The sequence below is a fragment of the Metopolophium dirhodum genome, chromosome 1 (genome assembly GCF_019925205.1).
Source record: "Metopolophium dirhodum isolate CAU chromosome 1, ASM1992520v1, whole genome shotgun sequence".
Taxonomy (NCBI): Eukaryota; Metazoa; Arthropoda; class Insecta; order Hemiptera; family Aphididae; genus Metopolophium; species Metopolophium dirhodum.
The window spans coordinates 97,767,517-97,828,464 of record NC_083560.1 but is presented as its reverse complement, the minus strand read 5'-3'; the positions used below and the strand labels follow the sequence as shown (position 1 = coordinate 97,828,464).

The 60,948-nt window shown below is 29.8% G+C and overlaps 7 protein-coding genes across 9 annotated transcripts in view; 3 read left to right on the top strand and 4 right to left on the bottom strand.

The window, feature by feature from the left end:
• Nucleotides 1-3,867: 3,867 nt before the first annotated feature.
• LOC132947797 (uncharacterized) lies at nucleotides 3,868-4,590 on the bottom strand. Its single transcript, XM_061018029.1, has one exon. The coding sequence runs from the start codon at nucleotides 4,588-4,590 to the stop codon at nucleotides 3,868-3,870; it is 723 nt and encodes a 240-aa protein (XP_060874012.1).
• Nucleotides 4,591-21,721: 17,131 nt separating this feature from the next.
• Nucleotides 21,722-23,285, bottom strand: LOC132947790 (KRAB-A domain-containing protein 2-like). The gene is made up of 3 exons (XM_061018024.1): nucleotides 23,161-23,285; nucleotides 22,431-22,541; nucleotides 21,722-22,364 (listed from the first exon to the last, which is right to left on the bottom strand). The coding sequence occupies exons 1-3, from the start codon at nucleotides 23,283-23,285 to the stop codon at nucleotides 21,722-21,724; spliced, it is 879 nt and encodes a 292-aa protein (XP_060874007.1).
• Nucleotides 23,286-26,419: 3,134 nt separating this feature from the next.
• LOC132933592 (uncharacterized) lies at nucleotides 26,420-27,179 on the bottom strand. Its single transcript, XM_060999858.1, has 4 exons — nucleotides 27,151-27,179; nucleotides 26,701-27,086; nucleotides 26,522-26,643; nucleotides 26,420-26,458 (listed from the first exon to the last, which is right to left on the bottom strand). The coding sequence occupies exons 1-4, from the start codon at nucleotides 27,177-27,179 to the stop codon at nucleotides 26,420-26,422; spliced, it is 576 nt and encodes a 191-aa protein (XP_060855841.1).
• A 6,845-nt stretch (nucleotides 27,180-34,024) lies between these two features.
• Nucleotides 34,025-35,044, top strand: LOC132947783 (uncharacterized). Its single transcript, XM_061018018.1, has 5 exons — nucleotides 34,025-34,254; nucleotides 34,354-34,494; nucleotides 34,606-34,652; nucleotides 34,696-34,874; nucleotides 35,012-35,044. Exons 1-5 carry the CDS (start codon nucleotides 34,025-34,027, stop codon nucleotides 35,042-35,044), a joined length of 630 nt encoding a protein of 209 aa, XP_060874001.1.
• Nucleotides 35,045-35,429: 385 nt separating this feature from the next.
• LOC132947776 (uncharacterized) lies at nucleotides 35,430-39,290 on the top strand. Its single transcript, XM_061018015.1, is given in 7 exon segments — nucleotides 35,430-35,586; nucleotides 35,668-35,883; nucleotides 35,980-36,592; nucleotides 36,808-36,905; nucleotides 36,908-37,041; nucleotides 38,495-38,629; nucleotides 38,631-39,290. Coding segments are annotated over 7 exon segments (2,013 nt in total).
• Nucleotides 39,291-45,247: 5,957 nt separating this feature from the next.
• LOC132947774 (zinc finger MYM-type protein 1-like) lies at nucleotides 45,248-46,867 on the top strand. The gene has a single exon (XM_061018013.1). The coding sequence runs from the start codon at nucleotides 45,248-45,250 to the stop codon at nucleotides 46,865-46,867; it is 1,620 nt and encodes a 539-aa protein (XP_060873996.1).
• Nucleotides 46,868-47,621: 754 nt separating this feature from the next.
• Nucleotides 47,622-60,948, bottom strand: part of LOC132933011 (teneurin-a) — a 43,840-nt gene continuing 30,513 nt past the window's right edge. For 2 of the 3 annotated variants that reach the window (XM_060999347.1, XM_060999349.1), the window contains 16 exons: nucleotides 60,256-60,397; nucleotides 59,934-60,191; nucleotides 59,707-59,865; nucleotides 59,179-59,419; nucleotides 58,833-59,092; nucleotides 58,596-58,771; nucleotides 58,405-58,537; nucleotides 58,005-58,277; nucleotides 57,613-57,921; nucleotides 57,237-57,553; nucleotides 56,373-56,514; nucleotides 56,181-56,312; nucleotides 55,856-56,113; nucleotides 55,137-55,314; nucleotides 53,014-53,654; nucleotides 47,622-49,244 (listed from right to left, as the gene is read on the bottom strand). In XM_060999347.1, the coding sequence (XP_060855330.1) occupies nucleotides 48,936-49,244; nucleotides 53,014-53,654; nucleotides 55,137-55,314; nucleotides 55,856-56,113; nucleotides 56,181-56,312; nucleotides 56,373-56,514; nucleotides 57,237-57,553; nucleotides 57,613-57,921; nucleotides 58,005-58,277; nucleotides 58,405-58,537; nucleotides 58,596-58,771; nucleotides 58,833-59,092; nucleotides 59,179-59,419; nucleotides 59,707-59,865; nucleotides 59,934-60,191; nucleotides 60,256-60,397 (3,928 nt within the window). In that variant the 3' untranslated portion in view covers nucleotides 47,622-48,935. The remainder of the gene's footprint in view (nucleotides 49,245-53,013; nucleotides 53,655-55,136; nucleotides 55,315-55,855; nucleotides 56,114-56,180; nucleotides 56,313-56,372; nucleotides 56,515-57,236; nucleotides 57,554-57,612; nucleotides 57,922-58,004; nucleotides 58,278-58,404; nucleotides 58,538-58,595; nucleotides 58,772-58,832; nucleotides 59,093-59,178; nucleotides 59,420-59,706; nucleotides 59,866-59,933; nucleotides 60,192-60,255; nucleotides 60,398-60,948) is intronic. The other variant, XM_060999348.1, reaches the window with a different exon arrangement.

The window sequence follows — 60,948 nt, the reverse complement described above, 5'->3', positions numbered from 1 at the left end:
CAAATTATCTGTTTATTGAAACTTAAATGTCATCTTACTGTATTAAACTAAATAGGTGTGATTGGGGCCATCAATGGCTGCCACATTAATGTCAATCACCATTAAAGCAAGCAGACACCTACACTAACCGTACGCTAGGAAAGAGCATCATTTTGCACGGAAGGAAAACTTTTCACCAATATCTCAGTTGGATTCCTGGGTCGTATTCACGATGTACGAGTATTAGTGAATTCTGAACAATACAAAATGATAACTAATGAAGGACCGCATTAGTTATTTTATAATAAATTTCATTTATTAGAGGACACAGCGTATCCTAATCGTAACTGGTTAATAACAACATATAAAGATTATGGAAATATAACTCAGCGTAAAAAAATTTAATTACCTTCCCTCGAAAACAAGGGTATTTATTGAATGTGCGTTTGGTTTGTTGAAAGACCGCTAGAGAAGGCTGTTATATTTAAATAAAACAAATATTGAAAATGCTTCCAATGTTATCTTAACTTGCTACTTTTTACACAATTTTTGTGTAATTGTAAATAATGATACCCTAAATGAAATTATCAGTGATTATCAGAAATTTGACACATATTAAGCAGTAAATAGGGCAAACATTGTTGAAAGGCAGCCAGGGAATTCTAAAAGAGATGAGTTATTAGATATGTTTATTTATTTATTTATTCATAGCACTAAAATATTTTCTTATAAGATGCATAACAGGTTAAATTAAATTATTAATATTATTATTATAAATTTACAACTAATATAAATAAATATTTTAAGGTACAAATGCCAGCATATTATTCTTTTAGATATATTAGTACCTCAAATATGCTTTTACGAACAATTTCTTAATATTTTAAATAATTTAAAACAAACAAATTTACCATCATATTATTGTTGACAACATTTAACTTTCCAAAAAATTTCTGCTTATTTGATGATTTTTACTTATTAGGTGCCTATTGCATATTTCGACAAAATTTGATTAAAATTAAATGAAATTATATACCTACTGTTTTCAAAACTTAAAAAATATAAAATAAAATTTCATTGAGTAGGTACTACATTATCTTTTTTTTTGGACTAAAAACTTATTGTTTTTTGATTACCTAATATCAGTTTGATCGTTCTGTTATAAACTAGCAGTTGGGTTAAATGCTTAGCTTATAGTTTGCAGGTAGCAAGACCGTGGGTAAAGGATTTCTTAGGTAGGTTTGACAAAATAATTAGACTTTGTTGAAAAGTTAAGTTGTATATTAAATTTCATCTTCATAAAATACTCTAAGTCCAAATTGACGAAATTGTTATGTTGTCTCTCGTGAAGGTGCTCGTATGGTGAAACACGTCTAATCTACAGGCCGTTTCGGGTCTGGTTTTATAGGGCCTCCTGCTCTCCTACTTCCCACAAGTCTATCGATATATCCGTGGACTTCACAGGATGTTGTTTAATTTATTATCGATACATTTCCACGCCTGGTTATTCCAAGAATTGTATCTCATTATCATATTTCCAATATATGCCACACGCCATCCGCCAATATCCAGATACCGCGCACGATCCATGCATATATCTTTGGTCCCGGGTAGAAAGGGCATAAGTCAATTTGACCAACTTTTTGAGACAGCAGTAACAATGTTTGAAAATTCCTACGTGTAAGTTCATTATATCCTTAGATATTTAAGGTATTTTTATTTTGTATATATTACATTCCTAATACATGTAACCATTAAAATTCTTGATACTATGAATATTTAACGAGATAACTGTAGTTATGCCCTTTTGATTTCACTAGTTTTGACTTAAGCCTTTTTGTCCACGACTTATGCTCTTTTGATTTCTCTTTTACTGACTTATGCCCTTCTTGTCCACGACTTATGCCCTTTTGAGTTCACTTATTTTGACTTTTGTACATGACTTTTCAAATAAATAAATTATCAGATAAAAATATCACAGAACAGGTACACTAATGTCTAATACATAGAATATAGTAATAAACTAATAACCAATAATTATAGTATATTAATTTATTATTTTTATGAAAAAAAAAATGTATTACTTTTACAACTCTCAGATAGGTACTCACTCATAAAGTACCTACACTAATACAATGTTGGCAGTTGGCACCTACAATATTATAGAAATACAATTAATACAAAACATTATAATTCAAAAAAAAAAAATATTAAGAACTTTAACAAACTTCAAGTGACTCATCAAGTACACTAAACTAATTCAACATTTTAAAGAAATAAAAACAGTATAAAATAATATTATAATAATTGAAAAAAAATATTAAGAACTTTAACAAACTTCAAGTGACTCATCAAGTACACTAAACTAATACATTAAATAAAATTAAAACAGTATAAAATATAATAATTGAAAAAAAAAATGTTATATTTTTAAAATATTACAACATAATAAAATTAAAAATTGTTTAATGAATCACATTATTAATCACTTTCACTCAAGTCTGGGTCATATGAAGCATCTTCATTTTGATCGTCCTTTAAATTCTTATAAAATGCATGATAAATATTCGGTATTAATGGTAGTAAATCAATTAAATCTTTTTTTAAGCTGGATCTAATGATATAATATTTGCCATATTTTTTGAGCCTCTTCGAATCATATTTAAAGTTTTAAATTCCTCTTCTTCACTTAGACTGGTTTTATACAATAGCTTACCCAACATTGATGCACAGTATCTGACCCATGAAACATCGTGCCAAATAAACTTATTGCCATCTTCATTAGTCTTTCTCATGACTAAAGGGCCTTTTACAATCTTACCAAAGTCATATATTTCACTTTGTTTCATTTCATCTACATGAAATGGTTTTTTTTTGTTAGTACAACTTATTAATGTAGCCCAATCCCTTGGATAAGCTACAATGGTTTCTGACTTTTTTTTTTGTTTTTCAATAAGTGAATGATCACAATCACACTCCATATGTGTATGTCCTGGCTCTAAAAATTTGTGATTGATTTCTTGTAACGTTTTCTTTTTTGATAATAGAGCAAAGAACATACTGACCATGTGGGAATTCTTGTTTTGTCCTGCACAAGAATCAGAATATAAAGTAACTGTTTTTATAGTATCTGGTAGTTTCATAAGGTCCTTGAAAACACATGATGCAATTTCATTGCCTCCCCTACGAGCAACTTCTTCATGCCACAAATAACAGGAAGCTTGTCCTGATGCGTGATTGTGTGTTGTTAAATTATATGTCCAGTACAAACGTTTATAGAATGCCACAGAGGTCTCCAAAAATGGTGTTGGCAAGCATTGTTGAAGATCAAAAGTAATGCAAATATTTGTTGAATCCAATTTTGATTTTTCTTTGTCCAGGCGTTTGAAACTGTAAGCGTCATCAGCATTTTTAATATGCTTATCACGCTCATTAATTAAATTTATTTTGATTTCAGCATTTTGTTCCATTTCAATTCTCATTTTAAACGAATCACATTTGTGACAGGTGTCGGCAGGGCCGTCTTAAGCTTTGCAGGGGCCCATGGGCACCTGGAGCTAAAGGGGCCCTTTTAGTAGGCCTACAAAAGTTGAATAAAAATATCAAAAGTTTATTTAATATGATTTATTTAATATTAATTAAAAACTATGTACATTTCACTGAATAAAAAAAAACAATGAAACTTATATTTTATTTTTATGTGTTTATTATTATTATTTATGTTTATATGTTTATCGTTTATGTGTATCGTTAAGTAAGCAACGGCTTTTTTCGAGATTTCTGATGTGCAAAATCTTCAATTATATCTTCGAAGTCTAGTTTTTGAAGGAGATCACTTTCTATGCACATTATTGACAAATTGGTTAACCGTTCTTGCAACATAGTTGTTCATAATTCGTTTTTTATTCTTTTTAGTTGTGAAAATGAGCGCTCCCCACTGCAATTGGTGATCATGAGGCAAAGGAAAATCCTTGTGGCAACTTCCACGTTTGGGAATGTTTCTGCTAATTTGTCTGCTTTTATTAAAGAATGTATGTCTAAGATACTTAAGTCCATGGATTCATTTTTGAAGGTTTTCAAGTATTCCCTTAAATGAAAACATTCTGAATTTAACTCATTAGTGTTTATGTCTTCACAATAGAAATCTGCCAATTCTTTGCATTTTTTTTTCAAATGATTAGGTTCAATTGTTCGTAACTGAGTAAAAAAACTAAAACGTTCATTAATTTCTTTGTACGATTCCGATCGTTGCATTAAATGTGTATTTAGCGTGTCGATTATGGGAAGGAACGTTTCTACATAAAATTTTTCTTTACCACTCAACTGCACAGTCTCTGATGGATTTTCCAAAAAAGTAATACGTGTGCTTCGAATTCTTATTCTTTGAAATTTATCTTTATAGTCAGAATTTGGATTAATTTCTTTGGCGGCCGATTCATACTGATCAAAATTATTGCGTGCATTACTAATATACTCGCTAAGTGATGCAAACAGTTTTGTTGCAACGTCCATTGTTATAGTATTATTCTGTAAACTTAAGCTTGTTTTATTTATAGCTCCCAGAAGGTCATTCCATGTCTCAGTTAGGATAACGGTCTCCAATTTTTCCATTTTTTTGCCAAGACTTTGTGCCTCGTTTTTCGTTTCTGCTGATTGATCGGTGTTTTAAGCAATTAATAATAAAGCTTCAAAAATATGATTATAACCATTGTGCAAAGCATTAATAGCATCAGCTCGTGCCGACCATCTGGTTTCAGATAAGTTTTTCAGAACTTTTTGTCCGCCTAAACATCCTTTTAATATCTTCCATCGATTGGTTGAACTTGAAAAAAAATTGAACAATTTCTGGACTTATTGAAAGTATGATACTGCTTCTGAAACACATCCAACCGCTTGGACCCCTACCAGGTTCAATGAATGTGCTGCACACGGGACGAAAATTGCAAATTTACATTGCTCTTTAATTCTTGCCTGTAGCCCAGAATACTTTCCTGCCATATTTGCTGCGTTGTCGTAACTCTGCCCACGACAATTTTTTATTGGAATTTTATGGTCTTCCAAAAAGTTTAAAACCGTATCTGCTATATATTGCGCTTTATGCTCTTCGATAGGCAAAAATTGCAAAAATCTCTCAATAGGCTTTCCGTCTTTAACAAACCGTACAATAAAAGTGAGTTGGTCCACATGAGATAGATCTGGAGTGGAATCGACGCTTATTGAATAGTATTTTGCTGCTTTTATTTCACTAATAATTGTTGTTAACACTTTTTCCCCCATTATATTAATAAATTCGTTGCAAATATTTGCAGACAAATATGATGTACTTCCTTTTCCACGACTTCCGTAGTTTTGTATATGATCAGCTAGAAAAGGGTCAAATTCGCTTATTAATTCTAAGCATCCCAAATAATTACCGTTATTTTGAGATCCCAACATTTCATTATCACCACGAAATCCAAGTCCCCTTGAAGCCAAAAACTTTACCACAGCAACAATCCTTTTGAGTACATTCTTCCAATAATTGATTTCAGCATTGTATTGAGAAATCAATCCATTATCCACTCGAGCAATAGTTTTGCTTCTTGAGACATACTTCATCATTGATTGCTTGTGTAGTGAACTATTCTCATGCTCCATTAAAAAGTTACTAATATGTTTCCAATCTTTGTATCCATTAGAAGAACTCAAACTGTTGCCTATAGTAATAGTATAATTAAAAATACGACAGCAATAACAATATACAGATTTCTTCAACGGCGAATATATGAGCCAACTTCTTTCTACACACTCTCCATTCGTCAATTTGCGGGTGAAAACATTTCTAGTCAAGCTTCTAGTTTTTGTTTTACCACTTACATCTGAAAAACTTGTAAAAGTTTCGGAGAAGTCACTATTCTGGAAAAACTCTGGTCCTTTGAGTATCCAAATATCGCGTTTTTCTTCAGTTAAAATATCATCACAGTAAGTACCAGGGTCGTGAGATATATTTTCTATATGTGTATTTGTAGTAAAATTTGGAGTTGATGAACTCAAAACACTAGTTGTATCATTAAAAGTGGGTCCAATTTCTGGACTTTCAAATTTAGAGGTACCTTGATATAACGAGGTCGAAAACTCATTCTGCCTGTTAGTTTCCTCGAGTGTAAAAAATGAAGTAAGCTTAGGCAATTTGTTAATTTTTTCTTTTTGGATCGCAATTTTTTTTCTTTTGTCTGAACCACTCAAATATGTCCTTTTTGACATAATTAAATGAGACTACAACTCTATTACAGACACTAATAAAATGTTATATTTTATATTTTTATTATAGTTAAATAAACTAAACGAAACGGACAAACGGCGCACTTATACTGACAGTCAGTTTTATTGTGTAATGTGTATTTACTGAAAACGTTCAAAATAAAATTCCTATTCAATTCACTGCTTTGACATAATTAAGATAAGATAACTAATCTAGTACATAAACATAATGCGGGCAGGTGGAAACTGATATAGATTATTGGCACTGCAGTAATTGATTTATATATTATATAAAACTTGTTGTAGTTTCTTGCATTTGTGTGGGTAACCCCTCCCGCTCCCGATCGAAGCATACTCCGCGAGTCGTTGCCGATAACCGTCGTAATCGTATAGGATCGGTAACGGCTAAAACATTACAATTTAAAATTGTAATTTCGATTTGGCCGGGGGCCCCATTTGGATGGGGGCCCTGGGCACGTGCCCCACGTGCCCATAGGGTAAAGACGGAACTGGGTGTCGGCTTTTTTCACTTTAAAAGATAAATTGGTAGTTTTAAATTCTCTTTCATATATTGTTCTTCCAACTGGTTCAGATGTTGTCAACCGGTATAATTCGTACATTTTTTTAAGATTAAGATGAGATGCTAAATACTTTTTATTATTTGTTTTACGTGTATAATGGCTTTCGTATGCTGGGAATGAAAGAATATGTTTATGTACATCTATGATAGCAGCTTCAGTTTTTTTATTTGGTGAAGGTCCAAGTCCTCGTTGATCTTTTTTTGCTATACCTGTAACTGAATTTGTGTACTTGTTTTCTAGAACTGTTCTAACAAATTTTTCTTTCTCGTCTTAAGTGATTAAAAAACATTTTTTGCAACATTTTTTACGATTACCATCAATAGTAAAGTAGTAATGATAAGTAACATTTCTTTCTTTTAATGATGTGTCGACTCTTTTTCTTGTAACTACAGTTTTTGTTTTAGTTTCTGCTGCAGCGATATAGTCTAGTCTTCTTGTATTACAACCAAGACTCCAATACTCATTAAAAATAGTATTTTTATGAGGTTCTAACCAACTTTTACAATTCAAGCGACATTCTTGTAAAGGCTTTTCATTAGAACGACCAGGTATACTTTTACCTTTTGCAGTAACATAAGGTAATCCTTTTTGACGGTTTGTTGTGCGTAACTTTCTAATTTTTCTTCCAAAAGGTTTATCAGTATTAATATGTTCATTAGCTTGTGTCACTATGTCATCTTCACTATCTAAAAAATATGATAATTCATTAAATTATAGTTTGTAGTTTATTTAATATTATAATTATTTAAATACCTACCTGTAGTATTATGGAATGGTGCCTCTTGCAATGAGCCATCATGTACTTCATAATCTAATAAATTAATTTTGATATGATATAAAAACTAATCTAATAAATTGAGATTACTTAAATTCAGTTTTACAAAACATATTTATAATTATTTATATTTACCTATGTCAGCCTGAATAGTTTCTTCAGGAGATACTCTGGTATCATCACATAATACTATTGGTTGGTCTGGACCTAATTTTAATGTTAAAAAAATTACTGAAACATACTGATCAAGACTTGACTAAGACCAATCAAGTACTTAAATACCATTAAATTAAGTATTTTAAATATTATTCAAATACTTTTAACATTTATTTTTACATTTTTTATAATAGCAAAATACTAAAAATAAGTATGATAATAGTAGAACTATTATTATTACTTTTAAATAAAATATTTTTACTAAAATATTATGTTTCATAACTTTTTAAATCATTTTTCATAACTTTATATAACTATTTCAAATTAACTACTCTCTTTATTATTATTGTGCTTGATATATTGTATCTTAATAAAACTATTTTTATACTCACTTAAGTTGTTTAAAAGTGTTAAAGTTCCTCCTTCTAAATTATCTTGTAGAAAACCTATTATCAATAATTAAAAATACATAAGTACATTTTCAATAATTTTCTTTTTCATAATAGGTACCTACTCAAAATGGTGTGATCATAATATTATTATCATCATAATTTAATTTTGGCTTTACAGCATGAAATTATATTTTAAATTGTAAAAATAAAATGTAAATCACCATTAGAGGATTCGTTGACCATATTACTTATAAATGAGTCTTGCATTAATGTATGAATTTCATCTTCATGCCCTGATAAATCTGATTCATTTGATACATATGGTTGTAAATTTGGATTAAAGTCTTTATCATTGTCAGTGTCATCCACAGAAGTATCTGTTAATAATAATTTTTTGAATTGTAATAATTATTATAATTTAATAGATAAGTATGATTTAAGTATGTTGTACTTTACCTGAATCATCTGAGAATATTCTGTTTTTCCTTTTGTAGTGTTGATTGCTGTCTATTAAGTATAACACTAATATTAATTTAATTTGTTATTATTATAATTTTATTATTTATAATATTACCTGGTTTACAATGCTTTGAAGAACTAGTCATATCGACCATTTGAATAGTTCTTTTCCTCATTTTGTTGTTTTTAACTCAAAAAAAAGGTTCAGTTCAAAACCAGAGTTATTAAATAAATCAAAATTGACCATAAAAATGTCAAGTGTCAACAATAAACTAATATTGGAACGCAAACTCATTATCATTCTATCAAAAGAATGAAATATAGACAAAAATAAATTGTTTTTTCTTATAAATAACTCTATGTAAGTACCACGGCAATGGCCAAATATTATTGTTTTTTCTGTTGGTATAACTGCTGTTTAAACTTATCATATAATATTATTATGAGAGATTAAATTCTGTAATCATTAATACCGATTATAATATTATATTTTTATAGTAATAAATTAATTTTTATCATTGACTTATGCCATTTTTACATGAGATATAATATTACACTACAAAAGGCGTAAGTCATATTAAGCCTTATGTACCTGAGCAATAAAATGGTATAAATGGCATAAGTCAACATACGCCTTTTCTACTGAACGTAGAAACGATCATGTTGAGATATTCTCTATTTATTTTTTCAATAATATTAGTAATATTCGTCACTGACTTATGCCAATTGGACCAAAAAAATCACCAAAAATCAAGCTTTAAATTTTCCGGAAAAAATTTTTTTGTGAAAAATTGACTTAAGCCTTTTCTACCCGGGACTAAAGATATGTTATAAGTAATAACCACATAATATCATATTATCATATTCATATAATTACGATTATATTTCTTCTGTAGGCTATTCTTTGTGGTTGTTCCAAAAATTAGAAATATGTACTACGTTTTGATTACTGGATTTAAATATTAAATCTGAGTATTTCGCCCTGTGGTTACTATTCCTTAACCTGTTCAGGTGAGACTGTAGAACCTATTGGATATCAATATCATCCACATTTACTTTGTTAGTAATATCTCTTTCTATATTCAAAATGGATAAAAATGTAAAGCGATCTTGCGTTATGGAGGACCTATGCCAATTTTTTATTCTTCGCATTGAAGAAAATTATCTCTCACAAGTGGCTGAACTTTATAGATAAAGCCACTTGTAACAATTTAAACAGGTTTAGATACGTTTGATTTTCAACGACTTCTTTGACATCATTCAAATTGAAATCGGTTTTTTTACTACTCAAAAGATTAAGTGCCACTTTCATCTCTGCTTGTAAGTCACTTTTTGATATGCGTAGTAAATCCTATAATTATTATAATTAATTAATTATTTTTCATTATTCTATTATATAATTTATCGTATGATCCAGACAGTACAGACGTACAGTATACGGTAAACATGTTTCCGCAAAACATATCTAATAACAAGACTATCATAGTTCCACCTGTTATAAGAAATTATCACACCGAGTTGCTTTCATTCGCACCCATATCACTAGACCAAGACGATTTTGTTCAAAACTCGTTACAATTACGGGCCGCTTGATATTTATTGATAACCGAAGAAACGTTTCAAAGATTTGCAGAAATATTGTTAAAATTATGTAATTGTACAGTACGTACTGTTAAATTTATATTTATTAGGATGAAAAATGTATTCAAATCTCCAATCATGGCTCTGGGTGTTTATATCGTGTGCGACGAACGGTTTTATCGAAAATTTCCCGTCAGCGTTGTGCCTTTTGTTAGAGCGTTTATATGGACCATCAACCACAGTATAATTCGCAATTATTATAATGATACCGTAGGAGACGCAATATACAATTTGATAAACGTTCGTGAAGAATTAGTAAACATACACAACTGGTTGATAAATTTCAGTCGAATAGATCGAATGCGAATGTTAAACGACAAAATCAAATCTATAGCTACAGAACTCATACCACTGCCGATACAAAGACCGGACAATATTATCGACGATTATTTAAGTAAAATTAATAATATATAATGTTTTAATTTATAAAAAAAAAAATTATAATTTATATTTTTTATTTATTCAATATTGTAATTAGTAGTATACTGTTGTAAAATAGACAAATATTATTATAATATACTCCAGGGCTTAGTTTTTATTATTATATTGGTGATGTGTTAGTTTTTTTTTAATATATTGTAAATGTTTTAACTATTTTTTTTTCTGAATATTTATTTATAATATAAAAAATTTATCCAATGTTGGTTTTTTTATTTTAGATAATTTAAAACTAAATTTCAGATAATGATTTTAGTCATTGGGTATTTTTTCCCACAAGGTTTCCACATGACATTATTTGAAACCTACAACAAAATAGCAACGTATGTGTTAATTCGAGTTTTATATAATATGCACAAAAGTCTGTCACTTATTTTTGGTCGTATATGATATCGGATTATGTTGAGACAATACATTTGTGTGGGTGTGTATCTTAATTTAAAAATTAATCAAAAAAAACTTATTTGAATACTATGTATATTTTAAAATTCTGATATGCTTTATAATTTTTTTTTACTCGTATTATACACCATTGATCTCTATTAATGAATATTGATAAAATTATAATATAATAAAAAAATAAAATAAAAATATATAATTATTAAACTATACGATATGATTTATTAGATTATGGTTGTTTTATTATTTTTAAAGTTTTAAAAAATTTCTCACATGACGTAGTTTACAATAACAATATAGTTTTTTCCAACAGTCTTAAAAATGAAACAGACGATCCGGAGACTGAAAACAAAAAAACTTCAAAGAATGTAAGAAAGTTTAGTGCTAAATGGCTTGAGAAGGAAGAATTTGCGAAATGGTTAGTACACAAAACAGATGCTACTGGAAAAGATTTCGCATATTGTAATGTGTGTAACTCGTCAATGAGTTCACATCTTACTGAGATAAAACGACATGGTTCATCGCCTAAGCATACTACAAATTCTAGACAAGTTTATCAACAAAAGAGTGTAGGTGAAGTTTTCAAGATGTCATCTTTAACAGAAAAAACAAGGATTGCTGAAATTAAAATGACTGCTTTCCTTGCAACAAAAAGTTTACCTCTATCTTTAACAGACCAACTTATTCCATTATGCAAATCTATGTTCCATGATTCGAAAATTGTAAAAAATATGTCTAGCGAGGACAAAAACAATAGCAGTCATGCAGAAAGTGTTGGGTAAAAATTTCCTCAATGACCTATGTAACACTCTTAAAATGCCTGGTACATTTTACTCCTTAATTATGGATGAAACAACTGACATGGCAGAAATTAAACAATGTGCAATTATTATAGTCTATTTTGATACCCAAACGATTATGTTTAAAACTCGATTCTTAGACATGGTAGAAACATCTTCAAGTAATTATTTATATTACATGTATTTTATGAACTATGAATTAACTTCCAAGTCTTACTTAATTTTAACATTTTTGTTTATTAATAGGTACTGCAGATCATCTGACTGAATTGTTGCTCAAATGCCTTGACGATAAAGGAATTCCAAAAGACATGTTTGTTGAATTTTCATCTGATACAACCTATGACTGGGTCAATTCATTCGGTTTTTACAAACCTTAAAACTGCTATACCAGATATAGCATGCATTAAGTGTGTTCATGTCATATGATACATTTATCATCCTCAAAAGCATGCTTAAAGCTTCCTCGATCTATTGAAGACCTACTACGAAACATTGAATCACACTTCAGTAGAAGCCATTCTCGACAAGTAAAGTATAAAGAATTTCAAGAATTTTTTCATGTTGAAATTCATAAAATTATATCGCCAGCCACAACTCGTTGGTTGTCACTGAAAGCCTGCGTAGATAGGGTCTTACAACAATTCCCTGCACTAAAAGAGTACTTTAGACTTGCTAGTTTTGAGGACCCTTCTAAAATAATTGAACAAATACATTTAAGTATAGAAAATTCTTTTACTCTCACAAATTTTAATACTTTATTTCAAAGTGAAGGCCCACTACTACATCTGTTGAAACTGGAAACGGAAAAATTATTAAAAACATTAGTAATGAATTATATGAATATTGAATATATTAGATCTTTTGATTCAATCGTGACGGTTTCACCAAATGTCATTCAATATTATATTCCTATAACTGATATTTATACTGGCGTAAATGCTACAGCCAGTATCTTAAATTTAAAAAGTAACAATTCTATTGATTCCAACGAAATAATAAATTTTTTTAAATCTTGCCAAGAGTTCTATATTGAGCTAGTAGTAGATATTAAAAAAAGGTTTATATTTGATGACCCTGTTTTTAAATGTATAGCTATATCTGACCCCGCAGTAATTAAAACATTTAGTATAAAATCGATAAGTCATGTAATTAAACGATTTACAGTATTAAATTCGTTAATAAGTAGTCTTGAAATGCTTGATCAGGAATGGAGAGAATTGGCACTTATGGATGAACCCTTGAATTCTAATTCTAATTCAAGTGATATTATGACATATTGGAGAAAAGTGTTTTTATTAAAAAATTCTTTAGGTGAAATTTATTTTCCGATATATGTATAATGATGAGACTATTACTGATTTTACCTTTTTTAAATGCCTCGGTTGAGCGTTTATTTAGTGATTTAAAAAACATAAAGACCCTACATCGCAATAAATTGCAAACCCAATCGATAGTTGGAATCCTTAGAACTAAAAACTCCATAACTGAGGGCGGGACCCGTTTCACCCAAAAATGACCGTACCCGTTTCGTCCGGGTACCCGTTTTGCCAAAATTTTGTTTTTATATGATTCCCGTTTCACCCAGAGTAGTTTAGACCAATTTAAAATTAAGTTGGCAATAGTTCAGTTAAATATTTGAGTATCATTTAGCGTTATCTAGAAAACACCACGAGTAAACATATCACGAATTTTACTAAAATGGCTGTGTTTTTAAAAAGTAAAAGAGACAAAGATATGGTAATGTTTAATAATTATAAATTCAATTTCGGTTCAAATAACGTAAATACATGCGAGGTTCGTTGGCGTTGTGTAAAACGTTCGTGTTCTGCCACGTTAAAAAAAAATTAATATTTTAAAAGATAAAAACACTTATTTATCAGCAAAACAAATTCACTATGCCAATAACTACACCAGTGCCAATAACTACCTACTTTACCCTATACTTTTGGTTCTAAAGTTGTAAATGAAGAAAATATTTTATTATCTGATCAAGATCGCCACACTCATATACCATGCAATGATTCAGATATAAACCGGCAAATGGTGAGTACAACTTGTAAACGAAAAGCTTCGGAAGAACTTTTTATATAACCAAAAAAATGTATTTTAAAAGAATTAGAACAGAACTCTCAACTTGCTGATGGCCTAACATCAAACAATTTTAATACAATTAGAAAAGTAATATATAAAAGTAGACGTAAAGTTCTTCCTGTGTTGCCAAGTAATATAATTGAAGCACACATGGCTTTAAATACATCTGAAACTGTAACCTCAAAAAATTAACCATTTGTTTTAATAAATAATCAAGAAAAAAATGTTATTATTTTTTCTTGTACGACTAATTTAATATTTTTAAATACGGTAGACAATATTTATAAGGATGGAACTTTTCAATATTGTGCGCGATTTTTTACACAAATGTTTACCATTCGTGGTTTTAAAAATGGGGTATTCTGCTTACAACGAATGCGTGCGAGTCGTTTCATTCGTTCTTCAATGACCATTTTTATTCTAATTCTCCATCTATATTAAGTTGGTTAAATGTTGTGAAAAACTTTGTTCAAACTGATACGTATATAAAATCAATAGCGTTAAAATACCAAAGACATCAAAAGATGCGAATATAATTAAAAGGAAAGTTCACAATCAGAAACAAATAACGAGGTACCGATCAAATGAAATAACTCGTTATGAATTCATAAAAAACATGTGTAATAATTTTAAAAATAAACTGTAGGTGGTAATAATAAATATATTTTGAAAAATGTGTTAATAAATTGAAAAAAAATTACGGCGTATAATAGTGCGTAAAATTTTTGGAAAACAAAGAGTATAGGCGATAAAATATATTTATTAATACCACCTACAGTTTATATCTGAATCATTGCATGGTATATGAGTGTGGCGATCTTGATCAGATAATAAAATATTTTCTTCATTTACAACTTTAGAACCAAAAGTATAGGGTAAAGTAGGTAGTTATTGGCACTGGTGTAGTTATTGGCATAGTGAATTTGTTTTGCTGATAAATAAGTGTTTTTATCTTTTAAATTAATCATTTGTTTTTTATCAATTGGTTAAACTGATTAATTTTCGCTCCAAAAATTATCAACATTCTATGATTGCTGATTAATATTGAAAACACAAAGACAAAACTACGCCTCAGCTCGCCGTGGAAACAAGTAAGAAATTAAATTATTTTCGTAATATATTTTGGTATGAATTTAAGCTTTTATTCCATTGTATAATAGCGTTAAATGTTAGTGATATTATTTAATGAATTTTAAGAATATTTAGAATGCAATCAACAAATTTATTTAATCAATTTTAATTTTTAAATTTGTTTTAAAGAAGTTGACAATAACTAGTATGCTTTTTTCATGATTTTCAGTAATTGTCATGGCCTGCCAATAACTGAATCAACATTAAAATACATAATTACATTATTGGCATTAAGATTTATCAGAATTGTCTATATAACCAAATTGAGATTTTAATTAGACTATAGGTAGATACCTAATTTATTACTATTTTAATCAAATAATGCAGTTATTAATTTACAATGTAAACTGCTTTACAGAGATGCCAAAAAAATCAAATTCATTTTCTGATTTAAATCTGATAGAAGCCATAAAGGCAGTAGACAATGGAATTTCTAAAAAAGCTGCTGCCAAACAATTTGGAGTTGCTAGGTCAACTCTACAATTTAGAATAAAACATAGGGATAAAGAAACATTTTCATGTGGACCTTCAAGTGTTTTGAGTGTTGAAGAAGAGAAATCACTTGTTAAATGGCTTCTAGATTGTTCTAAAAAAGGATTTCCTAGGCGACGTGAGGATCTACAACAGAGTGTTAAATTGTTTTTGAATGACCAGGGAAGATCTAGTCCGTTTACTAATAATTTGTCTGGTAAGTAATTATAAAATATATTTTAATTAGTAGGTAATTATTATACCTATATTATAAGTAAAGTGTGGGATATTTCATGTCAAATAATTTGAACAAATATAAATATTATGTAGGTACACTAAAAAAGTAAATTTGTTTCTATAAAAATAATTTTGTTTAATAAACAAATATAAAAATGGAAGGATTTATTAATTTAAGTAATTCAAATTTTATACTTACATGTATAAGCCTTTAATACTACCTAAGATTACTTATCTTCTTTATATTTTTATGTATCAATGAATATTATTTTTATAATTTTGAAAAATAAAGTATTTAGTATACCTATTGAATACCTAGGTACTGTATGTCATGTATTTGACACCACTAGCTTAAATTAATTTTTATAATTTATTTATTTTAGGAATTACTTGGTATAAAGCATTTTTAAAAAGAAATCCTATAATTTCACAATGAACCAGTGAGCATGTAACTTCTGCTAGTGGAAATGTGAGCGAAGAAAATATAAAAAAATGGTTTAATGACATTCATGCATATTTATCTGATGAAAAATTGGTAGATATTTTAAATGACCCAGAAAAAATTTTCAATGGTGACGAAACTGGTTTTTCACTCTGCCCTAAAACCAAATCTGTCTTAGAGGGGCTAAAGATATTTATGAAATCGCTAAAGGGAATGAAAAAGAAAATATTACTGCCATGTTTACATTTAATGCATGATGCATAAATGATGTGTAATCCAATGATCATTTATAAATATCAAAGAATACCTCAAAATATAATTGACACAATACCACCTCATTGGGGAGTTGGGCGGTCAGATACAGGTTGGATGAAAGCAGAAGTTTTTTATGAATATATAGCAAATATTTTCTACCCGTTTCTTGTTGATAAAATATTCGATTTCCAGTTCTTCTTTTTGTTGATGGGCATAAAAGCCACTTAACATATCAATTAAGTACTATATGTTCAGACTTAAAAATAATTTTAATTGCATTATACCCAAATGCAACCCGTATTTTACAACCTGCAGATGTATCTGCATTTAGGCCTTTGAAATCTGGATGGAAAAAAGGTTTATCAGAATGGCGAAATAAAAATCCGCACAGTTCGGTGACAAAAAAAGATTTTGCACTGATACTTGATGCTGTATTAAAAACTACTGTTAAAAGTAGTACCCTAATAAACGGTTTCAAAGCATGTGGTTTCTTTCCTTGGAATCCAGATCAAATAGATTATAAAAAATGCTTGGGTCTATTGAAGAAGAAAAAGAAATGAGAAAGAAAACTAGGGAAGAAAACAAAATATTGAAAGAAACAAAACCAAAAAAGACAAATAAAAGAAATATTGTAAAAAATTTATTTTCAGATTTAAGAAGAAATTATAAACCAGAAACAGTGACTAGTCAAACTATTAATGTAGAAACTTTACAATTTAAGGATTCATTTAATATTATAGATGAACTACCAAGTTCACCAAACCCTTGTAGCAATATCTATAACAGTTGCATTATTAAAACAGGATGTTGTAAATTATGTAATACTGACATAGAACAATCAAACTTGGGTATTGAATGTAATTTTTGCTGTGATAAATTCCACCAAAAATGTGCCAACTATGATTCATTTTGTGATCTCAGTAGTGATGAAACACTTTTTATTTGCCAAAGTTGTGAAAAATCGGTAATTGTTAACTAAGTTTTATTTTAATGTTTTGATACTGATTAACTTGCATAAGATTTTTTTTATACCTATTTAGTTTGTTTTTATTATTCTTGAAAAAGTTATTTTCTTGATTTTTTTATATTAACTATTTTTAAAAAGATTTTCATGTTTTTTTTTTATTATTATATTATTCAAAGTTCTACCAAGAACCTACCTACCTATTTGGTACTTACATTTGTTTTATTTAGATATACTTTTGTTGTTTTTATAATTATAAATTTGTTAGATATGTTCCTATATAAAGAGATAATTAGTTTTATTTTATTGTTTTGATATTGATATTTATTTCATTATTTTATATTTTAATTAACTTACTCAAGATTTGTATACTTATTTTGTTATTTTTGATTATTCTTGAAAACATTATTTTCTTGTTTTCTTTATATAACCTAATTTTGAAAAGATTTTCATGTTTTTATTATTATTATACTATTTAAAGTTCTACCAAGAACCTAACTACCTATTTGGTTCTTAAATTTGTTTTATTAGCTAGGTATACTTTTGTTGTTTTTATTTATAATAAAAATTATGTTAAATAATAATAGTGATTTATATTGTTTTAATTGTTACAAAAATTGTTGCACACTTTGCATAGGACCTACTACTTAATCATTATAAATGTGAAATTATTTTCGTAAATTGTATTACCTGTGTAGAGGTAATACACTAACACTAACTGGAATCGTTAAAAAAAATAATTGTAGACAGTTTAGCATTGTAATCACTATACAATATATACCTAATATGGGGTAGGTAATAATTCTGGCTTACTATAAAATACCTATTTGGTATGTGATTCAATTTATAACAACCATTGCATAGGTAGTACCTAAGTATTATGAGGATCTGTGATATATTTTTAAGATAATTATACATTATTGTTCAAAGAAAATAATTTAATGGTAAGTACAATAATTTATCAATACCTATATACCTGTAGATATTTTTTCTTAACAAAAAAATAGTAAATAACTAAGTTTCTAATAGTCTCTAAAGAATTAAAACATAATTTGTCATATAATTTTAGTGGGTGCCAATAACTAATGATGAGAGTGCCAATAACCTCAACAATGTTGCCAATAACTAAATGTTTTGATATTTTTGTAAAGAACTATAAATATAAAAAAACCTATTACTTCTAAACCAATTTTGATAATCAACTTAGAAAGATAAAAACATTTTAAATAAAGTCAAAGAGAATTCAGTAATTTTAACCATGGTTAAACACAAGATATAGGTTAGGTAAAGATCGAAATTTCCTTAAGGTGCCAATAACTGCCTACTTTACCCTATAACGTGGCAGAACACGAACGTTTTACACAACGCCAACGAACCTCACATGTATTTACGTTATTTAAACCGAAATTGTATTTATAATTATTAAACATTACCATATCTTTGTCTCTTTTACTTTTTAAAAACACAGCCATTTTAGTAAAATTCGTGATATGTTTACGCGTCGACGTTGCATATACGCACTATGTACGCACTATACCGTGTGTCCGCGGAAACAGGGTACACTTTACCACTCATTACCCTGTACATATTTTTCAATTCTGTTTTCGGGACATTATATTAGACTATTGGATCTTTAATTTCGATGACTTACAATTTTTTTTACTCACGTATTTTACGCATGCGCAACACAACTTCACTTTTTTTAAATGACAACCCCTATTTTGAATGTCATTTTCGGATTAATGGATTTTTTCAAAGTAATTTTGATCTAACAAATATTACTCTTAATCCAATATTGACCGAATGAGAGCGATTTAAAATTTAAAAATAAAAACATTTAAAAAAATTATTTTGCTAACATTTATTTTTTAATTTTAATTTTATTATTTTAAACTCTACTACACATTTTTTATTTACAATTCAATTTACAAAAATCACTAAAATAAGTTACTCGATAAATTGTTCGAAAGTCCCTCCATTATTTAAAACCCATGCTTCAAATCGACGTGAACATTCACGATTAGTTGCTGACAGTATTTGATTTTCAGTCAATAGGTTACAAGCGTGTGTAATTTTATTTTTTAAGTCTTGAATGTTGATTGGAGGATCAGTATACACAGCATTTTTCAAATGTCCCCACAAAAAAAAATCTAACGGTGTAAGGTCAGGTGACCTTGGAGGCCACTCTACTGGTCCGTGTGTTGCAATAAATTGTTCACCAAATCTTACTTTTAAAAATTCTTGTACGATTCGGGAATTATGAGCAGGTGCCCCATCTTGTTGATAGTACATGTTTCTGCGTGTATCTAAGGGTAAATCATCTAAAAAAAGTGGCAAATCATCACGCAAAAAATTTAAATATCTTCTTCCCGTTAAAGTTCCGTCGTAGAAATGAGGCCCTAGTAACTTTCCACCAATCATACCAATCCATACGTTGGTACCCCAACATGTTTGAAAGTTTGTAGGAACAGCCCAGTGAGGATTTTCATTCGACCAATAACGATTATTTTGTTTGTTTAATACTCCATTATTAGTAAATTTACTTTCGTCAGTCCATAAAATATGATTTATTAATAATGGATCATTCTCAGACGCCACCGTAAACCAAGAAATAAAATTCAACCTTTTTTCTGGGTCTGTTATACGTAAATGTTGGACAAAGTCTGGTTTGTAAGGGTGTAGTTTGTATTTCTTTAAAATCTTATGAACTGATGTTTTGGATATGCCAACTTCACGTCCAACGTGTCTAACAGACGAACGTGGGTTAAGATGTACATATTATGCCAAGACTTGATTTTCAATATTCTCATTTAAATTTGGATTTGCACGAGGTTGTTGTTGAACAGCATTTGTTCTATTGAACGAACCATTTTCTTTTAACGACTTTTCAAGTTTTTGAACATAAGTATAATGAGGATGGTACCTATCTGGATATTGGCGGGAGTACATCGTTGTTGCTTCACGTGCATTTCTGTTACATTTTCCATAAATTAACAGTAACTGAACTTTTTCATGATTATTCATGATTGAATTTTTATTTTGACAAAACACAAACTTTATATTACCAATTGACAATACTAACAGAAAACGTAGAACTACTAAGACCGCAATGACACACGACTCTGATAATGAATATCGTAATAGGTCTTTAAATATAAAAATACCTATGTAATGGTATTTTAATAGGCATGGGTAGATTACGAAAATACCTTTAATGACCAATACTCTTAAATTATGACAAAAATAAATACAACTAAAAATAAAATAGGTAGATATTCATATGTTCATGAATGTATGATTACGTCGATTTGGAGCATGCGTTTTAAATAATGGAGGGACTTATGGTAACTAATGGTAACTTATGTTAGTGATTTTTGTAAATTGAATTGTAAATAAAAAATGTGTAGTAGAGTTTAAAATAATAAAATTAAAGTTAAAAAATAAATGTTAGCAAAATAATTTTTTTAAATGTTTTTATTTTTAAATTTTAAATCGCTCTCATTCGGTCAATATTGGATTGAGAGTAATATTTGTTAGATCAAAATTACTTTAAAAAAATCCATTAATCCGAAAATGACATTCAAAATAGGGGTTGTCATTTAAAAAAAGTGAAGTTGTGTTGCGCATGCGTAAAATACGTGAGTAAAAAAAATTGTAAGTCATCGAAATTAAAGATCCAATAGTCTAATATAATGTCCCGAAAACAGAATTGAAAAATATGTACAGGGTAATGAGTGGTAAAGTGTACCCTGTTTCCGCGGACACACTATACTGGTAATCTTTTTTGTTCATTACTTTTATAAGTTTTAAGTATGTAATTTGTTTTATTTATTGGTAAGGTACCTTTTTAAATTAGATAAGATAAGCTACGATTTCAATTTGATAACGACTGGATTATTACTATATAGGTTTTATAACGTTTCCTAAAATATAATATTTGACTGAACTATTGCCAACTTAATTTTAAATTGGTCGAAACTACTCTGGGCGAAACGGGAATCATATAAAAACAAAATTTGGGCAAAACAGGTACGATCATTTTTGGGTGAAACGGGCTACGACCATAACTGATTGTATATCATTTAAACCAACGTATTCAATGGTTAAAAGTAAAATTTGGGACATGCCATAATTTTATTTTATAATATTTTTGTTTTATTTTTTTTTATTATATTTTTTTTTATTTTTATTATTTTAAAGAGGAAACAAAAGACTGTTTGTAATTCGTTATTTCTAAATATATTATTAAAATAAAATGTTAATTGTATTATAAATATGAATAATTTTTTTGCCACTGAACAAATTGAAGACCGATTGACCATCTCTGGGACACATTGTCTTGCATCCATGCTCTTAACATATTTTCAACGTCTTGATTGGCCCGCTCAATACTCCCTTGACTCTGAGGATGCCTTGGACGTCCATGTATAATAACACACTCCGGCCAGAGTTGTTTTAATTCATCGATAACACAGTTAACAAACTCCCGGCCATTATCACTTTGTAAAATACTAGGCGCTCCAAATGTTAGAAAAATACTTAGCAAATGAGTACTGACTTCTATAGCCATTTTACTTTCCATAGGACGGAGGGATATAAATTTTGTATTGTGATCCTGATAGTTAAGTATCCATTTATACTTTCCATCTGGAACAGACTGAAAATCAATTAGGTCCACTTGTCCTCTTTCGTTAAAATCATTTGATGTAATAGGTTTAATAACGAGTTTGCGGTTCATTGACTTCTTACAGCTACAAGTTTGACATACTGTTAAAAAAATTTCGATAGCTGGTCTCGGAATGTAGTACTCTTTTTGTATTGCCATTCGAAGTTTAACATTTCCACCATGCCCAGTATTTATATGAAAGCTCTTTATTTTGTCATATAAATCTTCATAGCTTACAATATACCTATAAATAAAATTTAAATTATTAAAAATTATATTTTTTTATGAAATAATATTGTCATTGTATTACCTAATATTTTCTTCATTTTCAGTAGGTTTGTATATCAAAAAATTTTGGCCTGCAACTTTAAACACTGTATATGTTGCGAGTAAATAATACTCTCGGCGTGTTTTCGTACATCTAAAGATAAAAAAAAATATATAATTTCATTTATAATTTTTATCAATTCAATTAAGCATATTTTTTAACGTCGAAGTAATTAAATACTAGTATAATAATAACTTATAAAAAATTACTGTGTATAAAAATTACATAGATATTATGTATTAGAATCTGAGCTGAGTGTAAGAATGTATTCAGTTTTATTTTATGTATGTGATCACTTTAAAAAATACATTAAAAATATCAAAAAAATTATGAGAATGAAAAATATTAAATATTTAAAAATGCTCATAGTTTTAATTCACGTTAAAATTAAAATATCGTAAAAAACCAACGAGAGAATAGATAATGTTCTTACCTAAAAGTTTAATAATATTGGCCTATTCACAATAAAATATAGTACAATATAATATAGATAAACGTAATAATAATAATAATGATATTATTACATACGCTATATAAGTTACATTATATTATTAATTTATACAATAAATATAAAATTATATGGATATTTAATTTTTCTTTTTATAATTATAGCACATACGTTTAATAAATTCTATTCGTGTTATTTCTCTTCTCTCATATTTTGTAATGTTGATATTATGGTTTTTATTTATTTAATTAAATAAATTCTTACGTTTTAGTTTTAGCAGCTTCAATTTCGGTGATCATTTGAATTTGTTCATCTTGACTAAAAGGTTTTTTCTTCGGCTTCGTTACATAATATTCTTGCAGCTTTTCATAAAATAATACTTTTTCCATATTTTATTATATTATAAAATAACGTATTAGTATGTCAATAACTACCAACAACTGCAGGTATAAGACAGACTGGCAGACAATTGTCCCGTTGACAATTGTCTGCCGTTGATCATACGCTATCTGTATCTACATCTGTATATTACTATATATCCGTACAGTAATTTTATATCTTATCTTGAAATTACCAGATCGACTGACAAACTAGTTTATACAATGTACGAGTTACAGATTATAAAAAGCAACTTTTATATTTATTTAAAACTCAATTACCTAGTGTAATTCGTACAATTACCCAATACCAAAAATACTCATAGTAATTTTACACAATGTGGATAAAATGAATTTCATCCACTTCATGAAGAGTTAAAAAATTGTCCATATGGTGTAGTAAAAAGTCATTTTCACTAAATGGATACATTTCATGAAGTGGATGTCCACTTCATGAAATGAACGATTTCACTAAATGGATGCGACATATATACTATTTATCATTTCAATATGCTACGACGTTCACATCCCACGACGACTTTTATTATCCGTATTTGCCTATATAATTCCATTATTACTATATTTAATTATTTATACATTATATCTATATACTGTTTCCTATTATTATTCTACCGTTTTATTATTTATTTATTATTATACTATATAACTAATTATTCGTGGTATATTCAATCATTTTGTTCGTTCTTTTTATCATCGTTTTCGTAATATTTTTTCACGTCATTTTTATTTACCGTTACTTTTTTTCGATTTCGCGATATAACTACGTTCTCTGAATCTAATACCTCCAAAATGGACTTAACTTATTCCTTTGAGTATGATCTTTGAGTAGTATTAAATTTGCTATCTCTAACATTTCCGTTTTTACTTTTTTATCGTAAAGTTTTTTACTTTTTTCTTTATTTTTAATTAATTTCTCCCTGGCTATGTGATGTGCTTCCTGCAATTTTTGCTTTAAATCATAAACGTAATCGTCATAATTATACCTAGGTTCTGGATTTGATTTCGACCTAACCGGAATATTAATCTCCCTACCATACAACAACGCGTAAGGTTGGTATTTCGTGGATGTATGCTCCGTTGAGTTATATACGAACATTGCGTAAGGTAAAAGCTCATCCCAACTGTCTAAACTTTTGCTCACATAGTGTCTTAAGTATTCTGCTAGCGATTTATGACTACGCTCAGGGCGCCATTGGACATCGGGTGATAACTGGAAGTCTTAATCTTATTAATCTTTAACAACTTGCATACCTCCGTAAAAGTTCTCCTAAGAAATTCGGTACCTTGGTCCGTTAAAACTGTTTCTGGAATACCATGTATACAAACAAAATTTGTCACAAATGCTTTAGCTACTACGTTCGCTTTATGACACTGTACCTAAACTAAACTTTGTCAAATCACATTGCATTGTAAGTATATAGTTGTTGCCTAACCCCGTTGTAATTAATGGTCCTATAATGTCTAAAAATATTTTTTCAAATGGTTTTGTACTCGTTGTGGTGATAACCATCGGATATTGAATATGTTTATTAGTATTTTTATTTGTTTGACAAGCTGTACAGTTCACATTCTTGACATTTAGTTCTAGCAACCAAACGTTTCCCTATATACCTATATCATCATACATTATTTACTTAGGTACCTAAGTATCTAAAACTGTTAATTTAGTTAGATATCATAATTAATATTGTAAATGTGCAAAATAATTATTTTAATATTGATTACTAACCCTGCTAAAAAGTATACTACACAATCAAACACAGTTGAGTCTGATTAGTTATGTTCTAACAGTATGTCGTCTAAATCCCAACAACCATCTTCAATAATTGTGTCCAGTTTTTGTCTTAAATTATTATTTTTTTCAGTTCTTTGGATCATTAATTAATTCCTTCAAGTCAGCAACAGAAATTACTGGAATACATTCTGTAAGTAGATAATCACAATTCACGAAGACAATCGGGTATTAATTAATTTTATATTGTTTTGGACCTTCTGATACTGTGCAATTCCCAGATTTTGGTGGCTTTACAACTGAATATACTGTCAACATTCTATACAATTGTAAAAAAGTAGGGGTTGAGGGGCGGTCATTAGGCCCCGCTACCTGTCTAAGGATTCCAAAAAACTTCTGAAAGTTAATAAGGTTATGTTTTAAGAAAATAAATAATTAATATTTTAGAAATAATCTTACCTCTAGACTATCTTGGTTAAATTTTGCTGTTAAAACATATGCAAACCCACAATCGTCTAATAGGTAATTTACCAAGTCTATAGTAGATTGTAAAGTTATTTTTAAGCCTTCATACGTTGAACGGGTTAAGAAATCCTTTTCTCCTATTAAACCACTCGTTAAATTAATTTCCCAATTGTCTAACCATTCAACTGCTTGATGTAGAATCTGGTAAGTTACAAATTTACCTCTGAACCACACATTATTTCATAAGCTTCAATAGTTATTGAAATAGGTAATGATTTTTTTTAACATATCAGACAAATAAAGACAATCTATTAACTACTTTGATTAGCTTCCTCATAACACAATTTAATACATAATATATTAAATTTCAACGCAAATTATAATAATAAACACAACACAGACATTGAGACATGCAACACATAAAAAACCTTTAAGTCATGACTATCTTTTCTAACTCCCTCAGCAGGGTACTTTCTATTCAAAGCATCAAACAAATTATTTATAATGAGAGTAAAATTAACGGTTTCTTCTGAGTCTTTAAAACCTTCAACATTTTTGGTTCTATACAAATCTATACCTACAGCTGTTGATCTGCTAAAAATCTAAAAATGCAATATACTTCAATTTCAATAGTTATTTAATTCAAAATGACCTTTTATTAATTTTGGACAGACTTTAGTGAGGCTGCTACCTTCTGTTTTAAAAATATTTAAATAATGTTCCCATTTTATGGAGGGTTTTGATGGATTAACCTAAAATCAGATTGATAATATTCATTATACATTTGATTGTTTAAAAGTGATATATTGTATATTATTTTTAAATTTGCAATTAGAGTTTTATTTTGAAACAATCGATTTCTGATATTCTTTAAGAGATGAGGTGCGTCAGAAAAAACAAAAACTTTTCTGGAAGCCTCAAACGGATTTTAAAAATAATTTTTGAAATTATCCTTTTTTGCTGAAACCTTTAAGTTAAATAAACAAATTAAAATATGAATATATTTTGTACTTAAATAAATTATTAATACTCCTAATGAATTCCACATAGTGCGGTTTGTTGATGCGCCATCACATGTAATACCAACAACGTGTGCACCAGCATCTTCCATTAATAGGATGGCTTTGACTATCAGCTTTGAGAGTTCAACTCCTAAATTAATTTTACAAATGTAGTAGTTATTTGCAACATATTTATTTCATAAGCTACCTTTAACTGGACCAGCTGAAGCAAACACAGTAATAGGTTGTACCATATTTTCGGCTAAACTTTGCCACATGAACACCAAACCGTGGTTTGCCTTCAAGTTACTGTTTTTCCTTACTAATTCTTCATTTCGAAAATCTTCCAATCCAATGTTTGTTAGAGAACGGCTATTTACACTTAAACTTTCCCTCAAAAACATTTCATCTAGCAATATTATACCCTTTTTTTTATGTTCAGATTTTGTGGAAAATGTCATTTTCAATAGCTTAAATAAATTGGGGTCAAATCCACAAACAATTTTTATAGCTAGTAAATTTTTACGAATTGTGCTGACACATGGCAATGGTAAAATATTTTGATCTTTTAAAAATTTATATCCAGTGGGTGATCTAAATCAATAAGTAAACAAGACTAAATGTAATATTTTTCATTACCTAGTTATAAAAGTCGTACCTGATTTGGAATAATAGACACAGTAACATCCAGTTTTCGCTATAACGTCTATTCTTCGAGTTCTTTAATTTAGCTGCTTTAAATATCTCAGTAATAATTTCTGTTTGGCATGAAGGGTTATTAGAATCTGATAATTTTTTCAAGGGTTGGTTCAGAAATTGCAGCCATTTCATTCTTGAGATTATTTAAATTTTCTTGCAAATGTCTTATTTTTTTTAGCTAACCTAGAACCTTTTTTTTACAACATCTATGCTTAATTTAAACTTAATAACTTTTTTTTTTTGTTAGGAGAAAAATATATTTTTGAATTTTGTTTGAAAGTCTATTGTTAATTATATAATTCAAACGTTTGCACCACAAACATTTTTCTCTGTAAATATGAAAATGGAATGCTCAAATAAAGTACTTAATTTTATTGTATTATTATTTAAATTTTCATATAAGATACCCATTTATATAATCATCTGTTTTAATTATGTTTATGCACTCGGAATGATACCATTTTCCACAATGTTCAACGAACTTTACACCAAATGTCGATTTTATATTAATGCATTTTGTGGCTGAAACAGATCCTTGACAAAGTTTGGTATTTTCAAATAATAATAATGTCTTTTCTAGGTCTTCTACATTTTTTATTTTATAATTTGGTGACAAACCAATGGCATCTGTTGTAATTGTTTTTCCATTTACTTGAAGGAGTATACTTAAATCTAATAAAATAGATATACATATTGTGTGTTTGAATAAATATATAATATCATAAAATGTTTTTATGTTTTTCAGAAACTATTTTGATAAGCTTACCTTTTCTTAGAACTAGTTGCTTTTCTATGGATCTTAACAAACTTTCTCTGAATAAAGTCAACTTATGAAAACATACAGCATTTTCAGCAGTACCATATAACTTAATAATATCAACAAACCATTTCAATGGTACATTAATTAAATTTATTGATATGCAAATAGAAATAAATAATGGATTTGCCTCAAATAAAGTGGAAGATTCCTGTTTAAATATAGTCTTATATTTAGTTTATTTTTATTTTAAATTTGACACTGAATAATCTACTTACATTTATGTTTGTTAATGGTGTCTCAAGTTCAGAAGTAATGGCTGATGATAATAAATGCTCAAAATTACTAATATTGTCTTCAAATATAGATGTACTATTATTTGAACTTTTACTATCATTTATGGTACTATAAGAATGGTCATTCGATACATTATACGTCATACTACTTACATCATGAATCTTAAAAATATGCATAATTATTAATTTGGTGCTATCCAATACAACTTAAAATTAATGAAAGTACAATGTACATGGTAACAAACTAACAATATAATATTGTAATTGTTTAATAGTATACAATACTATACGTCATATATGATATATAATATTATATATAAATAAATGCAAATTCGCCTTTCTCTTTTTAGGTGGAGAAATATCTAAGACTGCATTTTGTAAAACCTCATTAATAGTTTCATTTACCACTGTAAGTTTAGGAATAGCACCAGGTCTAAGTTTTGGTATTTTCAAACATATCTAAACAAATTTCAGAAATAATTTTAAGAATCAAAATTTTGTTTAAAATAATATAATTGTCTAAAATGTATATTATAATTTTTGAAGATTATTGTAATAGTACAGTACCGTAAACTTGCTGAATCCTTTCCCAGATTCCCATAATTTTATAACATCATTTACATCAAAATGTTTCTCGCAAACTTTCGAAGTTGGTTTAAATTTTAAATTCAAAGATTTTTCCCATAAACTTTTTAGCTCGTTGTTTTTTGGAATACAAAATTTACTTTTACTAATCTCGTTACAATAAGGAACACAACACATTTTAACCATTTAGTAAGTTATAGCTATTTCAAAAAGCTAGACTTTTAAATAACAAATAACTAAATTAATAATGATTATGCATTATGAATGTCATAAATGTGTAATAAATTTTGATATTTTATATCACTATACAAAACCTCCAATTCAACTTTTAATGTATTAATATTATAAAATATATTAGGATAAGTTGATTTCAAATTATTTAAAGCATTTACAGGAAATATACAAGAATATTCTTTAAATTTAGTTACATCAGCTAACTGCAAAAAAAGTAATTTATTTGTATCTTGAAATCTGGTATTTAATTGCATTAGAATATTATCAATTATTTCATAAAACAATATTTTAAAATTTGATTGATTGTTAGATTCATTTCTTGTAGCTTTTGGAGGTTTTGTAAGAGTAACTGCTTGATTAAATAATTTTAAAAATTCAGGTTCATTTCTTTTTTTATTTATAAGATCATATGTTATATTTATTTAACTCAAGCAAAATTCTACATCAAATGATTTATTTTGGAGTATGTTAAATAAATTGTCAGTATATATGAATATATCACTAAATATCAGTGCTAAGAAAGCAAATTCAAAAGTTTTTAAATTTTTAAGATGACCAATAGCACCACAAATAGATTCAGATGACGATTTTGGATCTTTGCTAATACAGACAAAAACATTTATAAACCCAGACCACTCATTAACTATTGTGTGTAAAATTTTTGACCGTGAGGACCATCTTGTTTGGACAAATTGAGGAATTCTTTTCCGTACAATAGTATCTACAAAATTAGTACGTGAAGTGGAATTGTGAAAATAAGCAGCGATACCAGTGAGGTTAGCAAAAAATATACGACATTTAGCATTTATACTACAACCATGTTGCAATACCAAATTTAATCTGTGAGCTTGGCAGTGTGTAAATAAAGCATTAGGTGCAACTTCCTTAACTCTAGCCTGTAAACCTGTTAAATGCCCAGACATTACACATGCCCCATCATAAGATTGTCCAACTAATTTATTTTCTATATCAAACTCATGTAAAACAGAATTAACCAAATTAAATAAGCCTTGAGCCGTGCGGTCTTCACTAACATTATGAAAACCCAAGAAATGCTCAACCAATTCAGATTTATCTGTAACATATCTAATTATTATTGAACATTGTGTTTTTTGACTGATATCTGTAGTGTCATCAATTTGAATGGAATAAAATTTAGATTGTTTGATTTCATTTTTTATTTGGTTTATTAAAAATTCAGAAATACATGAAATTAAATCATTTTGTATGGACTTGGACATACCTGAAAATATGTTTTTTATACTATTATAATGATTTTGTATTTCTTGAGAACACCTAATAATATGCATATCAAACAACTCTCTAAAATTCCCTTTATTTAATGAATCACTGCTTTCATCATAACCTCTAAATGCCAACTCTTGTTTTCCCAAAAATAAAACTAAATCGATTAAATGCTCCATAAATAAACGATTTAATCTCACATTCTCATTATAATTTTTTTTTAAACAAATTACCATGTTCATTAACAACATCTATTATAGTAAAACAATTTTTTTCGAGGTTTTTTAATCCTAAATGATTATGCATATGTTCTTTTGATGTTTGATGTATTTGTATACCTCTAGATAATTTTTTCAAATCATAATACCCAACAGTATTCCACACAGACTTCATTTTACCCAACAACAAACATGGCCAACAAAACAATCTTTGTATATAATGACTCCCGCATAACATAGTGTTGTTGATATAAATTTGGATTAAATGACCTACAGAATACCTTATTTAGTTTCTTGTCAGGAGCCAAAGCTGACAAAATCGGAATAGGCTTACCCACTTTTAGTAAATCATTTTTACTATCAGAATTCCATCGTCGAAACGGCGTCTCCAACAACATAACTACCACGTCTGTCACTGGATACGTCATAACTCCAACAGTAATTAATTTAATAATGTTTATTACAAAAAACTGCAGCACTCGCACAGATATTTTAACGTAGACGTTAAGACGAACCGGAATCACCGAAAAAGTGTAAGACACAAGCGACCATTCGTACTAGACGTCAAGACAGAAATGACTAATGATAAATATAAAATTATTATCAATAGATATTACAACGGACAACGGTTTAATTAGGACTGTCCCGAGTCTCGATTGTAACAATAACATCTTTACTGATAATGTGTTTTTACGTTGAAATACCGGCTGACTATATATTCCTGTATACCGAGTCTATTTTTAGTACATAAGGCGATATTAGTCGAGCCTCACAATGATCATTGCGCATGCGCAACTCTAGTTATTTAATAGTCGCGTACATACGCTTGTGTGTGTAATTCATGTACCTACACAATAGTACATACTCTGAGGCGGAGTTAAACAGTGCTTACTGACGTCATCGGAACATTGCCGCCGGTTGAAACACTAGCGTTTGTTTACGTAATAATTATTTCATACATTTCTTATCGGTTTATCACTATTTTTGGTAATAAACACTAAATAATATAATGATTTACCATTTACAATATAATAAATAATAATTTATATTGTTAAACTTGGCAAAGAAGATTTTTTTCTCAAATAAAATCATAAAAACGTTAAAAATTAATATCAAAATATGTATATGCTATCGGTGGGCCAAAAAAATACTTTAATAATATTTTTTACTTAAAATTTTAGGTTAGGTGGCGCCTCACTTGCCTCACCCCCAAAACCGCCACTGATTCAATTATTCCACAATTAATTAACAATTAATTTACTTCAAAATTGTATTTCAATATTTCATATTTTTTCCTAATAAAAATTATTCATCAACTTATTTCATTTACTCAACTGCTACGCGTGCATTCATATATATATTTTCTATATAAAATTCTATATTTTTTTTTCTATTACCATTTCTATTACCTTTTTAATTAACTATAATATTTCCTTATTATTTCATTTGTTGATTCCTATTTAATTCAACTACTTATTTCAACACAGATCATTCTACTGCTGTCTATTTTACTACAATTTCTATACATATATTTATTTTTCAACAACCTATATTTTTTTCCCTCAATTTAATTTATAATACAACAACTTATACGCACCTTCACCAATATCAAAACTAAAACTTAATCTCTGGCTTCCTTAAAAAAACCAACGTGAGACGTGTACCAAAGCTACAATTCTATATGCAATTACTTTTATAATTTAATTATTTAACTCACATAATCCCTGCACCTAATTCTCTGCTCATTTATCTTTTTCGTCTGCTTGCCTGTCTTCAATTTGTTCGTCGCTTCCCGGAGTTGTCAAGGGTAATCGGTCCTCAACTGTGACTTGAAAAAGTTGCCTCCGTGTAGTTGATTTGAATCGAACCGCTGCTGCACTTCTGCTGTTGATTTCCGCTGCTTTGACTGCTCGACTCGCCTCAATTTCCTTGGAAGTTCCGTACTCGACTGCACCAGTGTTATAAACTAGCAGTTGGATTAACTGCTTAGCTTATAGTTTGCATTTAGCAAGACCGTGGGTAAAGGATTTCTTAGGTAGGTTTGACAAAATAATTAGACTTTGTTGAAAAGTTAAGTTGTATATTAAATTTCATCTTCATAAAATACTCTAAGTCCAAATTTACAAAATTGTTATGTTGTCTCTCGTGAAGGTGCTCGTAGGTACTATGGTGAAACACGTCTAATCTACAGGCCGTTTCGGGTCTGGTTTTATAGGGCCTCCTGCTCTCCAACTTCCCCCAAGTCTATCGATATACCCGTGGACTTCACAGGATGTTGTTTAATTTATTATCGATACATTTCCACGCCTGGTTATTCCAAGAATTGTATCTCATTATCATATTTCCAATATATGCCACAAGCTATCCGCCAATATCCAGATACCGCGCACGATCCATGCATATATGTTATAAGTAATAACCACATATCATATAATATTCATATAATTACGATTATATTTCTTTTGTAGGCTTTTCTTTGTGGTTGTTCCGAAAATCAGAAATATGTACTACGTTTTGATTACTGGATTTAAATATTAAATCTGAGTATTTCGCCCTGTGGTTACTATTCCTTAACCTGTTCAGATGAGACTGTAGAACCTATTGGAATGCGGTTTCCAAGATCCCAACGCCCTCTCGTATGACATTGCTTTATATATCTAAATTATTATATGCTATCTCCTAAGGCCAAACGATCACAATAATATGTATAGTATGTGTATTATTGGGTTCGTTACAGTTCTTAACTGTATGTTTACTTGTTCAAAATCTTGTTGTACTATATTGTAATAATAATTTAACATTTTTATTTTGTACCTAAATATTATTACCTATACAATTAAGTTTTTAAAATATACTATTGAAACTAATCGACTGATACGATTGATGTTAGGGTAAGTCCTAACGCATCTAACGCGCTGAAATAAATTATCGTGGACGTGTGTTCACCGCATCCACTACGTCAACCGCGTTCCATCAGACGACCTCCAAAACCATGCACAATACTATGGCCTCGAACTAGGGCATAAGTGGTATTTTCAGGTGGGTAAGGCCGATGTCTGGCTCTGCCTCAGGGCCACTTGCCTCTCAACGGCATAGCATGCGTAGACCTACATTATATAAATTAACGAAATTTTTAATTTTATCATGTTGTTCATAATTATTACATAAATAAATTTTAATTCTACGACGATCAACCACATAGGGTGCGTTCCGGTAGGACGCTTACGCGCTTACAGTGCCAACGCTCACGCTCGTGTTACGAACCGTTCCACTATCAAACAGACGCATATTGTCGCTTTGCTCACGGTCCAGGTGGACCGCGTGTGAACCTGCTGTGAGCGCTTAGCACTTGTTTAGTGATATTAAAAATGAAATTGATAACAAGATATACAAATTTTTTTTTGTTCTTGTGATTGTTTGATCATTCAGTTTTACAAATTAATTTCAAATTTGCCAACATTTTTTTACTTATTCTATATTTCTATTAGTGTTTTTATAATGGATAATTCTAATGAGCGTGATTTAGTTATCAACAATGCTATACAACAATGCTGTGACATTATATTTTCCTCTTTGTCTGATGACAGTGAAGATGACGGCAATGAATATGAATATGTAGTACATTGTTTAGAAAGTATAGAAACTAAAACTGCAATACCTAGGTTGCAAAATTATGTTGAAACGATCGTACCACAATTCAATGATGGCCAATTCAAAGCTAATTTCAGGTTAGAAGGTTTTAATAATAAAATACATTCGCCAAAGAGTTGATTACTTTTAGCAGATAAGAGTAGATACAAATAAATTTAACAAATACTATTTTATAGGATGCTTCCAACCACATTCGAATTTGTATTGACTCTAATTGCTCCAAAGTTAAATAGAACAAAGCCAGGTTACAAATCTGTTTCACCAAATAAACAATTTTTAGTTGCAATTTGGAAAATGGCTACTCCGGACTCTTACAGGTATTTTTGGTATACATACTTAATATTATTGTTACATGCAAAGCTACTGTTGTGTGTATTATATTATTATAATTAGCTATATCTATTTTATTATATCTAAAAATTATTTAGATCAATTTGTGAAAAATTTGATGTGGGGCGGGAAACTGCATTAAGATGTATCAGAAGAGTCATTGTTGCTTTGAAAAATTTTGGCACCAGCTTTCATAACTTGGCCAAGCGAGGAAAAAGCTGAGGAAATTAAAAATGGATTTTTTTCTACCAGCACTTTTCCAAATGTGCTTGGTGCAATTGATGGGACACATATTAACATTCCTGCACCTCGTGACCATCAAGAAGCTTATGTTAATAGAAAAGGACACCATTCAATTCAATTACAAGTATGTTAATATTTTTATTTCACATTTTAAGTATTATTCGGTATTAATTTACTGATTTTTCACAGGCCGTGTGTGATAATTAAAGACCGGATTTCCGTGCAATTGCATCTTTTTATGGCGTGTTCTAAATTCAATAGAAACAAGCTACAAATCCAAATCAAGAGATGTAGATTAATTTAAAAAAAGTTTTATGTTGCACAAAATTGCACGTTTTTGGGTTTTTGCACAAAATTGCACGTTTCGGGTTTTTTTTATAAAAATGTACTTTTATACAAATATTTTTGTATTTTTGTATTAATTTTATCGATGCTAATCGATAAATGCTGCTATCGGTGTTTTATATCTAACAATATAATTATATATATATAACGATATAATACAAAGTAATTAAGATAATGACTAAGGTACTACGATAGTCGATAGATTATCGATTACATATACAGTATAGGTACACATACAGTACTACAGTCTATCCGTAGCCGTCGTAGTCAACTCGTGTTATATACAATTTTATAGTTAAATAATTTAACTTTACTTGATATTATTTAATTTAAAATGCCGAAAATTAGTAGTAGTCATTGTTCCAAAATAAAGTGTTGGATCGAAAAATATCCAGAATTAAAAACAGAAGGCAAAATTATATTTTGCACGTCGTGCAATAAGGCTATTGGTTGTGAACGTAAATCACAAGTTGATGCACACTGTAATTCAAGTACGTACCTACGGTAACACTAATTTTATGCAGTAATCAATAATTATTAACATTTTTTTTTATTGTTTTTGTTGTGATTAGCTGTGCATCAACAAATGACTGCTGCTAAAAAAAATAAGCGTAATCCGGTACAAATGTTAATACCTGAAACCACCTCAGCCATGGCTAGTCGAAATGAATTTTTAATAGACATGTGTTATGCCTTGGTAGCCACAAATATTCCTTTCAATAAACTTCAGTCGACACCATTTAAGAATTGTTTACAAAAATATGTTAATCAGAATATTCCAGATGAAAGTACGTTACGAAAAAATTACTTAAAAATATGTTTTGAATCTACTCTTACAAAAATACGGGAAAAATTAACTAACAATTTCATTTACATTATGGTAGACGAAACGACTGATTCTAGAGGGCTGTATATTTGTAGTTTAATTGTTGGGATACTTCATCAAGAAATAATGCCTACTTCATTCCTAATTTCTTGCAAAGAATTGAATAAAACCAATTATGAAACGGTTTCTCGATTTGTGAATGATAGTTTAATGGAATTTTTCGGAGACACGTTATTTCAAGACAAAATTCTGCTGTTTATTAGCAATGCGGCGCCATATATGATAAAAACTGGAGGAGCATTAAAAATATTTTATTCTAATATGATTCATATAACTTGTGTTGCTCATGGCTTAAACCGCGTGGCCGAAAAAGTTAGAGACATTTTCCCGGGTATAAATAAACTAGTAAATAATGGAAAAAAAATGTTTTTAAAAGCACCTCATCGTATTACTGCTTATAAAAATTTTATGGACTGTCGCCTTCCTCCAGAACCTGTAATAACAAGGTGGGGAACATGGTTGGAAGCTGCTTTGTTTTACTCTGAAAATTTCAGTAAATTTAAAGAATTGGTATCTAATATAGAAGATGACGCCCAATCTGTCCAAAAAGTAAAATCCATTTTGAGTACTACATCAATTATATCTGATTTAACATTTATTCGAACACATTTGTCCGAGTTGCCAAATGCAATTACAAAATTGGAAAAACAAAATTCAACTTTAAATTATCAAATAAATGTAGTTGAAACAGTAAGAGATGGACTTAAGATAATTGAAAATGAAAAGGGACAAATACTAAATGAAAAATTCAAATCAGTATTTGATAAAAATCCCGGATACAATATTTTAAAACTGTACAACAATTCAATAAATGGAAATGATGTAGATTTAAAAAAAGATCCTGCGCTAAAGAGTTAAATAATATACCGATTGAAGAGCTGAAGAATAAAAAAAATTCAATAATGGCAACATTTCGCGGACATTTAAGAAAAAAAAGGCGTCCATTAGATCAGGAGCTGGACAAAATGAGGTTTATCAGCCAATATGGTTTTTATTCAACCAGATCGAGAGTTTTTTAGGGAATATTAATGATTGTAACGCTACGATTAATACTGAACAGGTACGTACATTGTGCAAATAAATGAGGAGGGGTGACATTCCAAAGTTGCATAGTCTTGTTCAGGAAACACTATTTTCTATTGTAAACTATTATTAAACAGTAGGAAAAAAGTAAAATAATAAAATAATATAATACATAAACATTTTTGGCAATAACAACTTTGAATGTCTCCCCTCAAATACAAATTATAGTATTATACAAATAATAACTAACACGTTGAGTCAGTGCCGTAAAATTATTTAATGTGTTCTTATACAATTTATATAAATACATACATATGTTTCCTATATAAATAAAAAATGATGAATACAATGAATAAAGATAATTGTTAATTTGACATATTTTAGTGATTTTAGTACATAATAATATGTTATAATTTACGAACGACTTAAAATTAAACTTGATGACTTAAATTTAAAAAGAGTTAAAATTAGTTTTTTAATTTTTTTTTTATTATAAATGTTTGATAATTACAAAATGAAGTATTTTAGTTTTAAATTAATTAAAATTATTTTGAAGTTAGTCTGTTGACTTGACCATGGTACTGCCTGTTATTAAAAAAATATGTTGTGAATTCTTCTCTTATCCGGTTTGCGCTCATTGATGATCTTCGCGGTATTTGATTTAAAGGCCTTAATGCACAATTTCCAACAACTTCGTTTCTCCATGAACCTGGTTGAATTATAGAACCAAAATTATCACATGAGTCTATCGTTCCCGGAGGAGTATATATTGATGCTGAAGTTTCGCTTCTTCTCAAAAAATTATGCAACAGTATACATGTCATGGTAATAATTGAAACTTTTTCTGGGGCTAATGAAATCGGTTTTTTAAAAATTCTGTATCTTGCCGCTAATATTCCAAACACATTTTCTACCACAACTCGGGAGCCTGATAATGTTTGGTTGAAAATACGTTGTGGTGATCCGGGTGTATGATTTCCAGGATATGGTTTCATTAGGTTCGTATCAAGAGCAAATGCTCCATCCCCTAAAAAAACGTATGGAGTGTCTTTATTTGAACCAGGTAGGGGTGATGGCATCGGTAAATTAAGGCTATCTGAATTCATTTTTTGCCACAACGATGAATTTCTAAATACACCGCCATCACTAATTCGCCCTTGACTTCCAATGTCTGCATACATGAAACGATAGTCACTACTGACCAATGCCATCAAAACAATACTAAAGGAGTTTTTATAATTATAGTGGTCCGATCCAGTATGGGCTGGGCTTTGTATAACAATATGCTTCCCATCTATCGCTCCAATACAATGGGGAAATTTTGTTCTAAACCCATTTTCTACCGCTAACCACTCTTCGGGAGAAGACGGCAACTGAAAACAAAATTTAACTGAGTTTCACGGTTCAAAATATTTTACTTATGTTTAAGCTATTTATAGGCATTCGAAATATTCTATACTTTGAAATATTTATTTTAATTTTAATGTTAGGAGTATAATTCAGGAATTATCCGTGAGATTGGAGAAGATGAAAATAGTAATGGTAATGAAACAACCTTATCAAACACCCTCAATCATGAAAACCTAATAGAAAAGCAAACCATAAGAGAAAACCACACCATAAGAGAAAACCAAACCTCGACGACGAGGTACTTCTATCGAGTTAGATGAAGCTGGAAAAAAGATGAAACGGGCATTTAGTACATTAGAAAATTGTATCAATAATAGAAAAGAGGAGGACGAGTACGATTATTATGCAAAGATACTAGTAAAAAAAATACGTAAGCTACCAGAAAACGAACGTGAAGTATTCATGTATGAAGTTGATGGACTGTATATTGATTTCTTACGTCGTTCAAACAATCAATCATCAACTTCACGCTCCACAACACCAATATTTGGAAAAAATATTCAAAGCCGACCACCACCTTCATGCACCTCAACACCAATACTTGGAACAAGTATTCAAAGCCGACCACCACCTTCATGCACCTCAACACCAATACTTGGAACAAGTATTCAAAGCCGACCACCATCTTCACTTGCTTCTTATTCTGAACCTGAAATTATAATTTCAAGTTATCCGCAAAGTGCTGAGTACTCTATTTCCAATCCTTCTTCACCTGCAGTAATACAGCATAGAACATATTCTAATCCTCAGTACTCTAATCCTCTCTATTCAGAACAACTGTCTAGCCCTAGTCATGTAACTGATATAAATCTACCAACTAACTCAAACATAATAAGTCAAGCATTTTACATTGCTCATGAAGATGAAGAATATTGATTTATTAAAATGTTATTTGTTTTTTTAAAAGATACAAGTTATTTCGTTTTTTAATTATATACACAAAAAAGTTGTTTTGTTTTTTAATAAAGTATAAAAAAGTTATGATTAATTTTTATTTTAAGTGATTGTTTTAAATAAATAATGTTCTCGTTATATATTATTGACTAGTTTAATTTGATTTATTTATTATTAGGAAACAATTTTACCTTTATTTCATCTTTCAGGAGGTCGTTAATTGCATTACAAACTTCAGGCACGATCTGTGAAATTAGTTGACTAGACACTTTGAATAAAAAATGCAAGCTTTTATAGTTATCTCCAGTAGCTAAGAATCTTAAAGTGATAGCAAGTCTTGTTTTAACAAGTATCGCTTCTCTGAATTGAGTGTCGTTTTTGGATATTATAGGTGATATTTTGTCTAATATATATTCAAAGTCCGATGAGGACATTCGTATAAAATTTTCATATTCACCTGATGGTTCAAAAAGCAACTCTGTAAATACACGATCCATAGTTGGTCTGAAAAACAGCCGTAAATGTTAATATGTATATAATATAATGTTGTACATGTCGATAATTATCAACTTTAAAGTTTAATGTACTTACTTTGTTCTGTTTCGGTGTATTTTAGTCATCCACCATCTCCTTTTTTTCCAAGGTTTTTTAATTATTTTTTTATCATCAATATTAACATAATTATAAAATGCAAAGGCGCACAATGCTGCTGCAGCACTTACTTCAACCACGTCCATTCTGCACGGCCAGGTACGAACAATTGAATAAAACGAGAATGTAGATGGTTGACTCGCGTCGATTCGGCGAGTGTATAGAGCTAGCGTCTCGCTTCACCTCGCCTCGTTCAACCTCGCGACGAGGCGAGCTCGCGAGAGTGTGGAGGAAGCATCAAACGCTTACGCTGCACTACCTATTTCGTATGAGCGTTTGTGAGCGCCGAACGATGACGTAGAGCTCAGATCTCGTGACGTCACGGTTGTAGTGTGAGCGCTCATAAATGCCAAGTGGAACTCATTGGGAGCGCTCATGAGCGCTTGAAGCGTACAAAGCGTCCAACCGGAACGCACCCATAGTCGTCGCCGTAAATTCTCCCACTCAGTACGCAGTGACCGTGGTCAGGGTTGCCAGATATACCAATAATAATGTAGCCAAATCATTTTTTTATAGTAGCCAAATATCGCCAATCATAAATTGTAATTATTACCAAAATTGTTATCCCTACTCTTATCATCACCATTTTACCCATTCTTTTAAAAATTGGACAGTTGGACTCGTAATTTAAAATAAAAGTATTGACATACCTATTCGTTTTTCGTTGTTATATTCATTGTAATCATTATTAACCAATGTATTGGTAATGAGTAATAACTAGTACGATAATAAGGAGCTGTAAATACTAAATAGTTAATAATTAAATAGTTTCATAATTTAAACAATTTACTTAAGTAAAATAAACAATACCTTTACAAAATATTTTGTACTACTTAGTACAATATTAATACAAAATAACATTATATTCTTTTTAAAAAATAAAAATAAGTAATATATTATAATACATGTAGTTAATATTGGTTGTCAAATAATGTGATTTCATGAAACACATCTATAGTATTATCTTCATCTGTATAATTATCTTCACAACTTGGAACACATTCATTTTTATTTTTTGAATACATAATAATGGAATTAAATTTTTCATACATAGACTTTGTGGGTGAAAATTCAATACAACATTTAGTCTTTGATGTAAAAGTACTTTCTAGATCGGGTTTTAATAGCATTCATTATTGAAAATACCCTTTCAACAACGGCATTGCTTGAAGGTAGACATAATACTTTCAGTACAAACTCAGATAGATCTCTAAAAATGAATGATCCACCAGGATCTTTAAAAAAATATAGCTTAGACCAGAACGCATAACTATCATCTAACTCTTCTTCAGATAAATGAAAAGACCAATTAATATTTATGATGTTTTCCCATTGTACTTCTAAAGATGAAAACATAGATGGTTCAAGAAATTGATGAATAAATGGTAAATTGGAAAATTTTGAATGTAATTGATTGAGGCATTGTTTTGGAGAAAAATACTGAAGTTCTTGAAATAATTTTAAATTATCTGGAAGTCTTTTGTCTAATTCAAATAATAAAGCTTTTATAAATGACAGTGCTTTAACATCAACAACATATTTAGTATCCGATACAATTTTAAGTGTATTTATTACTTGATAGTACTGTATACCAAAGTTACATTTATCTGCTGGAAGATAAGCAGTTTTATTAGATATGTTTTGTCTAATACTGTTAAAATCCGAGGAAGTGGAAGATACTTTCATTATTTTTTTTGCTAAAAACATAAATAGTCCACATATATTATCATACGATTTTCCAATGTCAACAAAGTTTTTTTGAAATGTTAAATTCAACCTATTAAACTCTTCTAATATTGGCTTTATTATTATAAAATATAAATAATTAATGTCATCATGAAACATTTCATTCAAAACTCGAGCAATATAACATTTTTCTTTATTAACAACATATGCAAAATGTGTTTTTAATTCCAACCAATGCTCTAAAATTGTACTAACGACATAGGAACGAGCTAACCATCTGGTACCGGACAGTTGATGAAATTGATGGAACTTTTTATTTTTACCGTTAGAATTTGTATTTAATAGGTCAAATGTGTTTTTATATTCTGCTCTTCTTAATGGACTAATATGAAACCAATTAAATACTTCTCTACAGATGAAATCTATGTGACTTGGAAATGCATCAGCTGCTTTTGAAATGGCATTATTCAGAGAATGACAAATGCATCGAACTATTTGTAAATTAGGATTTTGTTGTCTAAGTAGAGTAAAAAGAGAATGGTTTCTATCACATAAGTTACTTGCGCCATCAGTTCCAATCCCAACCAACTGTTTTAGATTTAAGCCTATACGATCAATATATTTACATATATGTACATACAATAAATCGGCTGTACATTTTTCCACTTCAATTAAGCCTAAAAATTGAATTTTAATTTTTTGATCCTGAACACTAAAATATTTAATGCATAAACATAAATGGACTTACTACTATTGGATAATTGGACTTTTTATGTTTCACCTCAATGCACTATGCCAGTTTTTTGCACTCAGTGCAGTGATAGTTGAACGAGCTCTTGGAGCTCGTGCGCCTTATCTTTATCATGATAAGTACCACAGTCCCCATCAAATATTTTATTATCTTTATATATCGGTGATAAGTATTGATTTTGTGTTTCATCTACACTTGCACCAGCCTGCACCCAGGACGATTATCAGTGACCTATATCAGTGCACTCTGGGTACAACAGTAAGGTATGGTGGAAAACGATATTAGTTTCTTATTTTTGCATGGTTTTTTTTATTATATTATAGTTTAGAATATAGACTATTCATTCGTATAAAAGCCTTTGTTCTAACTAACCATTGTAATACTTCCTTCGATATATTTTGTGAAGACATTTTTTGCCATGCAATGTTGGCTAAATACTTCGTGACACCAGTAGAGACAGGAGTAAGCCTTCGGAGATTTCGACATTTCCATATGTATTTTTAATTTTTTAATTTATTTTATTTTACATATTATAAACGGGCTACCCAGGTAAAAAGGGTACATATAACATTATAATATAATAATATACCTACTCAATATAATAAATCGGGCGGTCGGTAATTGGGCCACATTTTATCTACCCGCTTCGTATAAAATATTTGTCTACATTTTACTGGGCCACAAATTAAATCTATTTTTTTAAGTGTACCCGGAGATTGGGCCATAAATGTACAGCATAAAAATATAAAAATGTATAATGTTTATTAACTAATAATTATTTTTATAATGCATGAAATACAATAATTTTAGATTCTGAGCGAAGCGATTAATGTATTGATTTTACAATGATGTGTGTTTTTTTTTTTATTTTCTATTTTTTTGCGTTGATGAGTGAATTGGGTCTCCTAATAGTCTCCTACAGTGGCGTGGTGAGGGGGTTTTCCAGGGGCTGCGGCCCCTATTGGTTATTATGTGGGTGGGTGGGTAGGTTACTGGGTGTCATTGTGTCAGTAAAAATTGGGGTAAAAATATTTAATAAATAAGAGGTAGGTTTCGTTATGAGCATGTATTGTCATTTGTCGCTTACAGGACAAGTTACAACATAATTGATAATGTTATAAAAATGATTAATCTGTATCAACAATATTCGAATATTATTGCAGATTGCAGTAATGCAGTACTGTGGTACACGTTCGTACATTTTATCAATAATTCTTATAATTATTATTATTTCTTAATTCAGATTAACCGTTGTAGACTCCATGGACTAAGATATTTATTTAGCCCGGGGTAGACGTAATACGTAAACAAAATGTCAATACGATACGGGTACTGCACCAGTGCACCACTACCCGCCCCCACAACACTACGTGGTGATAAGGTACCAGCAGTGTATATTAGGTATTTATTTTTAGAAATGCGTTTTCCTGAAGCTAACCAGCCAGCAGCGGACCTACCAATTGCCTTCACAGATAATCATTACGACAACGATGTAACCTAAAATCGCTTATCGGTGAGCGAATTATTAATTTTTCACTATATAGATATTTTAGACTCGTGAATTTATTATTTGTCGTATTTTATTTTGTTCGAGCTACGAACGTCGGGTTATGCTGTATGCATTAAGAATTTTGCATTGGTTAACTTGTCACTTATTCGGTTCAGTTTCATTTTTTACTTAATTAATATAATATTAACTTTTAGTTAATTACCTATACTAAAAGCATTTGTTGTTTATTAAATAAGTGCTGGAAACAAGATCTGACCAGGAGGTAAGTTACATTATTTTTTAAATACTTATAATTATGGCTAACTTAGTATAGTTATAGGCTGTAGCTATTTAAATAGGTACCTACCTAGTTACATTTTAAATTAATAAAATTGATCCATGCATGATACATCTTATAACATATTACATAACTAGTGTCAATGAGTTAATTTCTAATACAAAATAATAAAACTGTTAACTATAAATTAGTTTGATTTATGAGATGCCAAAAAATCATATTTTATTTAAAATTTGTTTTTTCAGACTTGCAATATGTCATTAGTTAATGAAGTTTGTGTTTGTGGTAAAATGAAAGCTTTAATGAATAGCACAAATTGGCAACGACACACTAAATCGTGCAAAAAACGAAAATCAGTACTTTCTACTGCAAAGCTCAGTTCATTTTTTAAATCTTCTACAAATGACGTTTCTGACAAAGGTATAATACCTAGATATTTTATGTTTATTATTATTTAGTTGTAAACTAGTACAGTTGAGTCGCGATAACTCAAAGTTGAAGTTGGATAAAACTTTGCATCGAGATAGGTATCTTACTAATTAATAGGGGAATAACAAAAAAAAAAATTGAGTTGTCAAGTTTTTTGAGTTATCAAGGTTTGAGTTATTGCGAATCCACTATTATATTAGAATACACTACTTTTATCTATCTAATTTTAATGCTCACTCCTATATTCAGTCTTACATCATTTAAAATGTACCTACACTGTTTTTATAAATATTTATTTGTCCAGTTCACAGTTCTTATTTAAATACTGTAGTCTGTAAGTAGTATTTTAAAATAAAGTTAATGTGATGATTTTATTTATTTAAATTTGTTGACTGAAGATCAAACAAATCTTCCATTTTATCTGATTAGAGCAATGAACCATGTTTTTGCTAAAACTATTGTCAAAACACCATGCATTGCTCTCATGTCATCTTCGAAAAATTGAAGATTCAAAAAACCGCAATCGTCTGACATTTTTATCGAACGTAAGTCAAAATACAATGATTTGTATACTTGGTGAGCTGATTCGTGCAAACATTTTAAAAAGTGTTAAAAGTGCTCAAGTTTTTTCTATTATGATAGATACAACCACCGATATATCCAACTTGGAGCAATTTTCATTAGTATTGCGTTTTGTTAATGATCAAGGGATGGTAGAAGAGAGGTTGGTTGCTTTGAAAATAGCAACTGACTCAACTGGCAAAGGAATGTTTAACTTATTTTGTGATATTTGTGAAACATATGGCTTGGACTGGAAAAATCAATTATGTGCTCAATCGTACGATGGTGCTGCTGTTATGCAGGGACCATACTCAGGACTTAGAACGTTAGTTCAAGAGCACAATCCTCGAGCAGTATATATATGGTGCTTTGCTCATACTCTGAATTTAACAATTGTTGACACGTGTGATTCTTGTACAGAAACTCGAAACTTTTTTGGTTATATTCAATCATTAAAAGAGTTTATGGCAGCACGTAAAAGAACAGCATTATTCATGGAACACCAAAAAACATTATACCCACATGAGCGTGCTCGTCGAATGAAAAACTTTTCTACCACTCGATGGACATCACATCATAGGGTTATAGAAGTGGTTTTTGAAAAGTACAAAGCCATTTTGAATACATTAGAAGACCTCTCAAATATAACCGACCGATCAACAGGCTCATTAGCAACCACTTTACTAAAAAATATTACATCTTTCTCATTTGTATCGATAATGTTTTTAACAAAAACAATTTTTGACATTACAACCCCATTATCTAAATATCTCCAATCTCCAGCGATTGATTTTATGCAAGCCTTAGTTATGGTTGATTATGTAAAACAGCAACTAACAGAGTTACGAACGACTGAAGGAGCACATGAAGTATTACAAAATGCTAAACAATTTGCAATCGATAATGAACTTGACGAAACACAACTTCCTGAAATTAGACTTAGAAAACGAAAAAGAATGTTTGATGAAATCTCTGAAGATGAAATAATTTCAAATCCAGTAGATAATTTCAAATCTAAAGTATATTTTCTGGTCATTGATAAAATAATAATGTCAATAACAACACGATTTGAAAAATCAAAAGATATTCTTAAAGACTTGACTTTTTTAACACATGATAGATTAATGAGTGTCAATCAAGGAAAACCATGTCCTGATGATATGTTTAATTCTTTGAAAATATGGATTCCTCAGATTGACCAAGATGCACTTCGCATTGAGTATACTGTATTTTCTAAAAGTTTTTTAGAATTTCAATCTCAAATTAACCCAGAAAAAGTTCACGATTACACTGATATTAATTTTTCTGACGATAATGAACATGAAAATGAATCTGATGAAATTCATGAAAATGAAGCTCAAGACACCAACATAAACCGTTCTAAGAAAACAACACCACTCCAATTGCTTCAACTACTTAATTCATTTGACTTAATTACAGCTTTCCCGAATTTATACCTTGTATACAAACATTTGTGTACCATTCCAACAACTTCCGTTTCTTGTGAACGGTCATTTTCCAAGCTCAAACTTATTAAAACTAGACTCCGGTCAACAATGGCACAAAGTAGATTAGAAAGTCTTATTTTGATATCATGTGAAAAAGATTTGACAAATTCTATTAACATTGATGAAGCGATAAATAAGTTAGCATTAACAAGTGATGTAATGAAGAAGTCATTACTTTTTAAATAATTAAATATTATTTGTTAAACATTTTATGTATGCATAAATATTATTTATTATATTTACATATTAAATTTTAAACGTTACTGTTATAAAATATATTTTTATACTGTTCATGAGTATAAAAAGGTTTTTTTTATATACAATATAAAATCACCCTTGGCATTCGAATTTAAGTGTAAATATTAATTTTAGGTGGGTGGGTGGATTGGTATTCTGTATTTGGCCCCTGGTCAAAAAGTAGTTCACCACGCCACTGGTCTCCTATATGTATATAGGTTATCTATTTTCATTGTTCTCGACCATTAGTCACTACACATTTTATAATTTCATATTACACACAACTGATTTGGTATAACACACAATGTAGCGTATTACACACAACAATTGACCCTGTTTTATTGTTAAATAAAATTAGTTACCTATCTAAAATCCACTTTCTATGTAAAAAATATCGTGCCATAGTGCTGCAATGGTGTGCTAGACACTCACACGAATGTTCATTTACTTCTCACACACTTCTCTATATGACTTCACGTGTTAAACCAATTGTATATCTCCTTAATAACAGAGCTTTCAACCCCCTTAAATGTCCATTGTTTCATGTTGTTAAAATAGTGTGTGCAACGCTAGACTAAATACAGTTTCAGTTTTGTAGCGTAGCTTTAAACCATCAAATATATTTTAAATACAATTACCTATACTTATTTTATTTAGTTAATCGTTGTTTCATGTCACCTTGTATCTGTTTTTCATAAATCTCAAATAAATTAATACAATTGTGTATGTAAATAAAATACATGTAAATGCAGGAAATTTATTTGTTAAATATTTATATTGATAATAAGTATTTTTACAATTTTATAAATATCTGGACACATCAAGTAAGTTAATATTAAATCATCGATAGTGATAATTTTGGTAATTAATACTGATATTCGGCACCTATAATGCACTGGCCGTAATTTAGGTTATATTATATACTGTACATAAAATTCAACACATGGGACATTTAAAAAAAAAAAATGTCACCAAGGCTTGAAAATATAAGGGTTGATCATACAAAATCGAATATTATTTAAATATAAAAATAAATTGATTAAATGACGTTTTTGGCAAAATTAAGTACAAACGAATGTACTTTGTAATAAAAGAACATTGGATTAATTACCAAACAATAGGTTTCTACCGTGAGCAAGTAGAAATAAATTACTCAATTCATATAAAATACATAATATACCATAAGGACGTTACGAACTCGAGGTTTATAGAATAAACAATACACATAGATACACCAGAATAATCTTAACACTTTAAATAAATAGCAAAATACAGTATTTTAAAAATGTTTTTTTTTTTCAAAATCACGATAGGAAGAATCAACGAAAACATCAAATAAAGTAAATACATTAAATAGTAAACAAAGGCCGTTCTTAGGATCATAAATAATCTAAAATTAGTCGATAACATAAACATAGTATTTTTATCATAAATTCTTATAGATGCCTAAGTGGTATTAAAATGAAAAAAAAATCTTTTTTAATATATTTCTGGGACGAGTATTCAGACCCAAGTGATCCTTACCTAAATATGGCCTTCAGTATATACAGGTGTTTACACATAACATTAATAAGGGAAATAATAAAATAATAACAATACTTTAACCTAAAAAGAATAGAAATCATACAAACAATAATAATCAACCACATATAACATTAAAATTAGACAAATTCTGCAGGTCGAGTCATTGACTGGATAAGATGTGAGTAATCTGATTTTGACGACTCGTGTTTGTCTTGAGATATTTTGTAATTATAATAACGCATAGGTTTCCTACGTATAGTAACCTAGTTTCCAACAATATCCCAGCTTCATTTGGATTGTTCGACAGTGTTATCGTGCCGAACGACCCACGCCACTGTCGTGTTTGTCATTGATTAAAATCAAGGACCACACTAACAGTATTGGTAAATTCAATGATTGTTTTTTTATCTTAAAGAACATATTAATATACATATGAGAATTCATTTTACAGAGTCCGGCAATATCTGCGAAAGCGCCGTCGACGTCACGGACATTAATTTGTCTTAACGAATCTAATGTTGTACGGATCGTCGCACAGCTCCGGATACCTCTCGGTGTCTCGGATGTACTCGCCGTCAAAACCATTAGCGTAGCCCAATTTTAATATCTCATCGATCTCGGCGACTGACCAGTCCTTATTTGTGGGTAAACCCAATCTTAACAGATCCCGTTCCCTGTGCCAAGCCTTTCGCATTACAGACGTTTTGGCGTGATGCAATAGTCGCTGTTTTTCGTGTTCCAAGGTTGTACCATACCGCAAATTTATTACCGTATCCGCACAATGTATCCGCACGTCCACCATCTGAAAACGGAAAACAAATAAAATGGCTATACTGCTATAGATAGGTACCATAAAAACTTCAGAAAATTGTGACGCTTAATGGGTAACTCTCTAAGTTATTTTATTATCAAAAGTTTAATAAACAAAGGTAATTGTGTACCTATGTTAATATCATATACAAACTGATGTGTTCGTCTCATCATTACTACACACAATATAAAATATTATTGTATGTGGTGGTTTACATAGGTAAATGTGGTTTATGATGGTCAACTAGATCTGATGGATTGTTATAATACTAATGTTGAATGTCACAAATATAATATAACGATTTGAAATACACTGGGGTTGAGTGATTGGCTTTCACCAGGTGTCACCCTGAAATAATAACGATGAACCCCGATTGAGCAATGAGCATGGTCCCTATTTTGGAACAACCCGATTGAGCACGGTCCATATTTTTTAACAAGAGGTAACAAAATAATTTTAAATCAAATAATCATACTAATATTTATTGTATTCTTAATTATTATAGATTAACAGCGATTCTATTCTTAGAATAGCCAATAAAAAAGAAAACTATGAACTAGGAAATTGGATAAAGATATTTTGTGGGTTAGCTTTTCTTCCATTTCATGAAATCTCCGATGTATTCATCGAACTCATGAGTGTCTGTCCAAATGATAGAGTCTGCTCAGAATTTAGCGATATATTTTTAATAATTCTATAGATGCTAATCTACATTTCCTCCCTAATATGTGAGCTAAAGAACCTATGTTTCATCCAAGGTAGATCATCCAAAATCTAATTATTAAATATAAAAAAAAAATGTTAATTTAATTTCTATAAAATTCATTTTTCAGAACAACAAACGTGGTTGAAAGTTTTCACAGAACTTACAATTCACAATTGTATAAGTCTCACCCACGCATAAGCTTGGTAATTATGGTTTTACAAGAAATTCAAGCTGAAACCATGATGAAAAATCTTTCCATTGAAACTGACTGTCATAAAAATATGAGTTTTATTGAAATGCAAAAATGAATGCAACAATTATGGCTTAAGATGAATATTTAAGAAATAAACATTCTGAAGATTTACTAAAATATTTATAAAAAGTAGCAAATAAGTATTTAAGGATATCACTTTAAAAAAATTATATTAAAAATTACATCTATAAATTAACTTTTAGATTAATCTGTATTGGACATAAATTATATATATTTGTAAAATAATTTAATTTTATACTTTTATACACTGATAAATACTTTGATGATTATTATAAAATAATTCCTGTAAATATTTCAATTTTTTTTTTAAGTACCTAATTATTTTGCTGTGTGGAACAGCAACGTTTGTACGTATTTCTATGATCAATCATGTTATATTTTTGATTCCTATTGTTTAATTATATCTGTGCTCAATCGGGTTCCACCCAATAATAAAGTACTATTTCACCGAACGTCGTCGTTTACTTATTATTTAACATTTAAGCTGTAAACAAAATCCATTCAATTGTCAATTACAATTTTACGATTAGATGAAATGATGTATTCATACAAAATATTTTAACTAAGTTATTATTTTTTTTTTAATTTAAGCTATGTCTACATGGGACTTTTACTGATATTACTAATGACTCACCATAATATATAACAATTAAACGACGTCTCTAGATATTTTGAACGTTTAACTATGTACACATTTTGAATGATTTAGATATTTATGTAGGTACCTACGTTTGGCGATTACACACTAATGTAAATTTGACAGGTTGACGATAGATTTAGGTAAATAGCTGAGTAGCTAACGGAGTATTAAACTGTATAAAACCAATACTTCAAATCACCACTACTTTCCATTTTTTTTTAAATTACATAAACAAAATGCTCTAATCGTGAGCTATATGGGAATGAGAAACTTAAGAGTAGATTAGAATAATAATTATTATTATAATAATAATAATAATATAATAAATATAATTATTACAATAATAATAAAAATATAATAAATATAATTATTACAATAATAATAATAATATAATAAATATAATTATTACAATAATAATAATAATATAATAAATATAATTATTACAATAATAATAATAATAATATAATAAATATAATTATTATTATTATGAGTAAGTATTGACGTGAAGTTTGCGCATATTGAGAAAACAAAAATAAAACTTATCCCCTGAAAATGGCATGAAAATTCCAGGTAAGTACCTACAAACATTTCTCTAAATTACTTGGCAACAACATCGTATCTATTTGTGTGTATGCTCTCGCAAAATTTGAAATATTTTCAATGATCACGGCCCATTAATATCAAGTTGCGTAGCAGCACAGCTATTCAAATTGTCGGTCCATTCATAATTCGTTTACGTTCGTTATACGGTGTTTACTTAAATCAACTAATGCCAAATCGTTGGCCCGTTTCGTTGTAACTATTTTCATTACCTACATTTTCCATATTTTATATTTATTACTAGGTATATTATTATATCCCAATAAAAACACTTCGTCGAACTCTTTGTAAAAAATTGCGATGTAAAAAAAAACTGGTCATCTTCAGCATTATAAAGATGTGATATTATTAATAATTGCTAAGTACACTAAATTTTAAAAAATGTATTCTATCTCAATCATTTATTTACTTTGCGAGAATTAGCAAGTAGAGTTACCCTAAGTAGAGTGAACTTTTAGCCGAGCATTCGCCAGTTAAAAAGTTTAACTACTTTTAACTAAGTTACATAACAAGTTACATAACAAGTTATTTTTTTTAAAGTTCTAATAGATTTCTAAACACCGAATAAAAATTTGTCCCATGATATCCCATGAATCCTTAAAGAATTAACCGAAATAATAATTTATTTCTTTTAATATATTATTGTCTATCATTAGAGGGCTTTTGTGACTTTTTCGATTGTCATATGTGTAATATTTTTACTAATAATTATACTTTTTAATATTTTTGTGAATTTTTAGATAATTTATTGTGCTAAAGGCATGGATTTAAATATTCAGTTTTAAAACAAAGTTAACTGATTATTAACAAAGTTAAGACGATGCCACACTCGAATGTGTTGTATGTGTCTTACAAACTTACAACATGTAAATTTAACGTTCACAATAGTATAATATTTTAATTTGCAATTTTTAAAATTATAGTAATATAAACTATTATACAAATTAAAGGTAAGATTATTATCTAAGACATCTCTAGGCTTTTCATTATATTTTAATTTCAAAGCAAGTTATGAGTATTTTAAAATTGTAAATTGTTTGTACAAATTAAAATACTCATAAATTGCCTTGCAATTAAAATACAATAAAAAGCCTATGAGATGCCCTAGATATTACCATGGATCAATACACTGTGGTTTTAAAATAACATAGTAAAATTAATTATTGTTAACGTAAAATGTATTATCTTGTACGTTTGTAAGACGGAAACAACATATTATACGGGTCATCCTCTAATATGGCATCCTCTTAGGATACTTTTTTTTTTAATTTTATTAATTTCTAACTTTTACAAATTAAAAAGAAAGAAAAGTAACTTTAAATTTATTGATAATATCAGACAACTGGACTGGTCTTGGTTACACAATAATACATCTTTACTCTATAATCTAGATATATTATTATATAGGATTTCCCAGCAAGGCAGCATGGCAACATTGAATACAAATAACGCACGGAGTTGTGTTAAGTATGAAAATGGTACAGCCGTGTGCAATCGTTTTGTATCCATACTAAAAACACTATTAAATTAATGTCCTTACCTTTCCAGAATTGTTATCTGACTCTTTTTCGTGGAAAGTGGTATTCATCTGCGAACCAAACCTCTTCAATTGTGCCTTATCTTCGTTGGCATGCCAAATGTCTTTTTTAACGAAGTAATAAGCGTCTTGTTGGGCACCGTGCATCACTAAGCTGAATGGTAACAAGAACGTGTCGTTGAAAACTGAAGTGAACACATCCTTATAAATCGGATTTGCATTTGGAACGCTTTGAACAATCACTCGGCCGTCCGATGATCTCGATATGTGAATACCATTACCAAAAAGCGGTGCTAGAGATGCTCCTGGTTGGATGCCATGTGCTTTGGGACCTCTATCTGCATTATCTTCTAAATCGTTCATGTAGAACGTCATCCACATCGGGTCATAATATTTCGGTTTGTCTTTGAATGAATTGATGATCGGGTCAGCGTGGGTTTTTGATTCCGGAAGAGACGTGAGTTTTCGTTTGTTTAACAGTTTGGTCAAATGATTGAAATAAACGGACGTTATGTCTAATGGTATATTACCAAGACTTGCTGACATCGATGGTAATAATGATGGGAATGTAGATATGGACTGTGGCATCTGAGGCATGAGTAGCTGCAAGTCGTAGCCGACCAAAGACAACCAATATTTTTCATCTATAAAAAAAGTTTTAAAATATTTTTAGGATAATTTAAAAATATTTTTTATTCATTATTCTATTTATATGTATATACAGAACGAGCCCAAACGTAGTAACAGGTATCAAGATTTAACATAACTAATTAGACTAAAATTAAGCTAATGACTATAATCTAACTGGATATTGAGATAAAATTGTATCTCATAAAAGAGATGGCGTAAGATAGGTCGTGGTATGCGTCACGTATGAGCCGTATAATACGAGAGTTAGTCCAGAAATTATTCGGGAAGAAGTGATTTTGGATGGGTCAGATTTACGAGAGTAGAGGGGTGGGGGACTTTCGAGAAAATTTGAGATCGAAGACTAAGGGAATCGATTTTACATACAAGGATATTTGAAAGCAAAGAGAGATTGTACACATGTCTGTGGTCAGGAAGACTGAGGAGTTGCAGAAGGTTTTTGACTGGGGAATAGTCGTGTTGATATTGAGCGAGCAGTCGAAGGAAACGTATCTGAATCATTTCAATCACGGAGCTTGTATATGCAGTAGCGTAAGTTCCAGATGACGTACCCGTACTCAAGCGCAGTAGAGCAACTTGAGGGGCGGTGTTGACAGAAAATTGTGTGAGGTACGGAGAATTAAGCATAGGAGTTTGAAAGCTTGACAACATATATTTTCTATGTATTTGGTATGAGAGAGGGTAACGAGTGTAAACACGTAGGTGTTTCTCAGATGGTTTGATAAGTATGCTATTTATTTGGTAGGAAAAAATGAGTGGAAAATGATTAATACACCACAATTGGGGATGTTAATATTGAGAACACCTTATGTAATCAGTCAGTTAGGGTAATTGTTTAGGAGAAGATAGTCAGTGATAGAGGTTATGTGCGGATATAATTAAATGTAATAAATAAAGATCAAGAACTGGGAATTTTGGAGAACAGAATTGATTAACAGGGCAAACGGTAGAGGAGACAAAAATTTTCTTAGGGGACTCCAGATGTGGGAAACATATGGAAGAGGAGTAGCCATGGACACAGTGGGGCCTATTGGTAATGAATGAGCGTAATCAGGACAGTAAGTGATTTTCGATACATCTAAGGTCAATAGGTTTGATCAAGAGAGAGTTGCCAGCTCGATCGAGAGCTTTTTAGAAGTCTATATATTGAGTCAACTTGGCCATACCTATAGACCGAAAAAATCGTATATGTAATAAGTTAGGATAACGTGCATGTGGTAGTAGAGCGTCCCGGTCGGAAACCAAGTTAGTAAGACCTAGTAAATCTGGTAAAACTGGAAGAATCGTGTAGGACAACGTTGAAGGGCATAGAGTTTTTATTAAATGTTCTATTGAATTGATAGTAACCAAATTTGGAGATACATACAAATAATACGATATTATATAAAGTATATGGTTATATTCAAAGGAACGTAACAAATTTCAAACAATACATAGTAAATATTTATTATATGAAATAAATTTGTTCAACAACACACCTTTAAGATATTGTCGAGTAGGCATTACATTTATTGGATCATTGCCATTGAACCTGTATAAATGTAATTGTTGGGGTTCTGTTGCACGAGCTAGCATGCCTTCCCATTGAGGTGACATCCATTGTCCAACTAGAGGATCATAAACTTTTCCATTGGGCATATGAACCAATGATGTAACCTGTTTTTTGGATAAAAACAAAATACTATTGTATATCCGATATATTAATTTTTGAATGATGGATCATTATTTGTATTAAGTATAATTAATTAATACAAATTAAATTTAGGAAAGTATACAACATTTGGGTTCAACTTTAATTAAATACAGTAGGTATACCTACTGTCCTGTATTGATTTTAATCATGTTCGATTTTAACAACAACTAAATAAGTACATTAGTAAAAATTTAAAAAGCAGAAATAAATTAAGTATAAATAAAATAGTTTTCTCTAAGAATTTTTTTTTTCGTGATGTGATTTTTGGAAGTATCACTTTTAGTTCACAGTAGATTGGAAGTAAGATCAAATCTAGTTTTATTTTTGTATTGAATAAAAACTATTTAAAAAAATTGTGCCCCTTTAAGTGAATTGGTTTCCGATTTATTAAAAATGATGACCAAAAATTATAAACATTTAAATTAAAAACATTTAACAACTTGAATGAAACACTAATGTAACGCGAGACATTTTTTTAATAACGTTTCAGTTATCATGATTTACCTGATCTAAGAGTCCACCACAAAAATCAATTGGCAAATATAAATACGGATTCGAATCATAAACTATGTGCCCATATGGAGATCTCATAATTTCTCTAATGCCTTCTCCATATTGATTGAAAATCATGACAGGCGTTCCACAATGGTCAGTAGCTACATAATACTTATATCTATGCACTTGAGCATAAATTAAAAATCCTCTATCGTCATACGTCAGCGACATCAACTTTCCATCTCTCGGACTAAATATATTACTGACCTGTTTTACGGATAACACGTGATGGTAAATACATAATACAATAATTGCTGTAATACAATTTACTTACTTCGTTTGGATTATTATGATTAGTATAAAAGAACTGAGTAACATTTCCGAAATTATCTTTTCGCGTACTAAGTCTATTGAGATGATCGTAGAAGTATCGTACATCAAAACGGCCTCTTTTTATTGCCCTCACCTAATTTTTATGAAATAATTAGTATGTTTTTACTTATTTTTAACGTATTCTATATATTACCAGAAGTCCTTTAGAATTATATTGAAATTTTTCTTCTCTAGCATTTTGCACAACAAGTCCACGGTTATTATACCTATAAAGTCCTTCTCCGAATTTTTCTATTCGATCCATAACACTGTGTTCCATAGGAATCATATTACCCCTAAATATAAATTAAACAAATATTTAAATTGTTCGTGATAAGTATGCAGTGCCGTAACTAGGGGGCAAAAGTTTTAAGTATTGAATTATACTTTTTATTTAAAAAAAAAAACAAGCTTAAATTGACGACAAGAAATAAAAAAACAACGAGAGTGTGGAGCCCACCATTACACTTTGGGGAAGTAATTCTTCTTTCATAAGTATTGAGGCAAGTGCAATTATAAGTGAATTAGGGAGAGAGTGAGAAAAATCAATACAATAAAAATAAACGTGCACACCGCCGCCGTCGTGCATGAATTGCAAAACAAATGAATAAACAAACGTGTCGTTTCATTTTAAGTTACGGTTTTTTTTCCACTCACGTCTCAAGAAAGAAGTTTTACTTCAAAAATGTAATTTATAATATATAAATATATATATATATATATATTTATATATATTTATTGATATAATTTCACTGGAGGCGAAGCGAAGAAAATATTATGGGAGTTTTTGAATTCAATATTCTTAAATATGATAGCATGAACCAACTTACTATATTGTAAAAATCCAGTAGTACCCTAGCCCTAGCAAATATTATAGCCCTCCCCCACGAAAAAAATCCTGACTACGACACTGTATGTATGTGTGTACAATCACATATACCATTATACTTATATATAATATGTACATATTATATATAAATTAACACATAGGTAAATATATATTTGTTATAATATGCACCTGTACGTCATGGCAAGCATATTTCCATTTTGATCATATTTAAAGCTCCACGGCTCTTGTGCTTCCACCGACATTAGTTGTCCATCGGCATCAAAAGTGTAGTTCTTTACGATTGTATAAGTGTTAACACCTACGTTATGCGTGTAAGTACGTGACTGTTCAATCCGACTATCCAGATTGTACATAAACTCCATGCGGAAAACTTCCATCTGGTGTATCGTGACGGACATATGTGTCACTTGGAAATAGTCATTTGTTACTCGATTAAATATACCAGTTCCGTCGGTAAGTCTTGTTATGTTTCCATTTGTAGTTCGCTGTGAATAAATTACCTATTAGTTCAACGTTTCCATAGATTTTTGGGAAAATAACTTACCTCAAATTGACCCAAAAGCTGTTTGCTGCCAGTGATCGGGTTGTATTCAATGTGATTTTCTGGTAAGCTCTGTCCACCTATGCGACCTTCAATCAAAATCACTCTGAAATTACTATCGTACTCGTATGTGATTTTGGCGTTGCTAAGACCAGTCTTAGGCCCATAGTCAATTCTCTCTTCAATTAACAACCCATCGTTATACTGATAGTCCCATCGATATTCGAAATCCATTTCAATATTTAATACTTGACTTGGCAGCTGAGTGTCTGGATAGTATTTAACTTTTGTAATACCATCTCCGTGTACTACCTACATATTATAATATTATAATCATTAATCAAATACACTTTAAAATAATTATACGCATGATACTGTTCAGTACATAGATTTACCTGGGATAATTGACCGGAACTACGATATCTATATAGAACTCGGGCACCATCTCCAGGATACACGGTTTGGAGAAGCGCTCCAGTATAACTATAATGTTGTAAGTATGCTCTCGTTGATCCAGGAGGAGTATATGTGTAACGTATGAATCCCAATGACGTTTGAGATGAAAATGAATGTTTAGTTCCAGATGGTAATACAATATTTTTCAAGCCACCAGATTCGTCATATAAATACCCAAACTTTCGATGAGTAGAAAGTTCAATTTCAGATATCTGTGGGGAGTATCATTGGTAAATTTATTATTTGTAATCATAGTGACTATATGATTGTATTATAAGTCAATTTAAATTTGTAAGCAAACGAAATTAAATAACATGTATTAACTGTAACAGTACTTGCCTTATTCCAACTGTTATAAAGATATTTTACAGGACCTCTATGGCTAAGTAGCTTTTCTACACATAAACCATGATGCGTGTACTTGTATTGCTCATTTATTGCACCCCAACTCCAAGATTCCAGGCGATTGAATCTATGACCGCATTTTTATGATTACGCTCAATTTAAAAGAAATATTTTTTATTAATCACCTGTCATATGTTATATTAACACTGTGTTTGGAGTGACCAATTGTCCAGGATAAGGGCAGGCCGTTCATGCTGTATGCAATGCTTAGTAAGGAAGTCGATGGCTTATCACTACTATAAACAGTCTCAATTCTTGTGTACTGGTTATAATCAATTATGAGGACTGAACTATTATTAATCTAAACAAAAATTCGTATAAATAATTAACGGTATTCATATAGTTTAATATAAAATATTTACTGTCAATTTTCTTCTTATAACGAATTTGGTAGAGCCCGCATCTCCAACGACAGAATACGTCCACAAAACAATGTTTGACAAGGTACCTCTAGAAGAAACTTGTCGATTAAAAACTGGTAACATTTCCGCTTCCACCGGCAAAGACAGTTCTAATATAGGGTGTTTAGATTCCGCAAAACATTGCACTACTTCGCCAGATCTGGAGCGGAACATAAATGAACCGTTTTTGAAACTAATAGCCTCACTAATGGCAGAAGCGCCTAATAAAAATGAGAACACATTACCATGTATACTATTATTATACCTATTATGGCGTAATAAATATTTAAAATTTGTAGGTACTTACTATTTTTTACTATAAGCTTTTTGTAATCATTCCCTTCCATTTTAATGGTTATGTGATCTCTACGACCATCTAATGATATCATACTGATAGGATTATGCAACGGCGTTAGTACGTTAACTTCAAAACCATCATCTTCCATTGATATATGAGAAGAAAGTTCAAAAACTTCACCCGTTGGGAGCACAACATCAACTAAACGGCCCAATTTATCGTAATTATAAATGAATAGCGATCCACCCTGCTGAAAGAAAAATAATGTAACAGATAGGTACTTCAAGCATATAATATTATTAGATTACTAGCTATTATCGTTTTTAAAATGTATTTTTCAGTCAACGTTCAAAATATTTTTTTGATAATTAACCGTTTATTGATAAACAGTTAAAAAAAATAACTGTATACTATTTGTGTTTAATTTTTTTTATGTTAGATAACTGTAGATAGTATTAATATATTTAATTATGATTTATTTGGTTAACTGGTAATATGCACCAACAAGTTTAACATCTTAGTTATTACTGAACGTACTTCCGCGGTAGAATCAGAACGACTTGTAAGAAGTCCAGTGCTGCTATCGTAGTTAAATGTTATTTCAGATCGCCCTTTTTCTGAAAATTTGACGAGATTTCCAGCACCAGATATCACAAGTTCAGATTTATAATCCTGTGAATTTTCTATAGCGCTCACCTTTAAAAAAAAAATAGGGTGTTTGGTGAGGAAGTCGAAACAAATTTATTTTGATCAAATAAACTTACCACATTACTATAGTCTCTTAAAAATAGCATTTTGTTCCCTGAACTATCAGTCACGGTTGACAACTTTCCAAAACTAGTATTCTTAGAATACAAGAATGTATATCTTACTTGACCAGTCATTAAATCATGAGTAGCCGTATGTTGCCCGTATCTATTAAAAATATAAATTTCTCCAGTGGCTGGATATGGTATTTGAAACTCGCCATTCATAACATGCGATGGCAAGTAAGGTTTTAGAGCGAGAATATGAAGATTACCCTAAAATAATTTTATTCAAATTAAATTTAGAATTAATTTTAAAATAGGATTAATTGCAATATACCTGATCAGCAATGTTAAGCACACCATCTGGAGATGCTATAATAGCTGAAATCGTTGTAAATTTTGCAGTGATTGATAATAAATGTTCTCGGGACCCATTTCCGCATTGACAAGTAGTATTAAAGCTGTTACAATCGCATTGCCTAAGTAAACATAAATCGCAAATAGTTTTTTTTATTTTGTTTCCTTACAGAATTAAGTAAAACCTTTACAGTATGTCCCAGAAGTACCGTATCACCCTTAGTATCTCCGTGAAAAATCAATATATTTAAATGCAGTTTTTTTACTACAGTAATAAATATGGAAATTCTGATTGAATAGCATACAATTTTTTTCAAGAATTCAAAAATTATCAAAAAAATTTTTTAGGCAAATAAGTTCTTTAAATTTTCAGCTAGCCATTTTGTTGATCGTATTTTTTGAAACATTTCAAAAAAAAAAAATATTAAAATTTAATGAAAAAAGCTAATTATTATTTTGAATTTATAAAATATCAGCGTTCCAATTTCTGATTCCAATTTCCAATCAGAATTTCCATACTTATTACTGTAAAAAAATTGCATTTAAATAAATTGATTTTCCACGGAGAAACTAAGGGTGATACGGGACTTCTGGCACATAATGTATATAAAATTGAAATCAAAATAATTCCGCTATTTAACTATTTAGAGCATAATTTTCCTATTATAACCTA

Bases quoted from the DNA above. Each gene is read 5' to 3' on its own strand.
- LOC132947797 (XM_061018029.1), bottom strand. From the start codon at position 4,590: ATGGAAAAATTGGAGACCGTTATCCTAACTGAGACATGGAATGACCTT.
- LOC132947783 (XM_061018018.1), top strand. From the start codon at position 34,025: ATGGATAATTCTAATGAGCGTGATTTAGTTATCAACAATGCTATACAA. The intron at 34,255-34,353 runs GTTAGAAGGTTT...ACTATTTTATAG, and splicing joins CAATTCAAAGCTAATTTCAG to GATGCTTCCAACCACATTCG. The intron at 34,875-35,011 runs GTATGTTAATAT...TAAATTCAATAG, and splicing joins ACCATTCAATTCAATTACAA to AAACAAGCTACAAATCCAAA.
- LOC132947774 (XM_061018013.1), top strand. From the start codon at position 45,248: ATGATAGATACAACCACCGATATATCCAACTTGGAGCAATTTTCATTA.
- LOC132947790 (XM_061018024.1), bottom strand. From the start codon at position 23,285: ATGGAAAAAGTATTATTTTATGAAAAGCTGCAAGAATATTATGTAACG. The intron at 22,542-23,160 runs GTAAGAATTTAT...TTTTATCTTTAG, and splicing joins GAAGCTGCTAAAACTAAAAC to ATGTACGAAAACACGCCGAG. The intron at 22,365-22,430 runs GTAATACAATGA...TTTTATTTATAG, and splicing joins GAAAATGAAGAAAATATTAG to GTATATTGTAAGCTATGAAG.
- LOC132933592 (XM_060999858.1), bottom strand. From the start codon at position 27,179: ATGTTACTGTGTCTATTATTCCAAATCAG. The intron at 26,644-26,700 runs GTAGCTTATGAA...AAATTAATTTAG, and splicing joins TTCAGCTGGTCCAGTTAAAG to GAGTTGAACTCTCAAAGCTG. The intron at 26,459-26,521 runs GTATTAATAATT...TTTAACTTAAAG, and splicing joins CTATGTGGAATTCATTAGGA to GTTTCAGCAAAAAAGGATAA.